The following is a 62570-nucleotide window of genomic DNA, read 5'->3' on the forward strand; positions in this document are numbered from 1 at the left end:
CAACGTTATCCAAAATTTTACATTTTTTTTATTGCTTAGATGGGTGAACGAGCTCACGGCACACCTGATGCTAAGTGATTACCGGAGCCCATAAACATCTACAACGAAAATGCCGCCACCCACCATGAGATATGAGTTCTAAGGTCTCAGTATAGTTACAATGGCTGCCCCACCCTTCAAACCGAAACGCTTTACTGCTTCAAGGCAGAAATAGGCAGGGTGGTGGTACCTACCCATGCGGACTCACCAGAGGTCCTACCACCAGTAATTTTTAAATATACCTTCGTTTTAACAACTTCGCTATGATTGTATTACAGTGTGAGTCGGTATGTCGCTTCGGACATGAAGGTCTTATGAGGGTCCAAGAAAAGAAAGATAATGGAGGCATGAGTAAAATTCTCATTATCAACCCTGAGAACGCCACAAAGAAAAGAGGAAGAATACAAAAGACAGTACCAACAACACCTTCTAATGCTAAAGTTCAATGAGATAAATCAATTGCGCATTGAAACTTTATTGTTTTATTTTTAATACGCTTTTATTAGCTTCAGACGTATGTATGTTTGTAACGGAATCTTTGAACATGATTTTGACCCCGATTAAAGATTTGATTTGATTAAAGGCCGATGACAATTCAATATTTTAAAAAAAATTGAAAAAAAAAAAATTTGAAATTCTACTAAAAGTGAAAAATAAATAATGGTTTAAAAAAACTAACAAAATACGCTTTTATAGAAAATCCAACTAAAAAATAGAAAAAAAAATTTAATAAATTTGAATTAAAAATAGTGCAAGAAAAAATGATTTTATTGTAAAAAAAGCGTGTAAAAAACGCGTAAAAAAATTTATTAACATTTTTTTTCTATTTTTTAGTTGGATTTTCTATAAAAGTGTATTTTGTTAGTTTTTTAAAACTATTATTTATTACAATTAGATTTCCAATAGATATAAAATCATCATGTGAGCGGTCGGTGAGATGCGAAGTTCTAAGGGTCTCAAGTATAGTTACAACGGCTGCCCCACCCTTCAAACCGAAACGCATTACTGATTCACGGCCGAAATAGGCAGGGCGGTGGTACCCACCCGCGCGGACTCACAAGAGGTCCTACCACCAGTAATTACGCAAATTATAATTTTGCGGGTTTGATTTTTATTACACGATATTATTCCTTCACCGTAGAAGTCAATCGTGAACATTTGTTGAGTACGTATTTCATTAGAAAAATTGGTACCCGCCTGAGATTCGAACAGCGGTGCATCGCTCAACACGAATGCACCGGACGTCTTATCGCTTAGGCCACGACGACTTCAAAAGTGACATGTGACGTTGAAATTTGTTTTGACAAAAACTATAAGACCTCAACATAAACGTTCTAGACGTTGAAAAAAATTGAACTTTTATAAAACTGGACAGCATTGTTGATTTGCAGCAGAAATAGCGGAACGGTGGTACTTCCGTATCAATCTACAATCCATTCCGTAAACTACTGTTTTCAGATAGTTTCACGACCATACAAAATATATGAGACATGCTGAGATGATGATGAGATAAAACATTCGAAAATTGTCGAATCCGAAGTTTGGAATTAAGCATGCGAACATTTGTAAAAGAAATATCCGTTATAAAAATTGATTGAGATTAAAAAATTTTCAGTAGGCAGCGACTTGGCTCTGCCCCTGGCATTGCTGAAGTCCATGGGCGACGGTAACCACTCACCGTCCGGTGGGCTGTAGCTCGTCTTCCTACAAGGGCAATAAAAAAGAAGTTAAGCCAAAAACATATTTGCAATAGCAGTTTAAAAAAAAAAGACTATGATTACTACCGTCACGTATTTATTAAACAAGATGAATATTAAAAATATAAAACAAAACAACACCTTACAGCTTAGATGGGCAATAAAACATTGAACTAAATTAACTAACGTATCATAAATTACCATTTGGGATGTTTAAAAACTAGGATTGTTCTAAAGCCTTGTCCAATAGTAGTTTGTAGTTGCTGTAAATCCATTCGGACCTGAAAATGATATTACAATAAGAAAAGGTCCGCGTGAAAGAAGTGAAACTTCTTTTGTGGTGTGTAGTATTGTGGTTTTGTTCATTTGTGTCTTGTGATAGGAAATGCTGTGCATAAGAAAAACGAGCTATCTCGCTTCGTCCTTTCCCTCTCTCCAAGGTCGAGTGGTTCGCGAGACGTTCTGTTTATTTCTCACTCTCACTCTTTCTAAATTGTATCTTTTCTCTCTAGCCGTAACGAATCTTTGGCAATTTAAATTTTACTCTCAACGCGTCTAAAGAAGTTTCACTTCAAAAACAAGACAGAAATTTCATCACCTCCTTTTTATAATTGTCCTTATCGAGAGAGCAAAAATAGCCGCTATGACTTCAAACAATTTTGTTTATTTATAGCACGTTTGACGCATGTCAATTATGTAAAGTCTGTTTTACTAAAAATCGGATCGTAAAAATATTTCACTAAAAAGCTTCGTGACAACTCTATCTATTTATTAATACGTGAAGCAAAAACTTTGTATCCCTTTTTACGAAAATTGCGCGGACGGAGGATTATGAAATTTTCCACACTTATAGAGAATATAGAGAAGAAGTGCACAATGCTAATATTTTTTTTAAATAATGCATAAAAGATATATTAAATCAATAAATAAAACATTACACACACTATATACCATGTATTTGACGCACACACGCATGCATACTATTTACTGTCAAACTTTTGTTCTTGACGTCTGTTGTCAAATTGAGATTAAATATTGTTTGTCTTTGTTAATATTTTTTATAGTGTAGTCTTGGCGAAATTTGTGATTATAGAAGTATAAAATACAATCATAATAGTGTACAAACTTACAATTCCAATTAATTATAGTCGAATTTCGACTACTGCGGGACCTCTAGTACAAATAAATAAGCTTGGAGTTTCTATTTGTAATATTAAAATAAACGCTTTTTACTACATGTATTTGAATGTAACGGTATAAACGGTACATAATAATACCAACTTAACATTTGTCTTAATTTTTATCTGTCTGTTTGTTCCGGCTAATCTCTGGAACGGCTGGACTGATTTTGATGGAACTTTAACTGGCTGATAGCTGGTTTAATAAAGATTAACTTAGACTACATATTTCTATTTTGTTAAATTCCATGCGGACAAAGTCGCAGGCACTGCTAGTCAGTCTTTATGATGCTACTCATCTATGCAGCCTTGCAATATGCGTATACATTAACCAACCTGTTGTTGCTGACTTTAGCTAGAAGATTGAAAATATATGAGGGACACTCTTCTGGGTAAAACACTCGAGCACTAAACAGGGTACCCTGACATATACAGTACAGGAGTTCTGGTAACGGCAAACGTGCGGGCAAAAGCTTCTTCTCATACAGTATTGTTGAATATAACTGAAAAGGTATATTAAGTTTTACGGAGTGGGTCTAAAATTAAGAGCTTACGGCAGCACGAAGCTGGTGCTGAAACATGAAGCTCTATTACTGGTGGTAGAACGTCTTGTGAGTGCTCACGGTGAGGTAGAACCATCCTGCCTATTTCTGCCGTGAAGCAGTAGTGCGTTTCGGCTTGAAGAGCGGGGCAGCCGTTGTAACTATGCTGGGACCTTAGAACTCATATCTCATGGTGAGTTGCGGCATTAACGTTGTATTTGGACTCCGGTAACCGTATAACATCAGATGGGCCGTGAGCTCCAACTATCTAAGCAATAAAAAAAAGTTCATTGAGTGAACTCTGTCTTATGATTATAATATATGTATATATAGACTATAGTATAGACTTGATGACGTCTAAGCCTATTAAAAAATGGAATTCGTTCGAAACGTTACCAGCGAATCTAAATTCATTCACAAACAAGATGCCTCTTTATAACATACTAGCGACCCGCCCTCGCTTCGCTTCGCAAACATTAAAATACACATGAAACCAAAAAAAAATATTAAAAAAAAATTAAAAAAAGTAGCCTCTGTTCATCAGGGACAATGTCGGTTTCTAATGGAAAAAGAATTTTTCAAATCGGTCCAGTAGTTTCGGAGCCTATTCGAAACAAACAAACAAACAAATCTTTCCTCTTTATAATATTAAGTATAGACTATTTTTAGGTACTTAATGATGTACAAACTCCGAGTACATTTGAATTTATGTATGGCAAGGACATTAGCATAAGATTGATTTAATTACAATAGCTATACGGAGGCTCGATGTTTGATATCGAAAAGTTTCATAGTCTTATTTAGGTGAATGGAAAGCTATTATATTTATTCGCATTATTTACCTTCATAGCTCCTGTCATTGCTCCAATAGCTATTCCCAGACTAGGGCTGAAAATGAATGATAATCCGGCCAAACAGCCAGCTGGTAAAGCGTATATTGCAGAATCACATCCTCTCTTGCGGCACAAATAACATATCACAGCCTGAAAATTATAATATAGTAAAATCATTTTGGTTTAGATATTTGTGCAAATGTAGGTTTGATTGGATTCAACTATGACTTTATAAGAATATTTCTGAAGCTATGTGTAGCACTTTAGTGTTCGCCATCGTTCAAGTCAAATCCGTCGCTTGCAACGAAGGGATCGGCGAGTCAATTAACCCACAGATACAGCCCACTGAGTTTCTCCCTGGATCTTCTCAGATGGTCACGTTTTCGATCCAGTGGTAGATTCTGCGAAGCACTGCTCTTGCTAGGGCTAATGTTAGTAATGACGTAAGCTTTGAGCCCCGTGAGCTCACCTACTAGTTCGGTGAATCTAGAATAACCCCTAGAGGTTACTGGAACAAGTAGAAAAAAGCTATCCAGCTAAGGGTTAAGTGCTTGCTACAGATATCGGTTTTTCGTGATAATTAGAGTGTTTTAACTAGGAAGCTCTAATCGCATTTGTCTTGGTCGTGGACCGTATTACCTGGGACAAGCTATTCTTTAGTTCTAGTACTATTTTTAATATTATTCTTATTTTTCTTACGCAATTGATACGGTGATAATGAATGTACAGTTGATATTAATAGTAATTCCCGAAAAACTGTTGTTTAACCATTTGAACAAAAACTTATGATTGCAGTTCGGCAGAAACAGGCAACATGAAGGCAGCTACCGGTTTGTGACTCGCAATGTCTCATATAACCATCAATGATCTATTTAATGAGTTTTTTTGTCTATGACTTTCCTTCACCCTGAAAGTTACATGGACGATTCTGATCATGGCGTAGTGTCGTCGCTCTATATCAGCATACCGGGCATTTTGCCATTTAAGCTACATTTCATTTCACACATTAAATCGATCGTCCATCAAATCTCCGCCCCCATTCTATTTTAATACCTAACGACACGAAACAAATCGTACTCTGTAAATACCGATATAAGAACCGAAGAACATCGCCAGTTTCAAATGTCTCGTCCTCAATGAAGCTATAGCGGTCATAGGTGAGCGAATCCTTGGTAATATGAGTCTTGCGACAGTAAACGCTAGGCCAAGTGCGAAGTATGTAGCCGTACCCTGAAAGTAAGAGTATATTTAATTCCTCCTGCTTGCATCGATAATCCTCAATGCTGAGGGTCGTGGCTTCATCTAACAACTTTTTCATGGATTATCCTGCGCAATTTCTGCCTATTCTCAGCTATGTGGATAGCATTATATGGCAGATTTACTAGTGGTTGGACCTCTTGTGAGTCCTCACGGGTAGGTATCATCACTCTGCCTATTTCTGCCGTGAAGCAGCAATGCGTTTCGGTTTGAAGGGTGGAGCAGCCGCTGTAACTATACTGAGACCTTAGAACTTATATCTGAAGGTGGGTGGCGCATTTACGTTGTAGATATCTATGGGCTCCAGTAACCACCTAACACCAGGTGGGCTGTGAGCTCGTCCACCCATCTAGGCAATAAAAAAATAGCAACGTGGACGTGAAGTGTTGAGAGGAAGCGTATCTGGTCCGACCAGCGCATTGGACTTCTGCCTTGGGGCCTTCTTCCGCATACCTTGCCTGTTACCAGCAGCTTCTCCAAAATTGTCCAAATTTCTGGCAATGTGTCCTAAAAACTCGAAACTCATCCGCGCGCAGTACTGTGGCGAATTGGAATCTTGAATATTTAATTAAGAACCAAAAATATCTAAGTTAAGAAGGAACAACAGAAGAGATAACTGGTGGTAGGGTTTTTAACTGGTGGTAGGGTTCTGTGTAGAAGCCCGCCCGGGTTGGTACCACCGTCCTGTCTATTTCTGCCGCAAAACAGTAATACTGTGTTCCGGTCTGAAGGACAGGATAGCCGGTGTAACATACATAAGGCTGCCCATCCAGGCCAGGATAGGCAGCGCATCTGAGTCACTGATGTAGTTTGGATGTCTATGGGCGACGGTTATCATTTCCCATAAGATGAGCCGTAAGCTGGTCTGCCTATCGAAAGCAATAAAAAAAAAAAAAAAAGGAGGTTGTAGAGAAGAAATGGTATACCTCCAACGCGCAGACATTTGAGAGCCGTTTATTATTTGCTTGTAAATCGAGACATGGTCATACCTTCTCAAACTGTATTTATAGTGAATTCATATATTCAAAAGGCGCTTCAGGTTGCTCAATACTAAACTTATTCTCGATATTCGAAGCCTCAGTAAGAATTATGTGGAATAATCACTCTTTTTAACAAAATCGTATTGTGTCTCTTTTGTGGGATCTCGTCTGTAATTTATGGGGATTTCGTTTATTCTAATTTAAAAATAATTCGCCCTGACAATACTCGTAGTCGCGTAGATAATAATTAACTCAATTATAATAAAAATAACAAATAGACCTTTGTCGATAATTACACAAATATTATTATAGATTATCAATATTTGTTCTACTATTTTTATAATTACCATATCATAATATTGTGATTAAATTGCTACTCACTATTGATACTAAAACATAATAAAAGTAAAATTATTATCTATTTGTTTTTATTTACCTATTTCGTATGTAGGTTAAATAATTAAAATAAACAATAATTTGAAACACAGAGCCTAATTTCAAGGCTCATGTTATTTTTGTTTAACTGGGAGGACGAGTTTAAGATCTTCCTGGTGTTAACTGGTTAAAGAGGTCCACAGACATCAACAAAGTAAATGTCGCCACTAACCTTGAGACATGATTTCTAAGTCTCGGTATGACCTACCACCAGTAATATTAACACAGTTGGATCCCATTTGGATCCAAGAAGTTCGTTCTCGTTCGTGCTCGAGAGCGGATCGAATATGGCTACTCCTGTGACGGTATCTGAGAAAAATGTGAATACGCTTAAATGTGTGAACTGTAACATAGTTATTAGTGAACTATTGTCATTTGTCCAAAATAAGATCACAGTGACTGATAAAGAAAGTTTAATTCGGATCTGTTCATCTGCTTTTTCTGAAGAGGAGGTGGAAAGTGCTAAAGAATTGCTTTTTAGTTCCCTAAAAAGCTCGCTAAAAAGTACTCAGAAGAAGATTTCTAGGCGCAAAGAGGGGAAAAAGCAAAGGAATCTAGAAGATATAATATGTGTTTTCAAAGTGACCGAACCCGACACAATACCAATATTTGTAGCGCGTGACTTGCAAAAATTACCGCCCGTAACATTTGATCATGTAGATGTTACCAAATTGCTAAAAGACTTGATAATTATGCGTGCTGATATTAATGGCATTAAAGACAATTACGCAACAACAAAGCAATTAGATGAGCTAAAAAATAATTTGGAATCATACAGGTCAACAACTCCATATTTAAACTGTAATATAAATACGAAAAAAAGGGGGTATGTACAAAATAGTGTAGAGGCTGTTTTATCGCCGGCCGGTAACAAAGTGACGACAAGCCCGAACCCGGAACGTGCTGAGTCATTTAAGAATTTAACTCCCTTTCCTGCACAAACTAAGACAGATCAGGCAAGTACGCTTTCTTCCAATAACTCGATGTCGATGGAACGTGAAATATGCGCACAAATGTCAGAATCATCGGACAGTCAACATATAGTTCATAATGACAGAATACAAAACCATATAACCTCAAAGTCGAAGGAGCCCACTATGGCTGATATAGTAAGACACGGCAAATTTATAATGAGAGATAAACCAAACGATGAATGGATTTCTGTACAAAAACGTAGGTACAGAAACCGTTTTGAGGGAAAAACTGGGAAAGCTGTGACGAAACTAAACGAGAAATTTAAAGCGGCCGAAATCAAAATCCCTTTGTTTATCTCTAACGTAAACAAAGAGACCACCGAAGATGATATCTGCCAATATATTAAATTTAAAACATCTGAAGCTGTTTCGTTGGAAAAAATCATAATGAAAAAGGAAAGATCCTATAATGCATTTAAAGTTTTAGTGAACAAAAACAAATTAGAAATGTTTTTGAACGACGAGATGTGGCCCGATGGAATTACATTTAGACGTTTTATCCATTTTAGGGATAGAAAAAAAGAAGGAGAAAACGTTTCTCAAAGCGGTGAGTTAACAATATAAATGGATAGTACTGCAAAAGTGAATATAATTACATTTAATTGCAAAAATGTGAAAAGGTCGTTGAATTGTGTACGTACATTGTGCAAGACGGCTGACATTATATTGCTACAAGAAACTTGGCTATATCCCCATGACTTATCTTTTCTTGGAAATATACATGAAGAATTCAGTTATACTGGGAAGTCCTCAGTCGACACTTCAGCCGGTATTTGTAAAGGCAGACCCTATGGAGGCCTTGCCATATTATGGAGAAAAAGTGCATTTAATTATGTATCTGTAGTGAAAATTCAGAGTAATCGAATATGTGCAGTAAAAATATTAGTTAGTAATCGATCATTTATGGTTATTAATATGTATATGCCAACAGACTGCAATGAAAATTTACCAATGTTTACACAATGTCTTGGTGAAATGTATTCTCTAATAACAAATTGTAATATTGAAACAGTATTTGTGTTGGGGGACTTCAATGCACATCCTGGTGAGTCTTTTTGCGATGAGCTTATTGGTTTTTGTACTGAGCAAGAATTAATATTTGCAGACATAGAGTATCTTGGTGCATTGTCACAAACTTATACTTTTATTAGTGACTCACATGGGTGCAAGCGTTGGCTTGATCACTGTCTTGTTACACAGTCTGCGTCTAATGCAATCCTGGATATTGAGATTATTTATGATTCATTCTGGTCAGACCACTTTCCATTAAAAATTATGTGTGATATAAATGTTATACGAGAGAAAAGGTGTGATATTAAAGTTGCTTGTAATGGGATACGTTGGGGAGAAAGAAATATAAATGAAATAAATAAATATTTAGATTTATGTAATAGTGAATTGAAGAACCTAAACTTCTTAAAGGATTTTGAATTATGTGCAGATAAATTTTGTGATAATCTACACCATAAAAGTTTGTTAGATAAAATGTATAAAAAAATTGTAAATATATTAAGTAATGCTGCCTGTAATAGTAAAGTACCGGGAGGTATTATAGGAAAAAATAGAGGTATAAAAGGTTGGAATAAACATGTAAAAGAATTTCATAAACAAGCAAGGATTAAGTTTAAATTATGGATGTGGTATGGGCAACCCAGCTGTGGCCCTATTTTTGAGGACATGAGAATAGCTCGTAAAATCTTTAAATCTAGATTAAAATGGTGCATTAAAAACCAAGAAAAAATTGAAATGGACATTTTGGCTTCTCTTCATTCAAAAAAAAGTTTCTCATCATTTTGGAAGAGTACTAAAAAATTTGATAAATCACCAAGTCTTCCAGTTAGCGTGGAGGGTGAGAGTGACTACATTGGAATAGCAAATATATTTAAAGATCATTTTAAAGTAATTTCTCCATTAAAGACAGCGTCGTTGAGGAATGGTGCTGAGTTCTGTCAATCAGGTTTGCCAGTTCATTTTACATGTAAAGAAATAAAAACTGTTATAAAGGGTATGAAAAGAGGCAAGTCTCCTGGTAATGATGGACTCAGCATCGAGCATCTCCAGAATTCTGGTGTTCACCTGCCGAGAGTTTTGACTATGTTGTTCAATTTGTTTGTGGGGCATTCTCACTTACCAAGGGAGATGTTGGACACAATAGTTGTACCTATTGTAAAAAACAGGACAGGAGACATAGCGGACAAGGGAAATTATAGACCAATTTCACTGGCAACCGTCATAGCCAAGGTGTTTGACAGCGTGCTTGACTCACATCTCAGTGGATACACTAAACTGCATGATACACAGTTTGGATTTTGTGCTGGGCTATCTACTGAGAGTGCCATTTTTGCACTGAAGCATGCTGTCAAATACTACACTGATAGGAAAACACCAGTGTATGCCTGTTTCCTGGACCTATCAAAAGCCTTTGACCTTGTTTCCTATAATATCTTGTGGGAAAAGCTACTGGGAGAGGGTGTACTTCCTTCATTAGTAAATATATTATCTTTGTGGTATGAGAAGCAGAGGAACTTTGTACGGTGGTCCAATGTACTGTCAGACCCTTACAAACTAGAATGTGGTGTAAGGCAGGGTGGTTTGACCTCCCCGAGGCTCTTTAATATATATGTAAATAAGCTACTTGAGGAGCTCAGTAGCACACATGTTGGTTGTCATATAGATAATTTGTGTCTTAATAACATTAGCTATGCGGATGACATGGTGCTGCTGAGCCCATCAATATGTGGGTTAAGAAAGTTGCTTTCCATATGTGAATCCTATGCTGAGGATCATGGCTTAAAGTATAACCCTAGTAAAAGTGAGCTGTTGGTGTTCAGAGGTGTAAACAAAAGTCCACCTCATGTCCCGCCTCTAATGCTCGGTGGCTTACCTGTACAAAGAGTAGCACAGTTCAAATATCTAGGGCATATTGTAACTGAGGAATTAAAAGATGATATGGACATGGAAAGGGAACGCAGGGCATTGGCTGTCAGAGGGAATGTAGTGGCACAAAGATTTGCAGGTTGTTCAGTGCCGGTCAAAATTACCCTCTTCAAGGCTTACTGCCAAACCTTTTACACAAGCGGTCTTTGGGCTACTCATACCCAAAAAACGGATAATGCCCTGCGCATACAATATAATAATGCCTTCAGGGCGTTGTTGAGGCTTCCACCTTATTGTAGTGCATCAGGCATGTTCGCCGATGCGCACACGGATGACTACTTCGCGATAATGCGCAAAAAGGTGGCATCCATTATGCGTAGAGTAGGAGGAAGCACCAACAACGTCTTGAGGGTACTAGCTGAAAGACTGGATGGCCCGACCCTGGGTAGGTTCATCAAGTTGCATGTTCTACATGCTGCTTGATGGGGCTGCCAGGGACGGAGTTGATTGGTTTATTTAAATACTAACATAGTTCATAAGTTATTTGTAATACTAACACAATATGAGACTTTAGTCTTGAAATAAAAGTTTTTTATTTATTTATTTTTATTGTAATATCCTAAATATAATCGCTTAGCCACGAGATCTGTGATTGGTACTGATCCACGATTGGCTGTAACTGTTTACATTTTATTTATTTTTTGCTAAAAGTAGTCACGTAATGAGATGTGTTTTTGCGAGTACCCAAATGTAACTAACTTCGCCATTAAGCAAGTGTTTATTAATTATAGAAACCCAAATATGTAATTACTTATACAACATTTACAGACACGTGATTATACTAAAGCTAATAACAGATTTTAAGTACCACTTAACGGTAACTACAATGATTGATGAACTTACTGTAAAATTATAAAAAGAGCAAATATGATAAGTATAGTTGAAGTGGAAGGTGTAAGTAGAAGCAAGAAGTTTTAGTAGAAGTAGTAGTAGTAGAAGAAGCAATTTTTAACACGGACCCTGCTACTGAAAACATAAAAAATTAAAGTTAGTTTATAAAGATATTAAATTACCTTAAAGATATATTTATGACAGGAGCCTTGGTGAGGACAAACATTATTTGAATCATCTGTTTTTCGTCTCACCTTGTCCGGGGTAAATAACCTGTTTTCAAAATAAACTTATTATTGTACGAACTATGTGCTGATAAATTGAAAACGTTAAAAGAATTACCCAAAGATTGTATTTTCATTACATTCATAGAATGACCTATATCGACATTAAGTTAGATGATCCTATGTTCATTATAGCCTGTTTGGCTGTTGACTCATCTTGAGTAGGTACTGCCAAACATCGGCCATGACTAGCAGCTGCCTGTACATTTCTTTAACAAAACCTTAGTAGTACCACATTTTTTTTGTATCTTGTCCTTCGTGAATTCTTTCTGAGAATATCCCTTACTCAGTTCATATGGGTCTGCACCACTATCCTATCTTTAGAACCCACTTTCATTAGCTTCGTATATATGTATATATTATTTGTATGTAATGTGATATTTGAACGACATTTAGACCGACTAAATGACTTCCGATTAACTTGCAAATTTGCGCAGGCATAGAGGACCGATGATAGTACACAATTTACAAAAACATATCACTAGAATAAAAAAAGAAACGAATTGTTATTTCGGGTAGCTACTTAAGCGTGTTTTTTAACTTCGGATCCTCAAGATTCACTTTCGGTACTCTTAGGCTCTCCAAGTGCCGGTGACCGTTCTGTATGTTCCGAGTTTGACGTGCAACTTAACTTGTGTCGTCGTGGCCTAAAGGATAAGACGTCCGAATAGTCCGATAAGATGTTCGAATCCCGCAGGCGGGTACCAATTTTTCTAATGAAATACGTACTCGAGAAATGTTCACGATTGACTTCCACGGTGAAGGAATAACATCGTGTAATAAAAATTAAACCCGCAAAATTATAATTTGCGTAATCATTGGTGGTAGGACCTCTTGGGAGTCCGCACGGGTTGGTACCACCACCCCGCCTATTTCTGCCGTGAAGCAGTAATGCGTTGCGGTTCGAAGGGTGGGGTAGCCGTTGTAACTATACTGAGACCTTAGAAATTATATCTCAAGGTGGGTGGCGCATTTACGTTGTAGATTTCTATGGGCCCCAGTAACCACTTAACACCAGGTGGGCTGTGAGCTCGTCCACCCATCTAAGCAATAAAAAAAAAATAAAAAAATAACCCACAGACACAACCGGGACTCTCGCCAGACCTTGTTAGTCGCTCGATATTCTGAGCTATCGTAAACTATTTAAAATCTATTTATTATTCTTCTAAGAAGCATTCGTACGTTTTTTCTCTATAAATCAAAAGAAAATAATAAGAAATTGTATACATAATAAACTAATAGGAATTCAGTAAAAACGAATGCTGCTAAAATAAAAGCTGCTTTAAAATTATGCACAGTAAATAGTTATCAAGAATGTTCAATTAATTTAATTCGTGATTCAAAAGATTACCAACGTCCATTGAACTCTGCAGCAAAAGTCAACATGAATAGTTCCAATCGCAAACTGATTGAACAGAACAATGACAAACGTTGTCCGCTAAATGCATAGCGTATACGGACAGTTGCATTGTTATTTGTCGTTCGCGATAAATCCGTATTTGAACCGGAATAATTTAAATGCTACCGATTAAACAATCTCTATCAGCGCCTCAATACGGAATAAGTAAAAAGTTGTATAGCGTTGAGGAGAATTTTAAGAAGATCTTAAACTTTTTTTGGACTGTCGGTCTACCAATCAAATTCGTAGGAAGATTTTCCCTTCGTTTTTTCCTGTGTCTATAGAATATAAGTGCCAAACAAATCTTGTAAAATTTCATGTATTCGGAAATAGTACGTATTATCTCTGCTAAGCGTAATGAAAAGGTCCAAATAATGAATGCAGTAATTAAATTTACTTACTAATTTCTAAATATTGGCTACGAGGCAAAATTAGAATAATTATCGTTGATATTAGTACAATGTGTGTCCACTATTTTAATATTCAGTTAAGGATATAGTTAACTTTAAAATAATTATTAAAAATCTTGATTCCGATTAAAAAAAAATCCATTCTTCAATAATATATGATAATTACTTCACGTTTCTAATTATTATATTATTATAGTGATGATTTCGTATTTTCCGTTTTAAAGCTAATGAACTTTTTGTAACTTTTTTTTCCATAATAATATATTCGTACTTTGGAGCTAAAAAAAGGCATTAAATAATTAATATTTAGTTTATTATAGTCACAGAAACTAATTATTTTATTATTACATTTTTATGTAGATTAAGATTAGATTTATAATTATTTTATTTTATTAATATGCACATTAAATTTAATACATAGTTCGTCAGTTATTTTGTTTAATATAGATAGTAAATTTTCTATTTACCAAAACAATTGGGTCCTTTCTTTTTTATCTCCCTCTAATCGCATTAAGTAGAAAAGGAGAGCGCTGCCCAGCATAAAAAGTGCGGTAGTTCGGATTTTCGTAATTTTAATATATGCAGCTCTTTCCAATCTCCGAAGCCAGTATTCTATATACTGAAAAGTTTAATCAAATTTATGTCTTTGTGCAATTTTTTATTGTCTGCGAGCGAACAGATTTTGTTTCCCATGGTGACGCATCGTAACTTAATTATATAAAATTAGCATAGATGATTTATTGAAATCAAAATTTACATGATTAGAGTAAAGTAAGTATCAGTAAAAATCAAACTCGCAAAATTATAATTTGCGTAATTACTGGTGATAGGACGTCTTGTGGGTCCGCACGGGTCGGTACCACCACCCCGCCTATTTCTGCCGTGAAGCAGTAATGCGTTTCGGTGTGAAGGCTGGGGCAGCCGTTGTAACTATACTGAGACCTTAGAATTTATATCTAAAGGTGTGTGGCGCATTTACGTTGTAGATGTCTATGGGTTCCAGTAACCACTTAACACCAGGTGGGCTGTGAGCTCGTCCACCCATCTAAGCAATAAAAAAAAAAAAGGAACCGATTTTGTTTCCCATAGTGACGCATCGTAACTTAACTATAATAAAATTTGCATAGATGAACAGTTCAGTATTTATTGAAATCAAAATTGATGTTATTAGAGTAAAGTAAAATCCAAAGACGCATAAAAACGATTTTTGTTCGATGCTCAAATTTGATGAATTTGGTCACGAGATAGTCACGAGATCCGGTTTGTTACAAGAAAGAAGCTAACCGTCTACTTAGTATTCCAACTAAAAGATCATCAAAGCAAAAAAATCTGAAGACATCCAATCCGAAAGCAAACTATGCGTATTAAGGGAAATAAGTGCAGAGGATTTTAGACTTGTAATTTATAAAAGGCCTACTAGTTATTAGTTAATCTGTAACATAAAACGGATAACACATTTTTTCTTTTTAGTGACAGGATTTCTTTAGTGTGGAGCAACATTTTAATAAGCAGAACGACCGAGCTTATGCTCAAAGCTCCACGAAAGCTTCTCGATTAATCAGTAAGGGGTACAACGTGGGCATTGTTCGGCTTCAATGCGGCTTTGGTGGGATGTTAGTTATCAAGGAGTGACTGATCGTTATTTGTGTTAAAAAGTTTTAAAATTTCAACCTAGGAATACCAAACACGATTGTGGATTAATATTATCAAGTTTCATAGCCATTTGTGTGAAACTCACATCTCACATCACTTGGATCGCAAAGCTCGATCTAAACAAGCTAGTCTGTAAAAGAGCTTTATAAAAGCCGAAGATTGGCCGTTGTCTAATGCGAATTGTAATCTGTTTGACTATGCTTTATAGTCTCCTTGGAAATGGTTATGGCATTTTTCTAAACGACATTGGATAATTTGGCATGCATAAATTCTATAAAATTAGCAGTGATTAATTTACTTATGAGAAAATCGTATATTTCAATGTGTGTTTGTTCAAGTGGCGTTATCTGTAATAAGGCCAACGGATATCGTTTGATGTACCTAATGAATTTAATATTTTTGTAATATTATTATACTAATTTAATGTGACGCGAAAGGAAAAAAAAAAACAACGTTATCCTTGTAAAATATAGTTGGGTTATTATTGTAGCTTAAATGTTATGGACCCGACGAGGCAAAGACTAGAGGTCCCGCAGTAGTCGAAATTCGACTATAATTGGAATTGTAAGTTTGTACACTATTATGATTGTATTTTATACTTCTATAATCACAAATTTCGTCAAGGCTACACTATAAAAAATATTAATAAAGACAAACAATATTTAATCTATTCTCAATTTCACCACAGACGTCAAGAACAAAAGTTTGACAATAAAATATAGTATGCATGCGTGTGTGCGTCAAATACATGGTATGTAGTATGTGCAATGTTTTTTTTATTGATTTAATGTATCTTTTAAGCATTATTTAAAAAAAAAAATTAGCATTGTGCACTTCTTCTTTATATTCTCTATAAGTGTGGAAAATTTCATATTCCTCCGTCCGCGTAATTTTCGTAAAAAGGGATACAAAGTTTTTGCTTCACGTATTAATATATAGATTATTTATAGTTGGATACATGTCAAATTGATAGGAAATGTAAAATAATAAAGATTTGGGTTTGTCTGTTCAAAGGTAAGTATTTTTTTGGAACTTACCAAATTAACAAACAAATTGATGACAAGTCCTCTCCTGCTTGGCGGCTCCAAGTAAATAAACAGACCATTCAATGTGAACGGTACAAAAAGGAACGTATTGAACTTGAACTTATTGCCGTTTAGTTTCCTAAAAAATACTCATAAATATTAAAGGGATAATGCTGATGGATTCTACGTATTATTTACAATGGCTTTGTACAGTAACCATCAATGTAGACCGAATCATGTAGACCGAATGGTAAACAGTCGACGTCGCCCAAAACACGTTATTACAGATCCTCCCGATCCATTAACGGTGCTTTTAGGTACCACAAGCACCGGTCACCGTCTTCGTCGAACCCGTCGCATGCGACGAAGGGCTCGACAAGCGAATTAGTCCACAGACACAGCCCACTGAGTTTCTCGCTGGATCTTCTCAGTGGGTCGCGTTTCCGATCCAGTGGTAGATTCCGCGAAGTACAGCTCTTGCTAGGGCCGGTGTTAGCAACACTCCGGTTTGAGCCCCGTGAGCTCATCTACACGTTAGGGTGAAGCTGAAATAGCCTCTCAAAGCATAGGTAGGAAAAATATCAAAGTATTGGTAAAGCAAATTAAAAAGTACACGTCAAATTCTACGCAGACAGACCGAGCGCTACAACTAGCAGCAACTTTGCATGATAATTTTTTTTCGAAGTGGTCACAATTACCAAAGGGAGATTAAAATAATAATAAATAAAATTAAGAAATGGGAAGAATTTACGCACGGTCATCCAACTCCCCAAATTAGGATTCCTTGTGTTATGAATACCAGAGACTGACGTAGGTACCTATATAGATAATAAAAACCCAGACAAAGAACAAAAAAAAAACCCTTCATTACACGAATGTTTGCCCCGTGTGGGAATCGAACCTAAGACCCTCAGCGCAATAGTCAGAGGCTCTATCTACTGCACGACTTAATCAGATTGTGCGTATAAGCTTTAACTTCAAGGTGGGATTTCTATGATTTCTATGCTTACTATGGACTTTTATGTAGCTTTCCGGCTAAGTGCATAGGATGCTGATGTATTAACACACCTTACCTGACGATACATCCGATGATGGATGCGGTTCCTGCAACAAACTGTCCGAAAAGAATCGACCTTATGTAGTAGTTACCCATTTTGAGCCATTGTTCTTTCTTTCTCATTTTCTTACCACGCATTAGTATTTGTATCTGAGATAAAAAGTGTTTTATTGCATAAATCTGGTATTAAACTAAAGTCCATGGACATCATGACGTGAATGTGGTCATCCGCCGTGAGACGCAATTGAGTCTCAATTATAGAACGTCTGTTCCGTTTTGTTATTCGGAACGCTGAAGTTATCGCGGCATAAATAGGCAGGGTGGTGGTACTTATCCGTGCGTGATCACAATACCAGATCAGATTTGATTTATGTGTTGAATAAAATAGTTATGTTGTCTGATATGTTATGTAGTTGTTCGCAGAAGATTTCGTTATGATATTGGTCTGGACCATATTTTAAGACACAATTTTTTATTGCTTTGATGGGTTGAGGTCATAGTCCACCTAGTGTTAAGTGGTCACCGGAGCCCGTAAACGTCTACAATGTAAACGCTACCAACCACCTTGAGACAAGGGTTCTAAGGTCTCAGTTTTTAAAGTACAACGGCTGCCCTACCCTTCAAACCGAAACGCATTACTGCTTCACAGGAGAAATAGGCAGGGTGGTGGTACTCACCCATGTTGGTACATGGTACTTTGTTCGTGCAAGTTGTAGACGTAATCAAAACTATTATTACGGCTTAATCTTGTGTTTGTTAAAATAATTATTGTCCTCATATCATTTCCAAATGTTTCGAATTTTTTGTGTTCGTGTTCACGAATGATTTAAGTAAAAAGAAATAAGAATTAAAATTAAGAATTAAGAAGAAGAATTGGAATTATGAATGAAGAAATTAAAATTAAATTAATTTAAGTGAAAAAAAAAGAAATTAAGTCCTAAAACGAGTTTTAATTACAGTAAATATGCTTAAATAGTAAAAAAAATCTTACCAAGTATACCATAGAATAGAATTTTACGCTGCCGATCAGAGAATCCTTGAATAAAACCGGCAACGATGTGATGCAGCCTTTGCCCCACGGATGAAGAAGATAATGGCAGTCAACATCCGTGTAGATTTTCTCGAACAGCTCCTTGCTCATTTGAACCATATCTAATGGAGATAAGGGTCGCTTGAGTCTGACCTGTGAAAAACCAGATCACCTTTTAACTGAATGGGACATTTTGAATAAAACTTTTTATTTTATTTAAAATAATGTTGTAACTATATAGTAATAAGTATGTATGTTCATATATGTAGCATTGTGTTTTTTTTATTTTATTGCTTAAATGGGTGGACGAGCTCACAGCCCACCTGGTGTTAAGTGGTTACTGGGGCCCATAGACAACTACAACGTAAATGCGCCACCCGCCTAGAGATATAAGTTCTAAGGTCTCAGTAAAGTTCCAACGGCTGCCCTACCCTTCGAACCAAAACGCATTACTGTTTCATGGCAGAAATAGGCGGGGTGGTGGTACCTACCCGTGCGGACTCACAAAAGGTCCTACCACCAGTATAGTTGTGTGGCTTATATACGTTATCACTTGTTATTCTGTTAGTACATATGCACCTCAATGCCAAATCAATATAAATAAAAATAGCTAAGGCATTCCTGGATGAATCGTCTATATAAAGACGATTTATCATTAAAAATGTGGCAGAACAGATTTGGCTTTAGTAGTGGAAACACATGATATAATTTGTACTATTTTATATATTTCAATTAAAACAATTTCCTATTTTATAAGAACTCCTGGACCCACCCCGTACAGTACAACATGTCTGTGTAAAGATTTTACTTTAAGAAGCACAGGGCCGACATTCCGACTAGCTAATGTTTGCATGTCTGTGCCGGGGCTCCCAAATACCAGCTTCTTTTATTTGACACACAGTTGAGGGCAGATCGGATTGACGATAATCCCATTCTGACGGATAGTTTGGAGTTTCTTGATCTACGGAGATAATTTGGCTTTCTGTGTCTTTTGTTTCATTTTTTTTGGCGTTTATTCCTTGTAGTGTGTTCAGGAGAAATGTTCAATGTAATCTCATGCTTTAACTACCGCATCACGTGTCTTCGAAGTTGATTCCATTCATACTTTACTGCGTTACCTACTTTAGTATGCTCCAGAGATCTTTTGCCAGCTTACACTAGTCGAAGCATCGGTAGCCATTCGCTATCAACAGGCTGTGTACTCGTTTGACTTCAAGCGCAAAAAAATATTTTTGTATTTGGTAATGTTGCTTTTTTATTAATATTTATTTCACTTCTTACTTAAAATGTATTTGTACAAAATGAATATTTAACAACTAGTTATTGTTAATTTCGTAATTGATAATAATTTATAATGAATGTAAGATTATTTCACAGAGACTACAATAGTTTAAATCCGTTTTATATTAAATATGTTAGAATTCACACACTTCGTCATGTCATTTTTTGAAGGACACCGTTCACTTTACAAGCTTATTTTTCCTTGTTCTAGACGTTGGTTTGAAACCTTTTAAACCTGCCATGGTAACTGAATAACAAAGTATACTTTATCGATCACTTTAACTGTGGTCGGGATATGTGTGCCTTATACTTTTGCATGACTGCTTTGCGACAGAAATGAACGGGATTGTGGTACTTACCCATGCGGACTCACAATACATTGACTTAAATGATCCTAGGCTATAGAGGTGGGCTGATGAAATAATAAAGATTTATCTTCTGCGGAGAATTTCTGCGTCGTCTTTCTCGCATTTCATAGAAAACTTTACCACTTAGGATAGGGAGTCAGAGTGGGTCGCGAATCTTATTCGGTATTAGATTCAGCGAAGCACTGCTCTTGCTAGAGCAGATATCAGGATAGACTCCCAGGCTGAGCCCGTGAACTCGCCTACACGTTCGGTAACGCTAGCATAACCCTTCCAGGTTACAAAACTTTACCAAATGTAAAGGATAAGTAAGTAAGTAAAAAAAAAAAACAAGTGAGTGTGTGTGTGTGTGTGTGTGTGTGTGTGTGCAAGTCACACACGATAAAAGTGAACCTATAAAAGTAAAAAAAAACGCAAGAGTCAACCACTCCGCAGTGCAATGGAGCAGCCTCACCCTGGGGGAACCGCCTGCATGATCACTGTATCCCTACGCCAGGTAAGTAGAGAACTACGAGAGCGTCTATCAACTGTGTAACATCTCGTTATCGAGATTCAGGAATTGTTGAATTTACGTGCAGTGACATCTCTTGATAACAAACTAAATAGAAATAATTGTAAATCATCTTTTATAGTATGAGGTAGCGCCCTCTGTGAATTGATATTTTAACTTCACGTATAATGCGTTCTATCTCATTCTCTCGCCGGCTGAATCCTATACGTTTATGTGTTTGTGTCTCTATGGACTTATTTTTTCGTTTCGTTTCATTTCGTTTCATCGAGTTTGAAATCATAACGATTCTAAAGAAGTTTCACTTCAAAAGTAAAATAGAAAAAACTTAGTGGCCCCTATCTTCTATACGCGTAATACTCAGACTATATTGCTGTACAAACACTTAATGTATTAATATACCATTTGGGCTAAATCATGTCTCCAGAAATAGACGGCTGCGTTCACTCTTCGAATATCCTGCTTTACTAATAATATCTTCAAGTATCCTGTCATAGCATCATCATTTACACCTACGCTTGATTAGGACTGAAAACGCGAATATACAGATGTAGGCGTTGCTAACGACATTTGCTGGCACGAGTGCTCTTGCCCAACAAACTCTTTCCACTCCTCTCCTGATTTTTATCCAAGGTAGTGTTTTCCGGAGGGGTTGTGAATGGGCAATGATTCAGTAACATTCACAGCGCGACTGCTCAAAAACGAGTACCGGAATAGATTGAAGTTGCCTTGGCCTGGATAAAAAAATCAAAGTGGTAATAATTTTAATATGCGTAATTACTAATTCAATTGAGTCATACACGTTAAATATCAAAGTGGGTGGCGGTGTTCACGTTGTGATGTCTATGGACTCTCGTCTCCGCCTAACATTAAGTGGACCATTATCTTGTTCACCCGTCTAGGTAATAACTCTACGTAGCTAAGAGAGTATTTCATTTTAAAAAAATGGTTTCCGCCTGGGGTTGGATTAGCACATTGAACGTAGTAGCATCGCTTGACACTCAGTGGATCTTAACAGTAGGTTGCATTTCCGATTCGGTAGTAGATTCTGCGAAGCACTACTCTTGCTAGGATTAGTGTTAGTACGTCGTCAGGTTTGAGCCCCATGAGCTCACCTACTTGTTAGTCTACGCTGACATAGCCTCTCAAAGCTATCAGCTAAGGTAGGAAAAAAATGCTTGCTAGTATCAAGTAGGACCCCTGTCTTATCCTTTAGGCCACGAGGACATTAAAACTATTTTCGTCTCAATGCCTCAATCGTACTATTAGCTGACATTGTTGTTTAAATCATATTTTCTATGACGTTTCCGATATCGGATAAAGAGTAAAAATCCTCAGTGGACGGTTAAAATCGTAATGAACCAAGCAAAAAAAAACCACATAAAACATAGCGTATCGTTGATTATTTAGCGCATCGCCGATAGCGTGTTCGCTTGTGTGATTAGCATTACCGTTCGGACCTGGAATACATAACAATGGACTGCGTAATTGGTTGTCGGCTGCGCTGTATATATAGAAAAAAAATACGCGGACATTTGATTTGTACTAGATACTTTGCGGAATATGTTTTGATTACAATGCGGGATATTTATAATAGGTAGTACTGCGAGAACGCACGGGTAGATATATAACGGACGGATCTTCTCAGCGGGTCACGATTCCGATTCTGTGCTAGATGCATTCGCCAAGCAGCTGCCTTCGAGTTGTTAGATCTCTTCTGGAAGCGCTCGGGCAGCTGTTAGCATATCCCAACCCTCCTGGCTGAGCACCTCGCCCACCTGTCCTGATGAAACTGTAAGGGCCTCCGGGCCACCAGTAATCCTTCCTTCATAAAAATGATTGTTTTTTAGTATGCTAAAACGAAACGCAAACAAAATTTGACTTCATACGTACTGAAACAGAGCGTTATCAGGATCGACCACAATTTGCGGCACTAATCTCCGTTCGACCTCATTCCTGAACTTGTTCGCGGATCCGTTTTGAGGTTACAGTTATTGTGTTTAACGGGATTAATTTGGCGGTTAAACTAAGCGTTTTGCTGATAAAGATTATCAGAGATAAGGACGTGTGGTTTGAGCTTAAGCGAAGTGAAGTGAAGATTTAAACTCTTTAGTGTTCTAGCCCTAACAATATGAGTAGAGAGAATACCAAAAATAGTAAAAGGAAGTTATTGCTATATAGGGAATGATATAGGTAAGTGAAATCTTCCGACCGATATATTCGGATGCCAGTCTGTTTCTAGGTATTATAAACAGTTCAAATATTGCTCCGATGTGAGCTTAATATTATTTAAGAGTAAGCACGGTAATATTTGATGGGTTTCAGATAATTCAGCGCATTGCAAGCCTCGTGATTATTAAGTCGAAAATTGTGGTAAAATAATAATGCAGATAGCAGCGAAAGTTTGAAACAATTGTTGCCTCAAAATTGAAAATGTTGCTAGCGCGATTCAGGGCAGTTTTTCTACTTACTTCTACATACTGGAAAAAAAACCGCGTTCTCAGTGTGTTGATTTAAATCTATACTAATATATAAATCTATAGTGTTTTTTACGGATGTTCCGTTATAACTACTGAACCATGCATCCGATTGACTTGAAACTTGGTATCCATGTAGAAAATACATGTACTTAATGGATAGGGTAATATTTATATGAGTGTTGGACTCCCTACACCAGTTGCGAGGGCGTCAATGATGAGAATCTTTGTGGGGGTGAGCAAAGCGGACGGGTACAGCTAGTTCGCTTATAAAATTATAAGACAAACAAGAATAAAGACAAAAATTGCCTTTAAATAACATTGTATGAGTCCTATCGGAGATCAAACCCAAGCCATGTTGTTCATTAATAAGGATCACTAATCACTAGACATTAAGCCGATCAAACAAATCTACACGTACTGTTATCATTGACGAGCCGCTCTCACTATTTAATTTTGTCACTGTGGAAACTTCAAATACATTAGAGATTTCACGTCTCATTAGGCATTTTCGTTGATACCTATTCTACCGAAATCATTTTCTACTGGAAATGGGATAGCGTCATTCTTCAATAACTTCCAACGTTTAAAACCTATAAGTATTGGTGGTCCGAACGACAAAAACCGTTGCAAAATCATCCTTAATCGGAGTTGCTATAAAGTTCACTTTATTTTATTGTTGCAAAGCGTTTGAGATCTATTTGTGCCGTGAAGCAGAAATTCATTATAAAACATCTCCAGCTTATTCCTTAAATAATACATACCTTTACGAAGCACTCCTAGCTGTTAGGAATTTCTTGTAGTTTCGTTATTAAATTAGGATCGGAATCGATATTTTTGATTAAAGTTTTTAGTTTATTCTCAGCGACACTAAAGAGGTGAGTAAGGTTATTGGTGAATAGAAAACAAATCTTGTTCGTTTGTGTATTTTTGATTAACATTAATTGTTAGCCACGACCGCTTGATATACTGTTGTTTGTTTGAGCGCAGCGCACCGGCGCGCGCGCACTCTCCGATTACAAAACGCTTTGTTATGTTGCCAAGTCATTCTTGACCGAGAACGCTTATTTCGCTCCACAGACCTAGAAACTACTAGAAGTATATTAATTTATTTTTCATTTTTTTATTGCTGAGATGGGTGGACGATCTCACAGCCCACCTGGTGTTAAATGGTTACTAGAGCCCATAGACATCTACAACGTAAATGCGCCACCCACCTTGTTCTAAGATCTCAAGTATAGTTACAACAGCTGCCCCACCCTTCGAACCAAAACGCATTACTGCTTCACGGCAGAAATAGGCAGAATGATGGAACCTACCCGCGCGGACTCACAAGAGGTCCCATCACCAGTAAATTACCAATACTACCATTCAGTGTGTTATTTATTTAATTTTTTCCTTTAGAGGAATAGGTGGATCTAAGAAAAAATGGACGGATTGTGTGAAATAAGATATGTGTAAGAGGGGAGTGAGCGAAGAAATGGTATATAATAGAGGAGTATTGGAGGAGAAAGCATGTTGCGCCGACCCCACTGGGAGAAGGGCAGGAGAATTAAATAGTTTATAGGATTTTTAAGTGAAAACTTACTTAGCCGCGTTGAGGTATTTTTGGTAGGAAAATCTTACGGATTCGCGTCACCGACATGCGTAATAACAACAGGTATATCTGTAGTTATACAGGTGACTTATTGTGCGACATTAATGCTTTGTGTATCTTTAGAAGTAAAATAAAATGTATTTAGTAAAAAAATGATTGTATATTAATTGTTATTTCAATTAAATTGTGTTTATATGTATTTTGTTATGACCTTGTACATACAGCCCGTAGTATATTTGAGTAATAAATAAACTATACATGTATATAATTGTTGCTCGGAGTGTCAATAAAGGTGAACACGAAATTGATGTTGTAAATTTTAATTTAAACATTATGAGATTTCCAAATTTATTACGTTTATTATTAGTATAACTATACTGAGATCTTAGAACTTATATCTCAAGGTGGGTGGCGCATTTACGCTGTAGATGTCTAACCCTTTAACACCAGGTAGGCTGTGAGCTCGTCCACCCATCTAAGCAATAATATATATATATATATATATATATATATATATATATATATATATATATATATATATATATATATCGACGCTTGAAAGGCAAAAGTGACTAAGCGACAATGCGTGAACTGTACAGTAGACTAATTTAAAGTTGAAATACCTGAAAACAAAATTTATTTTAACGAATCTAGCTGTAGTAGAATCTAGCTAGTAGCTGTAGGATTGAAATAAATGAATTAAAATATTCGATCCGCAAAAAAATATATTTCTAGAAATATGTGGTTATTGCCTATCATTTATGTACAAAGCAGTTATTGTCGCTTAGTCATGTTTGCGTTTCAAGCGTCGATATATATATATAATATATAATTTATATATATAATATTTCATTCGCTATGAAAATCCACATTTTTCCGAAATTAATAAGTGTAGTCTGTAATCGTAAATATCTTATGTTTTGCCTGAGAATTTTTAGCATTGAGTTGTATTATTAATTTAATTGACGCAAAAACGTCCGAATCACAAAAATATTAAAAGTAAGAACACGTGAGGCAAAAAAAAAAACACATTTTAATTCTCAATCACCTCGACCACAATCGAACAATTATTTTCGTAAAAAATTGTTTACATGTAAAAGTCTTCAACGTTTTTGTAACTAGTCGGTATACACACGTAATGTTAATCTATTTTAGTTAAATTTTGTTTTTTATTCAAAACAGGAAAAACGTATAATATATTTAATTTTAATTATGGAGCAAGTACAAATAAAAACAATATTTCAGTTGGTCATGTTGCAATGAAGAAGGACTTTTGTGAAAAAAAGAAAAATGATGTGTCAATCTTTTATCATTTACTGTACATTAGCGATACATTAAGGCGATTGCATGCAGCACAGATGCGAATGTTGCGATGGATGTGTGGAGTAACGAGAATGGATAGAATACGGAATGAATATGTTAGAGGAAGTCTGAAAGTGGCACCTGTGACAGAGAAGCTGAGAAGTGCGCGATTGGGATGGTATGGACATGTGATGAGACGAAATGAAAATGAGGCTGGTAAGAGAATGTTGACTATGAATGTGGAAGGATATAGAGGAAGAGGTAGATCTAAGAAGAAATGGATTGATTACGTGAAAGACGATATGGGTAAGAGGGGAGTGAAAAAATGGTATATGATAGAAGAGTATGGAAGGAGAAAACATGTTGCGCCGACCCCAAAGTTACTGGGAGAAGGGCAGGACAATGATGATAGCGATACATATAACAAATAAGGGGTTTTAGCCCTAAATATTATTTCTTCCAAACAATCGATAGCAATAAAAGACTGATTTGATGTCAATATACTTAATTATATAGCGTATTGCACTGATGGCATTGTGTGATAGTTATGTTAGTGCTGAGCGTCGTGGGTTCGATCCCCATATCTGTCAAGTGTTCGAGTGACGAAGAAATAAACTCCCTCTTTGTCTGCGCGTTTAATATATGAGTCGTCTATTATCAAAGGTGGCAATCTGTGCATTTGGACAAAAAAATGTTATTGATATGTCAATACAGATTGATTTGAATATAATCGTCTCCTTCAAAGAATACGGTTCAAAACCTGCATTAAATAAAGGTTAATACTTAACCTGTTATTTATCTAAGATGTCGTTCAGAAGAGTTTTGTGACTGCCAATGAAATACAAAGTCAATAATTCGTTTTTCTGATTTACCAATAATTGTCCAAAAGTCACATTGCCGGCTTTGATAATAGTCTACTCATATGTCGGAGAAGCCACAATTATCAACACCATCGTCAGACATCGTAGGGGCGAATAGGGTGATCGAGCTAAGGGAAATATTGAGTACACCAATCACGTTCGCTGTCTTAGAACAATTTATAAATCTTCTCTTGACGTTAGCAAACGGAAACGAATGACAGTTCTTGGGACGGAGGCACCGCTCTTCAAGAAGGCTGGTTGGTAAGTGTGATGGCGTCTACGCGCCTCCATCGGCTAGGCTCTGTCGTAGCACGAAGTTAGCCGAGTTCCAACGATACCGCAATCGTGCTGCCATCTCTCGGGAATCGTGCTGCGTTTCGTTTAGCTACCAAACTAATGACCGTTTCCGGCATTTAAATCGAGGGGTGAAGGGATATTTGGTTTAAGCGGCATTTTTACAACTTCACAGGAGAGTCATTAAAAGTTTAGGTGTAAGTTTAATTATTTGGAAAAAATATCACCACATAACTTCTTTAGGTATTTTCATTGGAGTAAGTTTAAATGAAGTTCGATTCAAAACATCGAACTGTTGATGTTGAATGCTATTGAATATCAAAAAAAGGCACCTTTAATTAGAAAGATAAATGTCACGTATTAAGCGAAATGTCGCTAGAATTATCGAGAATATTCCACACATCTCTAGTATTGTGTTTCCGCTATCTGACAATAGATGGCGTTGTACTTCTCGGGCGTTCTGGGTGCTACTAGATACTTCGACTATTCGGCGATATTTTGACGTTACTCTTACCAGCGTAAGACTATGTGGGATCGAAAATAAATACTTTTCCGGAGTTCAAAAATGATTTAATTTTCGACTTTTATATAAGACTAGCACAGTAAAATAAAATTAATAACGTTGCAAGAACTTAAACATCTTCACCCTCGTTTTCTGTCTGTCGTCTGTCACACGTTAAACTTTGACAGCCGTCTGCTTGTCACGCTCACAATGCTCCATTCCTACATAATAGGTATATAATATTATATTATTTATTATATTATTATGTATATTGAAACGTAAGTAAGTATGCATGTCAGTATCTAGCTCCCGTGATTGTCAGCGAATGCCTGTGTGTGAATTAGCCTTATTATTTATTATTTGGAAAGCGGCTTGGCTCTTCTCCTGGCATTGGTGATTTTCACGAGGCAGAAATAACTGACAATAACGACAAAAAAAAAACAAAAAAAAATATAACGAAAATAATACAAGAAAATAATTAGTCGAACATACAATTAAACACGAGAATATTCTAAATCATCTTCCAATCTATTAAAAAAAAACTGTTGTTTCAAAGCAATTGAAACATTAATCTTAATTCTTAAGATACGTTATGATGGCTATAGTTGTTGGAACGAATTAATTAAAATACTTTTTAAAAAAAACGTTTTAAGAAGGCCTTACCGAACCGAAATTTTCTTTAAACTCCGACATTGTCTGCCACTTCTAGTGAGTTCATAGTTCAATGTAAATTTAATTCTTTGGAAGCATAAAACAAAGGCTTCATTTATTTAGTAAGGGATAGCGCAGGAAAACCGCTAAATGTTCAAATATGGATCCGGCTATTTTCATCAAGTCTCGCAATAAACTAGCTTTAAAATCTATAATTATTAAACGATGAATAAATTAAAAATGGAGTCAACTCTTTGTCTTTTCTGTTTTCAGTTTTCTTTAAATACAATTTAAATTAAATTAAAACATTATTAAATTTATTTAAAATTAAATTATTTATTTTCAGAATTAAATTTAGCGGTAGGCAGCGGCTTGGCTTTGCCTCTGGTATTGCTGAAGTCCATGGGCGACGGTAACCACTCACCATCAGGTGGGCCGTATGCTCGTCTGCCTATAAGGGCAACAAAAAAAATCGCATTTAATGTTATAAGCAAGCTAGGTTGTACTATAAATCCGAGACTCAGAATACATGCCGCGTCTCTGGTAACTGCTTAACAAGGTGAGACCTGTTCCACATAATTAACAAGAAAAAAAATTCAATTCAAACAGTTGAATGTTTGAAAAACATACAAATACTAAAAACATCGGAAGCCCGCAATCCAAACAGCTGATCGACGCCATCCAATGTCATCCAAGGCCATTGACTTCGCTGATCAGGTGTGTTACAATAGTATTATATGGCAAGCAATGCAAGGCGCGTTAGAAAATATTTTTGTTCTTTTTTTTTTGTTGCTTAGTTGGGTGAACGATCTCACAGCCCACCTGGTGTTAAGTGGTTACTGGAGCCCATAGACACCTACAACGTAAATGCCGCCACCCACCTTTAGATATGAGTTCTAAGGTCTCAGTTTAGTTAAAACGGCTGCCCCACCCTTCAAACCGAAACGCATTACTGCTTCACGGCAGAAATGGGCGGGGTGGTGATACCTACCCGTGCGGACTCACAAGAGGTCCTACCACCAGTAATCGATAATAGCTCATTAAAATTGTAGCTGAAATACAATTAAAATGGAAATTTCATTTAATATTACAAATAATATAATAATATGTTGTAATTGTAACAGTTAAAATAGCAATTACAGTTGAAATGCGATGGGTTTTGTGGGGATTTAAGAGTTAATAATGTCAATATCAGGCCCGTGATTACCAATCAATTTGTAGAACTAGCGAACATTCATGTCATGTTTCCAACTACACTTACACCCGTCATTGACATGTCAGTTAACTTATAAGTACATCTTGTCACATACAGGTCATTATAAACTGTATTTTCACTACTGAGTAACACACATCAAATCGTACAAACTTTTTTCAAACATTTATAATAATATTATTATGTATTTAAATAGATTGTCAGCGGAACATTTTCCAAATACCCGGTCTGATTTTTCGCCTACAAATAAAAGTTTATTATTGTTTTCTTTCAGACTATATGGGATTTGTATTTTATCATAAATTCGTAATTAATTTCGTTGTTACTTTCTATTAATATATTAAATACTAGCGACCCGCCCTCGCTTCGCTTCGGAAACATTAAAACACACATGAAACCAAAAAAATAAAATAAAAAAAATAAAAAAAAGTAGCCTATGTTCATCAGGAACAATGTCGGCTTCTAATGGAAAAATAATTTTTCAAATCGGTCCAGTAGTTTCGGAGCCTATTCGAAACAAACAAACAAAGAAATCTTTCCTCTTTATAATATTAGTATAGAATAGTTGACCCGGCAGACTTCGTAGTGCCTACATCAAAGGAAAAACAAAATTGTTTGTTTTTATATAATTCCGAGCTTTTTTATATTTTTTCACCTTTTAAACCTTTCCTGGACTTCCACGAATAATTCATTTCCAAAATTAGCCAAATCGGTCCAGCCGTTCTCGAGTTTTAGCGAGACTAACGAACAGCAATTCATTTTTATATATAGAGATAAAAGCAATTAACATTTAAAACCTTATGAGTTTGCTTGTTTTAGGATGATATTGCTACTAGTCTTGTTTTTAGTATGACCTTGAAAGAACAGCATCCTTAAATTAAAATACACCAAAACATTTCTAGTTTACAAACGACCGTGAAAATGCACATCATTGACGAACGTTTCAAAACTGTTTACAAGAATATTAATTATGCATTGTTTTAAAGTGCTTTGCAGAAACTAATTTAAAATAATTAGAAGTCCATTTTATTTAACCGCTGGAAGTCCTTGCAAAAGCAATTAGTCGAATACACAGTTCTAACATTTTAGATAAATTTTAAATGCAATCTAGCGTAAAAATACTATTTGGTAAGAATCAACCGAATTGCAACTTAAACTTATAAGTATTGTTCTTGTAAAAGCTATAAAAAATAAATATCAGTTGATTATTTTACCAAATTTGTACTTGTTTACACGAATAGCTCTTCTAAATACAGCAATAATCTCAACTAAAATGAAGCAATGAAAATTATTTACGCTATTCCAGGATGAGACTATGTATCCTGGCTTCTGGCCAACGCAATTATGTTACTGGTAAGTGAACCGAGCTGGATAAACCAGGCAGTGGCTAGACTACCTCCGTAAGAGTTTAGTGGGGTGGGACTTAGCGGGATTCTTCAGGCTAAGAAAGGTTTCAAAATTTTCAGGCCATTGCATTGGATGCGAGGATAAGGCAATTGACTATTCAAGCCTAGCCCCTACCTCATGTTTTGGCGGTCTACATCCATCGTGTGGCCTGTCTCAATATGCTTACCTTATTATTGGGTATCCTTCACTGTATTTTCTTTGTTTTTAGTGTTTGCAAATTTTATTATCTTGGACACTAATTTTATTATTTTATTAATTAGCACGTTTATATAGACTCGTTTTCTGTAAGTATTCAATGTTAGATAAGTGAAAGTGTTCATACAAGGTCAATTTCGCGGACTTCTCGGATTTAGTTCAATGTGTCTGCTTCGCGATATGACCATAATGGTATCCTGGGATACCTCGATTAATGCAAGCCCAAAAGACTTGCTCATGTAAAGATTTATATTTCATGTACATATTTATAATAAATAAATATTTACTAACAATCACGCCACGTTAACTGGTCCCGTGATAAGTTCGTAAAGAACTTGTGTTACAGGTACCAGATAACGGATAATGGCGTAGAAACAAATAATCGTGCTTGAGGTAATTTTTTTGTCGCCAATTAATGTGTTACACTCGTAATACTCAGACAAAGATAAAGCCTAGACAGTACAGAAAGAGGTAAAGTATTTAAATCTCTCGGCGCTGTTATCCCTTGGCCCATTATTCGATAGGAAAGAGGAAACTGCCTTAATCATAGTCAATACACATCTTACCTGGCGTGAGCCAAACCATGATATCACTAATTGAACGAAAGACAAAAAAGATCAAAAAATTTTCGAAGGCTAATAGTTTAACACTAATGCCATAATATGCACGCTTGCGCCTCACCCGATGCGATAAATACCCCCCGTATAAGATTATATTGGCTTCAAGCCAATTTTAATATCCTATAGTGTTGTATATCCGTAGGAGATACGACCGTGTATGCCAGTAAATACAAAATGCCGTTCGGTACAAATTTCCAGTTATTTCGGGTAGGTGTTTGAAGATTGTTTATTGGCGTCGATGCAAAATTGAATGCTGGTAGTGTTGGATCAAATGATTGGTAGTTTAATCTAGTATTTAATTCAATACTTAAGATTCTAATAATTTCAAATTTCAGTTAAAAAATTCAATTATGATTTGCTGAATTGTTTTTATAAAAAAAAAACAGTGTTGATGCAAAATTAAATGTTGGTGGTGTTCGATCAAATGATTGGAAGTTTAATCTAGCATTTAATTCAAGATTTAAGAATGTGGATCGCTTTTTCTAATAATTTCAAATTTCAGATAAAAAATTCAATTACGATGTGCTGAATTGTTTTTATAAAAAAACAGTGTTTGTATTCCTCTCTAATAAAATTCTTAAAAGTATTTTTTTTAACGAGAAGACGGAGTAATAAGCAATTAATACAATGATCAAGATCTCTTCGGAGAAGCCATCTCTCCAAGAAGTGCCTACGCATCCTGCTAACTTCGGTTTACCAATTGCGCCAGGAATGAAATAATACCAGTCATAATAATATATATCGTTTAACCATCCTAGCACCCACTATCATAAAGTGGGCCACGTGATTATCTGACTTCTATGATACGTGATAAGCAAATTATGGAAATCGGTGGTAGATCATTGAGTTTCTCAGTTTCTGAAACCAGAGGGATGTAACCAAACTTCAAGCATGAGTGGTGTCATTTAAGCAATGTGTGTCACCTAAGGCTATTCAACAAAGTACGATCAGACAATTGATCATTTTTTTAACTACTTACCTAAACTGGCGAACCAGCTCATGGCTACTTGGTTTTGAGTGGTTGAAGCGGTTGTAAGATCTTTGGATTAAGTTTCCCGTGATCCAAAGCGAATTAGCTTTCCTTCGCGTTACCTAATCTTCATATTTCAATCTTTACGTATGGTACGTTGAGAATTCTTCTGTCTATTCCGAAGCTACAGCGGTGATGCAGAAAGCAAATTTCGTATACATTGATGCAAGTGAAATCTTTCTTCGTCTGGCATGTTTTAATATTTCCTGGTACATAGTCGATATTCGACTATAGTTAATTAAAATTATAAGTTCTTACACTATTATGATCCTATTATCAAAGACTATAGATAAGACTATAGACAAGAAGATATTTCTGTAATTTCAAAATCGAAATCAGATTTCCCCAAGACTACACTTAACGTATATCATTATAGACAAATAATTTATAATCTATTCTTAGTTTGACCACAGACTATAAGCAATAAGAAAAGTTTGACAACAAACAAATAGTATGCATACGTGTGTTAAATACATGGTAGTTGTGTAAGTTTTTTATTTATTGATTTAATGTATTTTTTATGCATAATTTTAAAAAAATATTAATATTTTGTACTCTTTCTCTATATTCTCTATAAGTGTGACAAATTTTATAGTTCTCCGTCCGCCCAATTTTCGTAAAAAGGGATACAAAGTTTTTGCTTCACGTATTAATATATATATAACAGTATTGAGAGCTATGACCTTGAAACAATTGTCTGTGAGCATTAACACGTGAAACTGTAGCTATACGTAAGTATACATTACAAAACGTTACATTCAACGTCATCTACCTTGAACCGGCTCTAATAGTTTTACTACCACGCTCGTTGTGGACTGACTCGAAACTGGGTCATATTCATACAGATCCGTGAAACGACATCGAACTAGCTTCAAATTCACATCGGAGCGCTCCTCAAACTGTTTTTTGGAATCTTTTAATTAATAAAGTAAATAATGAAAATAATAAATAACTGGGATCAAATCAAGCACGGCCATCCGGACCCAATTTAGGATTCCCTGTGTTATGGGTACCTATTTTTTATTTACATATGTTATTATACATACATTGTAAATTATACATTATATAGATAGACAGAACAGAAAGACAAAGAGCAAAAAAATCTGTTCATCACATAATAGCCGATGTGGGAATCGAACCCACGACCCCCGGCGCAACAGTCAAGGGCGCTAATAATAATTACTACACCACCGAGTCAGTAATTGACAACAAATTTAACATTGAGTCCGTATGAAGAAGATTTAATGACGCACAATATTTACTACTTCTATGAGTATAATACTTCCGGTGCCTTCCATCTAATTATTAGTCGCATGTTTCGAGTCTCCTATATATTTATTATAAACATTTTGTTCAAAGTATCTTTGTAAGTGAATTCAATCAAAATGGACTTCTAAGATATCTTCGAACTGAATTTAGATTTAAGTTTTTTTTTTCCTACCTATGCCGATAGCCTTGAGGGGCTATTTCAGCTTCACCCTAACGTGTGTAAGTGAGCTCACGGGACTCAAACCAGAGTGTTGCTAATACTGACCCTAGCAAGGGCAGTGCTTTGCAGAATCTAAAACCGGATCGGAAACGCAACCCACTGAGAAGATCCGGCGAGAAACTCAGATTTATGTTAACTAAAGAAGATCGCATTGAGTTCTTATTATGAATTTTTGTTTTCCATACGCTTGGCGTGTTAAGACTATCTTCATTTTGCTATTTGTTAAGTTCCACACGTCCGTTGTGTAACATGTGCTCATGATGAATTGCGCGAAGAAGGAGACGAAAGTCAAACAAACACTCCGTTCTTCTTACATAACATTCGATCGATATCGATTGTATGTACTAGTATGTCGTGCATATGAAAACGCAAAAGAAAAAGAACAATTTAGACCCAAATGAGCTCTCGGTCTCGGTTCGTCCAAATTAATAGTGTCTATGACTTCTAGGCCATTAAATTTTATACTGATGGTAGGGCCTCTTATGAGTCCGCACGGGTAGGTACCACTACCCTTCCTATTTGTGCCGTGAAGCAGTAATGCGTTTCGGCTTGAAGGGTGGGGCAGCCGTTGTAACTATACTGAGACCTTAGAACTTATATCTCAAGGTGGGTGGCGCACTTACGTTGTAGATATCTATGGGCTCCAGTAACCACTTAACACCAGGTGGGCTGTAAGCTCATCCACCGATCTAAGCAATAAAAAAAAAAGACGTGTGGCACTCGGGGACTGCCGCGGTAAAGCTATTGCAAAGCATTTTTTATCAACTTATGCAATTACAATAAGACAATAATAATTAAATATTAAAACAATAATAAAAATAAGACCACGCTATATTTATAAACATTAACAAAAGCAAAACTTTAACTGTCCCCTTCACACTCATAAGCTAGACCGCTTGAGAGAGAGATGGGCAGACTTTTCATGATGCTCATGCAGTGCGACGTCACGCCGCGCGCTTATTCACAAATACTACACCAGCGCAACGTGTGAATATGTTGAACGCGAGCTACATAGAAGGCGTAGTGGGGGTGTCAGGTTATTTTCGTTACGGAATTTATTGATTCAGTCGGCGCGCTCAAGGCCCACGATAGAAGCTATGCAATAGCTTAAAAATATGTGCAAGGCCATTTTTCAGTAGACTTTTAACCACAACTCAGTTTTGTGTTCACGATATAACGATGCCTGAAGGAATTCGAAATGAATTTTACGACGTCTGATCATATTTTAATAAATAAATAAAATAGTTATTCGAAAGATCCTTACTAAGTTAAACGTGCATTTTTCTTCAGTGATATACTTAGTCAGCAATGTAAATAGATGATGACGAGTGATGATGATGATGATGAGTATGGTTTTACATTTTAGGGCTCACACAATATTTCTTTGCCTTCCGTGTTTTGTTATTCGTACGTTAATTACTTTGTTTTTAGCTAGGATAAAGCCACTACTATACTACCTATGTACTACCATTTACTAATATAATAGATACTTTATTTAAGTTAGGTCAAATGAACGTCAAAAAGTCTCTTGCTTTAAAATCCACTGCCACTGTACGTGATGCAAACATCATAAACCCAATCAATAAAATATTAATACATTTGACGATTCCGACTATTAAATGTGTTCACGCAATTTTATGCTTCATGGCTAAAACTTAAAGCAGCTTTTGGTGTACCACAATCAGAAACTCGTTACGAAAACAATTGCGTATTACTGTTTGACGAAGCTTTATATGATTGAAGGTCGAATTTTGTCTGTGAGCTACCGTTTTTGATTTTGCTTTGATTCACAATAAATGAACTAGTAAATCACCGCGTTCGCTTCATTGATCAAGTGGTTCTTGATCTGGTATTAAAAGTTTAATACAGTCCTTAGGTATCGTAAAGCTTTTGTTGCTTGAGTTATTTTCTCATTGTTCGTCTTTCAACGACCCTTCACAAACTGAAACGGATCATTTGGTAAGTAGCTGACCAAATCAGGCCTGTCACCCTGGACGGCGCATAAATCCTGGAAGAATTAGGCGTCTCCTCAAGACTCTCCACCATTTGCTTACGTAGGATTTTAGAGTTTTTCGGCCACGTTGCGAAGAAAAAATGTGACAATCTCGAAATACTTCTCATCATCGGCAAAGTGGAAGGAAAGAGGCCTAGGGGGCGTAGTCCCATGTGCTGGTCCGATCAGATTAAGACGACTTTGGAATCCAGCATCAATGTCGCTATCCACTGCGCGGAGGACAGGAACATAGTCCTAACAAAAGTCACGACCCTCAGCACTGAGGAATACGACGCACGGAGGAGGAGGAGGACCAAATCATCTTTCAATATCAAGCTATTTCGAACCCAAATCTCCAAACTACTGTTGTATGTACGTAAGGGAAACAAACAGTTAACAACTCTATTCAAAATCATGACATAAACCACAACTAACTTACAACACTTCGTTGACAGCTTGAATTGTGAAACATTGTAGTACTCCAGCGAGTGATTGAATGACCAGTCGCACTGATGTTGCAAGAGTATCGCAAAACACGAAAAGAAAATAAAGGAACATACGATTTGTATATCAAATTCCTTCATTAACGTTGATTGATTGATATATCCGGGGCAATTTTAGGTATTATTTAAGTAGAGTTTGCCCAAACTTGGAACTATCCCGTGCAAGCCAAGACTTCTCCAGGCGATGGAAGGTTAGCGATGCGTGGTGAAATCGCGCGGAAAAGTGATATTACATAGTTATCACTGGTGGTAAGACCTCTTGGGAGTCCGCACGGGTAGGTACCACCACCCCGCCTATTTCCGCCGTGAAGCAGTAACGCGTTTCGGTTCGAAGGGTGGGGTAGCCGTCGTAACTATACTGAGACCTTAGAACTTATATCTCGAGGTGGGTGGCGCATTTACGTTGTAGATGTCTATAGGCTCCAGTAACCACTTAACATCAGGTGGGCTATGAGCTCGTCCATCCATCTAAGCAATAAAAAAAAAGAAGGCGAAAGGCGAAAGTTTGAATCGCATAATGTCATATTGTAACAATGGCTGTCCCGGACAAAAGACATAACTGTTGCATCTAGGGTCTACACTATCATTTCTGGTCATGCAATTCATAGTCATAGGGCTAGAATCCAACGGATAATCATATTTCTAAGTGAAAAATCGATTCTAGGACCACCGTAATTGTAATCATTAAGGTTTCTCACAATTTACTCTGTAGGAGCCACTTAATACTAGACCGGTTATGATTTCATCTGCCTATCTACAGCAGTTAATAGTAGGAAAAGGACACTATACACGCGTGCTTGTTGAAGAGATAAAAAAAATATGGTAATTTTCTGTAAAATGAAGTTAAATTCTGGCAAGACTTCAGTAAAACCATGTTTGCCACGTCTAACTTAACTCTGAGGGATATCTGTGATTCGATTTCACTAGCCAATACGGGCCTCTGAATCCACAGTAGATTTCTAATAGGGTATCTTGAAGTAGTAAATCTTTTTTTTTCATTCCTTTGGATTGATGACCCAGTTCTATTTTTTTTCGGGGTGTGGGCCGAACCTCCTACAAGGTCCCACCCCCTAGGGAGTGCGTGGGGTATGTGGGACTAGACAATCTGCAGGTGTTGGGAGCAGACCGCGGGCCCAAGGAATTTTAGGGCCCTACCGCACTAAACGACTCCCCTGCACTCTTACACCCGGAAGGCCGAGTTCCTAACCCATCTACTAAGTATTGAGTGTTATAGTTGTCTTACTCTTTGAGCGCGAACTGTCGATAGATCGACTCTCCATTGATGCGTATAAATTGTGGAGCATCGGGATACCGACTATTTGCGCAATTTAGTTATACGTATTCGTTATCAACCAACCGGTACGGACGTGACTTAGCGCACGCATTCAGTATAACGTTTTTAATTAGTTAATAACATTTATAAATAACCGTTTAAAAATATTTAGTGGGAATTTAGCATTCTTTTTAAGCAAAAGTTTTTACAAGATACTTTTGTTTAAATAATTTAGGAATTTCTGCAAAGCTTTTGAAAATAATCTCACCACTAAAAGGCTTAAACGGTAACTTATGACTAGTCCATGGTAGAAATAGGGAGGATGGTGGTATTGCAGACTAATACACTCCTACCATTAGCAAAAGCTCATGTACCTTTATACTATAGAATTGAGATTAGAACCCCTATCTCAAGGTAGGTCGCGGAATTTAGTTTGTTGATGTCTATGGACTCCGCTAACCACTAAACACCAACTGGAACGTGACGTATTTCACGTGTCTAACCAATAGAAGAAGAAAAAACTTCTATCCACTTCAGCTATAAATACGTGTTTTTCTATAACAGGTTAATAATGTTAGTAGCTTTTTTTTGCTTATGTATGTGGACGAGCTTACGGCCCACCTGATGCTAAGTGTTTACCGGAGCCCATAGACATCTACAATGTAAATACCGACTCCTACCTTGATATCAGTTCTAAGGTTTTTACAGTATAACGGCTGCCCCACCCTTCAAACCGAAACGCAATAACTGCTTCACGGCAGAAATAGGCAGGGTGGTGGTACCTACCGGTGTAGACTCACAAGTCGACCTAGTACCAGTAATTACGCAAATTATATCTTTGCGGGTTTGATTTTTATTACACGATGTTATTCCATCACTGTGGAAGTCAATCGTGAACATTTGTTAAGTACGTATTTCATTAGAAAAATTGGTACCCGCCAGCGGGATTCGAACACCGTTGTATCGCAAGATACGAATGCACCGGACGTCTTATCCTTTAGGCCGCGATGACTTCAAATGAGGTAATAGGTAACAAAGTATTTTTGGCGATGAGGCTCGCCAAAATATCATAATTATATCGCTACAACAAGCTTCACAAGCCCACAACGAGGTCGTTAATTAGACCTTAACCCTCAATCACAGCCGCTCCCGATTCACTGCGCAACTCATACATTTTGCACAAAACAAACGTTATGATGCGACCCAGGACCGCAGACCGCTCTTTAAATATGCTACCAAATTACTAGCTTATAAATAGCAGCCATTAAAATTGTATCTTATTTACTGTTAACGGGGAAGCCAAGTTTCCGAATTCTAAGGTAGTTTATTTTTATTTATATACTTGCTGACCCGGCAGACTTCGTAGTGCCACAATCGATAAATAAAATACCCTAAGCTTTTGTATAAAATAAACTTGAAACAAACAAAAGGAGTCCGTCCGACGGGGGACACATTAAAGGAAAAACAAAATTGTTATTTTTATTTAATTTCGGATCATTTTCATATTTATCTACTTTTTAAACCCTATCTGGACTTCTACGAATAATTCAAGACCAAAATTGGCCAATTCGGTCCAGCCGTTCTCGAGTTTTAGCGAGACTAACGAACAGATGCAGAGATAAACCTTGGTAGGTGTATTGTGATAGTGATATTACTTAAACATATGTGTATATATAACATACATAATATTTATAGATACAGATACTCGTACTTAAATAAATACATCTACATAAATATATACATATATAAATATATATAAATAAATATTATCAACTATATTAGAGTTAAACCGCACGAACTCAAATCGTGCTTGAGCTTTCTTTCATTGAAACTACTAATGCTTTTTTGATATCGTCACAAGAAACATTCATATGTATTGTACAGTAAGGAACGAAATAAGTGCCTGAAGACTTACCTTCATCTTCCATCCACTGCCTCGCGCTCCCTGGGCTCAGCGTCGTTTCCGTTGGTGGGACCGTCTGTCCCTTGACTGGTACACGATGAACAATTGTCGCTGGTTCTAATGGTTATGCGTGACTTGCGTTGGATAATTTATGTTTTTTGTAATAAAGAATGTTTGCCGCGGAACGCGTGTGCTATGTGTACTATATGACGGCGATCTCTGCCCGTGGGCTTGGAGGGGTTGCTCGGCAAGCTTCTGGTTGGCTAGTCGGCCGTCTACAGGCAAGATCGAACCTTAGAGCACCTAGGTTAAGATTTGTGTTGCTTTGAAGATGTATTGCCTAATACTCGATATTAATACAAAAATATAGAAACACGAAAAAATCTATTTCACGAAAAAAAGATTTAAAATTTGTAGACAGTAGAAAAAAAAACGAAGACATATAAAGAAAAACTAATAAGAATATTCAAACGAAAGTGAAAAAGTTAAAAAAGGTTTTGAAAATTTACTCATCATGTCTACGAGAACTACAAAGCAGGTCGTAGTCGAAAGGGCTGCAATATGTCCAGAAACAACGTCAACGATGCAATTTCAATTAAAAACTACTGCTGTACTGGCTTTGTACTCTAGAACTTCTGAATGCTTCGATGGTCGTGAGAGGAGCGGTAAGCGTTACGATAAATCTTCAAAATATATCATTAAAATCAGTCGTCAGAAGATATATTTGAAAATAATAATTTCATATCAACCTTGAGTATTCATGAAGACACAACGCATTATAACGCATCATTATTTATTGACAGCACTATTTTTCCTGTATTTTAACAAAGATCCAGTAATCGAGAAACCTAGTTTTTGCGATTAGGCCATAAATGCAATTATATCAGTTCTGTAAGGTGAAAAACTATTTAGAATCTCGTACCTGGTACCTCTTTCAAGTTTATCAATTTAATATAATATATAAAATTCAGAATTGAAAAGCGATTAAAGTTCAAAGTTCCACGGTGTTAGATTAGGTTGATATTTCTTGGCTGAAATCGTTAAAGAAATAGTCGAGAGGATACATTTTAATTCATCATTACCACACAGATGTCCACCACTGGACGTAGACCTTCCCCAGGGCTCTCTATAATGACATATTCTGCTCAGCTAGCATCCAGCGGATTCCCGTAACCTTTAGCACATAGATTATATTATACACTTCTTTAGCAGGTCGTCCACCCACCTCGTGGAAGGCCTTTTTTTTTTTTCGGATAGAGGGCCGAACCTTCCACGAGGTCCCCGCGCAAAAGGGGCGCGCGGGGTATGTGAGACTCAACGATCTGCATGGTGTTGTGAGCAGACCGCGGGCCCAAGGATCAAGGATTTTAGGGCCCACCCACTAAACGAGTCCCCTGCACTCTTACACCCGACGTCCGATCCCCTACGAGGTGGAAGGCCTACCCACGCTGCATTTTTTTTACATAAATTTTACTTAAACTGCTTTATTTAGATTTAAGGTTCTCATGTCTCAAGTCTAATTTGGATTGAGGTATGAATTGGCTACATAATGGCTATTCCATTCCAATTATGGCTCAAATGTTATCTACCTATTTCAGAAAAACAGGAAACATTTCCACACACACGTTCCAATAGTTTTTATTCGTCGTCTCGCTATTTCGATGCCAATGAATACGCTACCTTACATCATTTTGCTTGGTAGTTCTCTCTGGACGAACAATTAAGTTAAGTCAGTGTTGAAGTGACTTTACCGTTTCAATGGTCCATTGTGTTGCAATTAAAGACAACTTCAACTTGATATTTATCATGGACTTAAAATAATTCGATACCTCAATGATAATTTAATGTGATCTGGTCATCTATAATCTGGAAATTGATTTATATAGTTTTACTGGTGGTAGGATGTCTTGTGAGTCCGCGCGGGTGGGTACCACCGCCCTGCCTATTTCTGCCGTGAAGCAGTAATGCGTTTCGGTTTGAAGGGTGGGACAGCCGTTGTAACTATACTTGAGACCTTAGAACTTATATTTCAAGGTGGGTGGCGCATTTACGTTGTGGATGTCTATGGGCTCCAGTAACCACTTAACACCAGATGGGCTGTGAGCTCGTCCACACAACTATGCAATAAAAAAAAAAATGCTTCGTCAGTGAACCAACGGTCCAAATATTGATGTTTTTGAACTACTAATAACAATATGCAAGATTACTTCATAATATTAAAATTAGCTTGATTTAAATTGGCTTCATATTGATTTTGTTTATCAGTACACCACGCTACACTACTTTGTTACCCAAATTTATGCGTTGGAATAATGTGGAATTGTTAACATCGGGCCATTAGCAATCTCTTAAGTGGTAATCCGTAGATTAATAGTCACTAAAACTGGGATGAAGATAGTGTCGGTGCCCGTAGGACGTCTAGGTCGAATTTTATCGTTAAAATTGTAATCACACTTGTAAAATCGTCTACAGCATTTTTTATGGTTACAACGAGTCAGAGAAACAATCCAATCAAACTTTTTGAATATTTCTCCCTTTATCAAGCAAATGTGGATTTTTGTTTTAAATGTTTTTCTTTAAAATATACACAATTATTAGAAATGATTATAATTTTAGTACACATGTACTGAATGATTGGTTTAAAAAGTTAATTGAATATAATGTATAGTATATAATGTATAGTATATAATGTATAATATATAATGTAATAAAATAAGAATACTTCCGTATTTGCGAAATTAGGGCATTTTACAATCATCTAACAATTACAATACTATATAAGCGAATCTCGCATGGTCATCTATGCATCTAAAAACTAAGACCAATACCTAAACGGCTGAACGCACGAAATTGCGGACAAAATTTCCCGAAAAATCACAACCCTAATATATTACAGAAAACATGTTGCCAATTGCGAAATTGGTTCGGTAACTTTCTTGAACTTACACCGATGCCGGGGCTCAACCGTTCGACACTTACACGAAGCTATAAAATGTTGGACTTAGAATTTTGTACCTTCCATACTGAAAATGGCCAAGAATAGAGAAAACGTTTTCACGGAGCATATGTCGAGCTATTGGCATCGTTCCACTGATTTTGCTGCTCCACTGTGGTGCAGTTTGTCTCTTGTCTTGCTTTACAAAGTTGGAAAATAATTGGAGGCTTTTCATTGCTGCTTTTCATTGCTCTAAGTATAATCATAAATGACGAACTTGGTTAATGCTACGGTGAAATTAATGGATAACAAAAATAATTTTTCAGAGCCATAATCTCAATTAAAATATGAGTTGTCTCTGGGGTGGGTTGTTGGTCTCTCAAACAGAGATCGAGGTCCCAGACTGGAGCATAACATATTTTTTTTTTTATTTAAGCTGAAAGTTAAGTAATTTTAATCTATTCACGAGTGCTGCATGTTATTTTTAATGTAATAAAATTAAGATTATCGGTTGTATTAGTGCTTCCTTGTATGAAACCGACTGGGTACTATCGACCATACAACTACCATTTGATGTCCTTTTTACGGTACTGTTCACCAACGTGCACATTGCCTCGTTGATAACATTTGTATTTAGTGACCCTAGCTTCTATACGCAGACTGGAGACCGTACTCTTGAAGTTTGGGTGTTATTGTTCCGGTTCTGTATCCAGATTTTCCCCATAATATCTGAGCAACTCCTAAGTTTGGGTCATTTTTTTGGGAAACTTTTAATATCTTCTTTAAGCTCACTATTTACCTGATTTAAAACGAATACCAGACTCTGTAGACATCACAACGTGAATACCCTCACCCACCTTCAGAGATGATGTCTTAATTATCTCAATGCAAAATGCAATCGGCAGGATTGTGGTACTTCTCCATATGGGCTTACAATACGCTCTACGACTATTCAATGTCAATACCTGCTTGCATTACGCTAGTATAATACACATATAACGCTGCTGCCCAAACTCCAGTCAGTGCCTTAGTCTCTTTTTACAAAACTCGCTGAAGGAGATGGCGTGATGTTATTTTAGATCGATACTACAAAACGATAATTTAAATCATATCGTAACATCACAGCCAGCTTTTAATTTTTTGTCATATTAAAAAACAGTAATGGTAAGTGAATCAAACGATATTCTCATTCAAATGCAGATCGAGTCAAACGGCAGCAAAATCGATCTAAACGAAACACTTCAAGCCTTTTCAGGTTTAAGCGAATCCATAGGCTATATCTGAATTAGCTTTTTAATCATTTCAATTGATGTGTAGACAGGACTTAGTAAGGTATGCCTGGGCTGTTTGTTTTGCGTTAAATATAATAAATTTGATTTTAGTTGTGATAGGCCCTATTGGAAGACCGTACTAAGCATTAGGTCGAATTTGTGGTGTTAAGTGTTAAGTGGTTACCGAAGTCCATAGACAACTAATTTCTGCCACCCATCTTGAGAGATAAGTTCTAAGTCTCCGTTTTTACAGTACAACGGCTGCCCCGCTTTTCAAACGCATCACTGCTACACGGCAAAAATGGGCACTGTGGTGGTACCTACCCGTGTGAATCCACTAAACGTCCTACCACCAGTAATTACGCAAATTATAATTTTGCGGGTTTGATTTTTATTACACGATGTTATTTGTTAAGTACGTATTTCATTGGAAAAATTGGTACCTGCCCGCGGGATTCGAACACCGATGCATCGCTACATACGAATGCACTGGGCGCCTCATCCTTTGAGCCACGACGACTTACAACGACAACTTACTTATTTCTGACTACAACATAGGTACTCTTTAATTAGTAAGTTAAGTAAAATTTGCAGGTTTCATTTTTTTATTACAATTTAGTAATACTTGTGTAGTTATAATTTACCTGTGCGGTTTATAGTCCACCCAGTTAGCGGAGCCCATAGATATAATCACAATGTGGATATCGCAAGCCAAAATTATTTTTTTGTCCTAAATGTGATGGCTGTTCCATCTTTCGAGCGCAACGCATTACTGCTTCGCAGCAGAAATAGTCAGGGTAACTATGCGGACTCACTGGATATACTGCCACAAGTAAATCCAATTCCATGAAATTCATTCATAGCCACGTATTAACTAACTGATCTCGAGTAATGTGTTGATTGAGTATCTTCTAGAAACAAAAAGAATACAAGTCAAGTTCTAAATCTATTTCCATCGATAATATTTGCCTATCCACAAAAACAACACGGTTGTTTGTCTCGCCTGTTTGTTGATGCCATAAAAGAGTGCGATCGTAATTAATGAAACGTGTCGCAATAAATTCTGAATTAAAACAGTTATAGCCATTGTCTGTGAGAGAATCGGGTCAAGGGAATTCCGACTTTGATTATATGAAGCTACCGTTGTAGTGATTTATTATTAAAATATTAGTTTTGAATTAGTTCATTTGTTTTTCAGTTTTCTCGTGAACTTCTTCAAGAACTATAAAATACTATTTAATGCCATTGATTACAGAATTAAATAATATATACGGAATAATACAGAAATAAAAGTAAGGTACTTTTTTTTCGAATTGTAGACTTCAAACTAACGAAAAGATTTTTATTTATTTAACCTCTTCAGGGATTCGTTTTTTATAGTACAAAAACATTAATTTAATTTAATTTGTGACTTGTTCTGATTTGTTCATTTATATTGAAAAACGACTCAATAAGTAAAAAAAAAGTTAACAAAGATAGTGACCATTTAAAAAAAAAGAATCACATCCACACAATATGTACCTGGCCATTTAACGTAATATTAAACATCTAAAGAATTAAAAACAAAAACAACAAACCTACACATATATGCCAATTTCTGTGAACAGGCTACAAAACAGTATTTAGCTTAATGTATCTGCATCAATATTAGAACATTTATCATTGAGTCAATGGCATGTAGAAAGAGCTACGCAAGTAACAAAATATCGGAGACTTCGGCTTCTCCATCTATCAATATTATTACCTCCAACAGTCTTAGATCCATATTTACGAGGGTGCTTTTGACAGAAATTGATATATCCGTTCCAGGCACAATAGGATTATGGTTTTTTTTTTTTTTTTTGGGAAACCCTAAACGGTTGTTCGAGCATATTTCGATTTAGTTGATTTCTTGTACAGCAATTGTGAACATGGAAATATTTGTAACGTAGGAAACAAGTATATATATTTGAATAGAGGTAAATTTGTAAGCTTCTTATCCTGGAATTGTCTATACGTTGTGTTGCAAATATGTCTGCTGATTTTCCGACGTTATCTACTGTCAGTTTTCCACCACGGCAAAGATTTCAGCAGTGACATGAAAGGTGGTCCACAATGATTTCCAGACCTCAAACTCGTACTACACCGAATTTCAAAAATCGGTTCATTGGTAACAGATAAATAAAGCCACTTTCGTATTCATAATATTAGTATAGATAATGGATTATTATTCGTGAATCTAATTCATTCGCAGCTGTCTGAAAACCTTATTCACCCAACCTATTATATGGAGTGCCGTTTTTTAATATTCATTAATTTATTATATATATTTTAACCATTTTATTAATAAAAGTCAATAACAGATTTCACGCGTACTTTTAAATCGAGCATTAAATAAAAAGCACTTTAGTAATTAAGATAATTTATATTCCAGGAATGGCATAACCACAAAAAAATTGTGTTAAACTGTGAACAATTAAAAATAAGTTTACATTCATAATGTACTAATATAATTGGACACATGGGTAACAGGACCACTTAGAGCACGTTCGCATATATCAGTAAGAGCTTACATATCAGTTATAATCAATTCTAATCCATCAAACGATAACATCCAATTAACTGATCCAATAAAGCCGTAACGAAATTCCATCATAAACCTCTTCCCCGAACTGCAACATCTTCCCAAAAATTACAAGTAAAACGTAATGAAACTCGTGTGCCAAGGATCTAGCTCCAAGGTCGCAGCCCGTATAATCTCTGGGAGACAACGGTATTTGTGTTGGTGGCCGGATCGCCATTACAACTCTGGGAAAATTTCCGTGTTTGCGCAGACACGAGAGTTCTCGTTTTGAGGACTTCGGATTAGCCACTCGCTTCGGAGAGTACTTTATAGTTGAAAGTTACATAAACTGTTTCCAGACTGAGCATGAACTGAGGTGAATTGTGAAGGTGAAGAAAATATTGAAGGATTTAAAGAAAATGCCTTTGTAGATATATTAATGTCAGTGTAGCAGTAAGCGCAGAATTATGAAACTTTTATTCAGTTTTTAACAATCCTTAAATAAATTATCTCTTCTATTATCTTCTAGATAGCTAGCTTTATACTGACAAGAAGAAATATAATCTACTTAAAGTTAAGAAGACAGCTTCATCAACTTACATGACTACGTCAAACATACTCAACTGATTCACGAAAATTGAATTATACTAGGATACAGATATAGATATGGTATCAGATATACCTAAACGAGTATGAAATAAATTAAGCTAATTATATTATATTATGTCTGTCTTTTCTGTAACAAATTATTATTTCTTTTATTTTGTTCCGGGCTGTCGATAAATTTGACCAGCACATGCTTTAGGCAGGGGCTTAGCTCTACCCTGACATAGCTGACGTCCATGAACCACTCATTACCCAATGGACCGTATGGTGGTAAGGGCAATTAAAAATATATATAAGCTGTGAGCTGTGGCCATTTGTATAAAAAACATGTATTAACATCAAATACTAAAGCCTTACTGGGAATACTGCTGACACCGTAACCAAAGACTATACCCGTTAAGTGAGCACTTTAGTTGAGTCTTCTTAAATTACTACTGAAGAAAAAATGCTCACTCAATTAAGAAAAGAATTCTAGTTTCACTATGGAAACTGAGGTTGATTGATTTACGCACGTATCTTTTAACGCAGGCGATTTGGCTGGTGATCTGACCTACCTTAAGGGCTAGTGTTTCATATTGATGAAATTAGTTATATCGGGTACGTATAGGCGTCATTTGAATAAAGACGATGTCTGTGTATTCCAAAATGCTCACCAAAAATCTCTCTCTAATATGTGTTGAATAGTGATGTTTGAAACTGATTTTTTTTTAGACTAGTTTCCTATAGAAATCGATATGTGTAATCTCTAACTATCTTGAGTATATCTGGTTTACTTGTGATTTCATTTCACCATACATTTACATGTCAAAACATCCGTTTGTTGAAAAGTCCACGCGATTTAACTGTCAAACATTGATTCCACGCGAAAAACCTTTCCCGAAGTGACAACAACAGTTACGTTTCAATTAAATCCGATATCCCGAACAAATACACAAATGATCAAAATTTTTATAAAACAAACCACGAATTTTGGTGAACACATTACGTACATATATGAGTTTCGACGAATTTCAAAACCGGTACGTGTGAGGTATTAGTGACGGCACCGAGCCACAAGCGTGCTCCAAACTCGGAGGTCCCTCTACAAATTCACTCATTTATCAAAGTTTACTTAACGTAGGCGTATGTTGTAACTAAGCACAATTCTACAGCCCCAGTCTCCCGCCCAAAGAGCTCCCAGTATGAGGCGACCGATATTAAACATGCATTACCCACTAAGAATATTCATGAGGCCAAACCACTATGTAAACTGCGCATTGCTTAGGAACACTTCACATTTGTAGCGATAATACGGGGTTTCGGAACTGTTTTGAATACTTGGTTAGTTCTCAAACAATGATTTACATGATATTTGATAGGTTAGGTTATAATACCGAAATCTTTATGCTAAGGAAAAGGAGACAAAATTGATTAATAAGAAGCCTTAATTAGACGACATTTATATAATTGGAAGTCATACTTTTGTTTCATTTTAACAATATGGTGATAAATCTTGTTCTCTGGGCTTCTATTCTGGGTTTCCGTTTGTTTTTTGTTAAACAATTGTTAAACTCAACCACTGTAATCTTTACAACGCTAAGAGAACCCATAATACAACATTTATATGCTAAACCCATTAGTAATTAAGACAATACCCTCTATAATATGCTACCCAAGGACGCTGAGTTACTTTGTTCGTGTTGCCCATTGGCTACCTAACAAATTCGACAAACTGGCCATGTTGAGCAAAGAAGATGGAAATAGGCTTTGTGGTCAATCACCTAGCCGTTGGTGTGGGCAAATAACCGCACTTAACAGCTTCTGATCTCAATCCTTTTACTTTCAACAACCGAAACAACTAGAGGCATTTAACTCAAAGATGGACGAAAATACAAGCTAGTAATGACGACCTTCAGAAATAAAAAATAAGAACAACAAGAAAAAGGGTTTCAAAATATTACATTAAATTTGTGCGCTTTAGCGCACTTAACTTTAGTTGCAAGTCACCAACTCTAAATTTCGCCCCTACGTCTGCCAAATTTTATAAGTAAAATAAAAATTTATTCTTCATACTTCCAAAAACATCGGGTTATTAGATATTCGTCGAACGAATAGCCATCAGGGAAAATGTATCGTACGTGATCTCTTGTCGAAATCTCTAAGCTGAATGCAAACATAATCGATTCGCTTCTCATGTAGTGTTGAGAGTAAGCGAGACATATAATGATATATCATAAATATCAGACAATGGTATTTTTTAAGTTCATGGATATTGGTTGTTTTTTGTATGTGTACAGGACATTTAAGTAAATGTTCCCAATCTTTGATTTGCGAACTTTCCTTAGATTGGTAAACTAAGCCACATTTTTGCCAAGATGGATGCAATCAGCGGATGGTACTTATTTGACTTACCATAATCAAGAATATTACACATTTTTTTCTTGTTAGTCTAACAAATCTTTCAGGGAAAATGTTTATAGTTTTCTTCGACTGACAAAAAACAAAAATATTATCTTTTGGTTTGTTTATTTACGTTCTGTTTTACCCACGCGTTGCTAACTCAATTGAGTAGAAACTTTGTACCGTTATTGTTGATGGTTCTAGGAAGGATTCTGGTTTCTGGCGAAATAGGGTGTGCGAGTTTAAGGAATAAATGTACATCCAATATTTAGTAACATAACATTTTCTTCGATTTTCGTGGACCGTGTAAATAATCTATATATAAATCTATATATATAAAAATTAATTGCTGTTCGTTAGTCTCGGTAAAACTCGAGAACGGCTGGACCGATTTAGCTAATTTTGGTCATGAATTATTTGTGGAAGTCCAGAGTAGGTTTAAAAGGTAGATAAATTAATGAAAATGTTCGGAATTAAATAAAAATAACAATTTTGTTTTTTCTTTGATATGTCGCCCGTCGGACGGATTTTTTTGGTTATTTTAAGTTTATTTTACACAAAAGCTTAGGTCTTTTATTTATCGACTGAGGCACTACGAAGTCTGCCGGGTCAGCTAGTTTAAAATAATTTAAACCTTTAGGACTGTGACCGTTCGTGACCTCGAACACGGTTTAGTATTAAAAAAATCAAGAATAATGTAAGGACAGCAAAAAAATCGGGATTAAATTGTAAAAGTGGTTTTAATTATGGCGATTATTGCGGAAACTATTTCACATATATTAAAAGCCTGTTGGATCTTCTATTCGATTTGGACCAATACAAAAGTTGATTGCTTCACCCAAACTCCGATTTTAATTCCGTCTTTCATATAGCAAGTAAATAAAACATACACTTTCTATTTATAAAATTTCTTTCTTCCTATTTATTTCTTTCTTTTTCTTTCATCTTCTGAGTTATATACCACATAATTTACTACATCTGTCCGCCGCAACGCAATAGGGTAATTGTTCTCATTTCTCGCGCTTAAAATAAAACTATATGTCAAACATACATTCGTCGTCTCTGATACCATCACTTCTCTTCACTCTTACTCAGTCATGCTCCATATCTGTCGTTCAACCATATGTAACGCGCTGGGGTTCGGGATAAATAAAACTTGCACGGAGGTACAAACTAAAACTCTATTTAAAACTTAGAACACTTTACAATTCGTAATGAAACTCTTCCTCTTCGCTTCTGGTGATCCGCTTACTGTTTCGCTTCGAATAGATCCGATTACTAACTGCCTTCGTGTCATCTCTGCAACACTTTTATAGTCGATACGACATCTCTACAATTATCGAGAACATTTCTGATAGGTCGAGTGGTTTCGATATGTGTTTCCGGTATTTGATCATTGATTAACTGATTCATTGTTGTACTTCTCGAGCGTTCCCGATTTACTAGTTCTTTGGATATTCGTTTCTGCTATTCGACGATAGATGGCGTTGCTCTTACCGGCGTAACACATACACTGCGTTCCTATAGTCCGTTCACCATATCGTATTGATATGGGTCCGATATTGACGGATAAGATATGGTCACTTAAATACGGACATGAAAATAAACATAGGTATATTGCGATTATCTTACAATAAGAAGATAGAGAAAATTGATGTAAGAAGGTAATCCAAACTACCAGTAAAAAACCTTTTTTTTTTCTTAGGTGGGTAGACGAGGTCACCGCTCACCTGGTTTTAAGTGGTTACTGGAGCCTATAGACATTACAACGTAAGTGCGCCACCTACCTTGAGATATAAGTTCTAAAGTCTCAAGTATAGTTACAACGGCTGCCCCACCCTTCAAATCAAAACGCATTACTGCTTCACGGCAGAAATAGGCAGGGTGGTGGTACCTACCCGCGCGGACTCACAAGAGCTCCTACCACCAGTAATTATGCAAATTATAATTTTGCTTTTCGTTTGATTTTTATTACTTTCCTTTAGCGTGGAAGTCAATCGTGAACATTTGTTGAGTACGTATTTCATTAGAAAAAATGGTACCCGCCTGAGATTCACACCGAACCGGTGCATCGTTCAACACGAATGCACCAAACGTCTTATCCTTTAAGCCACGACGACTTCAAAATGAAATGAAATAGGCACAATATTGAACCAAAAATTGCTGGCGCTTTTAAAATATTGAAAAAATTCATAATGACGTGCGACCTAAGAGGTCAGGTGTGATGCGTTTTGCAAGTTGATTTTGCGCCTAGGTTTCTATCGTTAAATAAAAATTAAAAACTGTAAATATGTTTTAAATTATAATCAGAAAGTCTATGGTGTCACCACATTAATTATATTTAGTTATAGTCACAGAAATAATGTGTAACAAAAATAATTTGAATCAATTTTGGGTGTTTTACCAATTTAAAAAAAAATCCCTTGCTTGTAAGCTGTCTTAATCAGGTACATACGAATCTGCAAACCTAAAAATTCCGTAGCAACTATCGTAATAAATAAACAAAAAAACCGGCACATATTATTCATAAAGTACAAAAACTACTGACAAACATTGAGCAACACCATCCCGAAACGCAAGCCATTGCAATACCGTTCTAATGTCTTGGAGATAAGAGCGAGGGTCCCGGAGTAGCCAAGCTCTGGTTATGGTGTTAAGCAGTGATAAATAAGTGAGTCGACATTGAATGATCACAAGGTACATTTGCAAGGGTCTGGACGACCTCGCTCGGATTTGTGTGACTTACATAGCGCACAAAATATTGTCTTGTGATATAAAATAGTGACGTTTGTATAAGGCTGATGTCATTTTTGCAGCTGCTGTATAATTTTCTTTTGGATGGGACACAGTAGAATTGAAATATGAGGTAAATAAAATTTCAAAAAGAGTGCAGAGATCTGATTATAACGAAAGAGGAAGGTTCGTTGTTCTTGCCTGTAACTGCGACAAATAAAGTGTAATTTCTTGACATACTAAAGCTATAAAATATTCGTGTCTAGCGAGTCTACTTGGAGTAGTATTATGAAAATCTATATCTATATCTCAGTATATATAGTTTGGGGGGCTTAAACGACAAAGGGAAGATCTTCCACCGAGCGTGTGATATTTGCTCGGTAGACCGACGGTCCGAATGTTGTAGTTCGGAACTTGTATATATGCAAGCTTATCTTGAAAATGTCGTAAGAGAGATTCCGGCATCTGTCAAATATCTTACGTTGTATGATGGCTACCCAACCGTTCGCGTGACGGGTTAACTTCATTTCCACAAATCGTCAGTGCACGATCAACAACCGCGACACCCGGGTGCATTCATAATATTAACATTTAATTTATTTTCTCTATATTTTACCAATAAACATTTTTAGGTAACATTATCTTTAACTAACAAACTCACACCGCACCCTACAGTGCGGAAACAATCAGCTAACCATTCTAGGTAAAATTGTTGTTAAAGTTTCGTACTACATAAAGCACTTCCATTGAACGTATGCATTCGCTTGGGAGCGTATGTACAATCTTAACGTTCTTGTCGAATATTTGTATGCATAGACCATTCATTATTATGTCAACGGTCTGACAATGTTAGTTTTGTAGTTAAAATTATGGCACGTTGTGATGTTTGATGAACATACATAATTGAATTATGGCCAGCGTATGCTGTACACACATATTGATTTAAAATATTAAGTAAAACACAAAAATATCATTGCGAAGGTCGACTCTAAATGTTTTTTTATTTTTTTTTGCTTAGATGGGTGAATGAGGTCATAGGCCACCTGGTGTTAAGTGGTTACTGGAGCCCACAGTGGTTACATCTACAACGTAAAAGCGCCACCCACCTTAAAATATAAGTTCTAAGATCTCAATATAGTTACAACGGCTGCACCACCCTTCAAACCGAAACGCATTACTGCTTCACGGAAAAAATAGGCAGGGTGGTGGTACCCACGCGGACTCACAAGAGGTCCTACCACCAGTAATAAACTAAAATATATAATAATAAATAAAATAAATTAAATCCATGTATGTGACTTTTTGAAGAAATTTCAATTGAATTTTCTAATTGAGGTAAAATCAGAAAAAAAACTGCACATCCGTTGAGTCCAGTTTAAATTCAAAATTTCGAACAACGAATCAATGGAACGCGCGTATTTCGCTCGGAGAATTTTCGAGAAAGCTCACGGCAATTTACCGTTACGTCACGTCGTTCATCATGATCTGTCTTTCGTAGACGCCGCTACCGTACCGTTTAGCTAAATGTATCGACGTTGCTCTATAGTCGCTTAGACGTAACGCTTTTTGGGTTTACCTTTTAAAATAAATAACCAACGACACTTTTTGATGGTGAAGGAAGAGTATTTATAATGAAGGCATATTCAGACGCGCGTGCTACGAGAAAATTTTCATGGAACAAATTACTTAGAATTAACACTAGTCCCATATTCGTACAGCGCGGATATTTTATATTAAATAAGAATAATTTTGATTAGAGAAAAAAAAAAGATGTGTGGTGTCGTGGGACACCGGATAGGAACGAAGTTCCTTAATATAAAAATATTAATTTTAAGTTCTATTCAAGGTATAAAGAAAATGATTATTCGGGTATACATTTTTTGTTATGATTTTTTTATTGATAAAAATAAAAATAATCGCAAGGTTCAATCACTCCGCAGTGCAATGGAGCAACCTCGCCCTGGGGGAACCGCCTGCATGACCACCGTATCCCCACGCCAGGTAAGTATGATTTAGCAAGAGAAATACGAGAACGTCTATCAACTGTGTAACATCTCGTCACCGCGATTCAGGAATTGTTGAATGTACGTGCAGCGAAATCTGTTGATAACAAACTAAATAGAAAAATCTTACGTTACGGACGTTTTTTCCCGATTAGGGTACCCACCTCCCGATTAGGGAGCTTCGTTCCAAAAAACGCTTAAATAGTTAACCGAATCAACAATTATTATTTTTTTGGAACGAAAACGTCCGTAACGTACGGTTTTTATTATTTATCTATAGTCTTTGTATGATGACTATACAGTGTCTAGTGTGAAATTATTATTCATATAAATAGCTGTTTCTTTGTATATTATTATTATATATATTTAAAAATCATTGTGAATAAAATAAAGTTGATAACTTTGTAAAGTAGTTTTTTTATTATTTTCATCAATAAAAAAATCATAATAAAAAATTTATACCCGAATAATTATTTTCTTTATACTTCGAATAGAACTTAAAATTAATATTTTTATAATACGGCACTTCGTTCCTATCCAGTGTTATAATCCACGACGAAATATATGTTCTTAGTTCTCATTATAGTTACAACGGCTAACCCACCCTTCAAACCGAAATGCATTACTGCTTCACGGCAGAAATAGACAGGGTGGTGGTACCTACCCGCGCGGACTCACAAGAGGTCCTACCCCCAGTAAGGAAGAAGTTTCTAGAAGGAGTTGGTGCCAAAACAACCATTTGGAGTGGTTTATTTCACGCGGGCATGTCTCGAATATTGTGTCTCGAATTTACCTACGAGCCAAGTAGCAATATAAATAATGCTTGCATTCATATTTCTGTGCTGCAATTTTCTCGAGTTAACAAGAGAAGTTTAGTCGGTGATACCGGGGGAACACTTAGTGAAGATATCAATCTTGTACGATGCACAGTGGGTTTTATAATAAAAATGGAGACACTTTGAATAATTGAGTTTAGGAATTTACTCGTAATATTAGAGTGGTAAGTAGTGGGAGCATAGAAATACAGAGTTCGTTAGTAGAGTTCGGTAGAGCTGTTCGTTAGTCTCGCTAAAACTCGAGAACGGCTGGACCGGTTTGGCTAATTTTGGTCTTGAATTATTTCTGGAAGTCCAGAGAAGGTTTAAAATGTTTGATAAATATGAATATGCTCGGAATTAAATAAAAATAACAATTTTGTTTTTCCTTTGATATGTCGGACGGATTCCTTTTGTTTGTTTTAAGTTTATTTTATACAAAAGTTTAGGTATTTTATTTATCGATTGAGGCACTACGAAATCTGCTGGGTCAACTAGTCATAAATATATTTCTATGTCATAATTGGCGTATTCAGGCTTAGTTCGGTGAAAGAGCTCATGTTCCAGCAGGAGTTAAGTGGTTAATGGAGCCCATAGACATCTACAAAGTAAATTACACCACCAACCTTGAGACCAGAGTTCTAAGGTCTCAGTTTGGATAGTACAACGGCTTCTCTTCAAGCCGAAACGCATTAGTTCTTCACGGCAGAAATAGGCAGAGTGGTGATACCTGCACGTACAGTAATAAATTAAACTTGCTTACAGCACCTTTAAGCAACATAGTGCTTTATTAGTCTGGCCACCTCGGGACAGGAGTTCTGATGTCAGTTTTATAGTACTGCCATTAAAACTGGAAAGCATTACTTTCACAGCAGAAATAGGGAGTGTGGTGCGGGATTCAATAGTTACAGCATTGGCATCCGATTAAAATATTTTTAAAAGTGTTTTATCTTACCTTTTACCGTTAAACGAGCAATTCTTGTATATATATAATCTGAATCTCGGAAATGGCTCCAACGATTTTCATAAAATTTAGTATACAGGGGATTTCGGGGGCGAAAAATCGATCTAGCTACGACTTATTTACAGAAAATGTTGTTTTATTCGTGTTTTCAATAATCAACTCTTTCCGACATCTATTGGCGAATAACAATACTATTTTTCTTAATTGAGGGCAACCAACCGCTTTAAAGACACCACAAGATGGCGCTATAAAAAAAAATCGGTCATCATCTAGTTACTGCTTATTTTGGAACATCGAACCCACAGTGTGTACTAGAAGCTACCGAGTCTCTGAAAGTCACTTGCGTGTTATTGCGAGCTCCTCTCTCGAACGTACGCTCTGCACTCTACAACGCAAATGATATGAGTTTGCGGGACCTTAGTGCACTTTATGAAAGTGCATATTATGGGCTCCGTGTTCCTTAAATTACGCTTGAAGTTTGCAGTAACTATTTCGTAATCACTTAACTTAACTAACGAAAGCTCTAGGAATTTCCATGTGTTGGGATTAAAAGCTTTGAGTATTAAATTATTGGAATAAGAATTTTTTTATTAGTTTATAAATAACCAATCGGCCAGGTTTCTAGCGAAATTGATTTTCAGGAATTTATATATAAATCAATTAGATGTTTCGACCAGATTTGCTCAACACTCAACACCAAGCTACAGGATGCTCTCCATGCCGCCAAGGACAGAGATAGAGGAGTACCATCGAGGAGATACTAAGCTCTCATCAGGGAATTACAGCCTTCGGTAGTGAGGAAAACAAATGTAAGCAAAGTGATCCAAAAATTTAAGATATTGCTGATTATTGTGCACAACTACCTCCTTGGGTTGTGCTCCTAGCATTGCCTCTGTTTCTTCTGCCGCAAAACTTGAGATCGCAGATAAAGAAACACAAATATTTATATCGGTAATTTACTGCCTTGAGGCTGTGTACAAATAATGATTCCCTAATAAGCCGCGGCTTCTTAAGCCGGCTACTATGTTTGTTCAGGTGTCCACGAAACCAATACAACCTCCCCCGATAAACCAATATTCATACAGACCAAACAATTGTCGGTACAAATCAGCAAATATTTCCGTTACGTTGTTCCAATATATCGAGATCAGAGGACGTTCAGTGGTTCGGTACGTACCTTAAATAACTGGATATCCAGTGAACCCATGCAATATTTACTACTGCTGCCTGTGACAACTTTACGATCCTGTTGCCCTCCCTCGGGCTGTGGCTCCTAAATAAGCAGGGTCTGGCCAGTAAAACCATCGACAATAATAGTATTTGGTATCATTCCACTAGTCGTTTTGAAAGGGTTTGTTCATGCTCTTTGATTTTATTGTTTTAGTAGTTACTAGCAACCCGCCCTCGCTTCGCTTCGGAAACTGTAATTTATTATTGATTTTTCCACTATTTAATGGATGTTATTATACATATAAACCTTCGTCTTCAATCACTCTATGTATTAAAAAAAACCGCATCAAAATCCGTTGCGTAGTTTTAAAGATTTAAGCATACATAAGGACAGACATATATAGGGACAGAGAAAGCGACTTTATTTTATACTATGTAGTGATTATAACTAAAGGCTCGTCGTTTCACCAATCGAATCGAAGCATCTGCGAGCATAAATAGACAGAATTCCGCGAGGGATAGGTCCTACATGGTATGGTATAGGTACCATAGCAGTGGTACCAATTCATCACTGTCTCATTTTTCTCTGATGTTCACAATTATATTTTTATATTAATAAGTACGTATGTTTATCATTTTGGTCGTATTTGGATATTCAAATTACGGTGTAACTTATTTAAAAAAAAATTATAATCATGTAATCAGAAAAAGGAGAAGAAACAGAAAATTGCCTCTCTTTAAGACGTTGCAATGGATACACTACTGGATTACCCAAGAAGGATTCACCGCTGACTGGCAGCCGGTCGTAAACAAACCAAAACCCTACCCTATATACTATACTATACACCCTATATTGGCCTATGTAGCATGTTGAGGGGACATGCTGCGCTGACGCCGCGTAATGTGAAATAAGGACAAGAGGAAGAAATATACCATTATTTTCAATCAAAAAACTATAAAATTGACTATCTTAACAGGTTATCGACCAAGATTTTTTTGCGATTTTTGCCAAAAGTAATTAAATGCATATGGATAAAGAATTACTCTAATAAGCTATTCCTACTTTTAGTTTTTTGATTATACAATTATATTGTCGAATATTCCCCCTTCAATATGTTATAGCTACTAGCCTAGATGAGCCATGGGGGTCCGCGTTTCTTACATATTAAATAGAAAGCTTGCGGTCACGGGTATTCTAGGCAGGTTAGTTGCGGCGGTACCAAGGGACCGCTAATTTTGTTTTGGCAAAGTAATAATATCCACCCACAGGGACCGCTCCGGTCCTTAACCTGTTAAGCTTCACTAATAATATGTATAATATGAGTATGTTAATACTCATTGTGTGTCCTAAACCCATACTAAGTGTTAATTAATTGTTGTCTTGAATCGATATGTGGTAGATATTTTATATTATGTTGTCATCGCTATCATCGTCGACAGTTTGCACGGATGAATACCATAATCTTGTCCAATTCTACAACGACTACGACTACTTGTCATGCATTCTAGATACATATAGAGACAGCCGTATATATCTATATATAAATACGTGAGGCAAAAACTTTGTATCCCTTTCTACAAAAATTGTGCGGACGCAGGAGTATGAAATTTTCCACACTTATAGAGAATTTAGAGAAGAAGTGCAAAATGCTAATATTTTTTTTTAAATAATGCGTAAAAGATACATTAAATCAATAAAGAAAACATTACACACACTACATACCATGTATTTGACACACACACGCATGCATACTATTTATTGTCAAACTTTTCTTCTTGACGTCTGTGGTCAAATTGAGAATAGATTAAATATTATTTGTATTTGTTAATATTTTTTATAGTGTAGTCTTGGCGAAATTTGTGATTATAGAAGTATAAATTACAATCATAATAGTGTACAAACTTACAATTCCAATTAATTATAGTCGAATTTCGACTACTGCGAGACCTCTAGTTACAATAAACAGCTCCTATTAATCCTCATTTCTATGCAGTTTTATATACTACAATTTTACAATAATACTATCGTCATATCAAATGACGATATATATTTAACGGTATATATCTATTTAATGTATGTATGTATTTTCTTTAATAATGTATTATTAATAGTACACCCCAACATACCTGCTGTATCTTTATCTGTTCAAAATTTCGGGTAATTAAACGGTTGTCTGGAAAAAATCGCTTTTAGCGATAAAACCGCCTATTGTACAAACATATCCGCTTGTAGACTGTTTTCTGATGTTAATTGTGTTTTGGTGTGCAATAAATTATGTTCTCTCTTTCTTTCTCTCTCTCTCTCTCTCTCTCTCTCTCTCTCTCTCTCTCTCTCTCTCTCTCTGTCTCTCTTTCTCTCTCTCTCTCTCTATCGACACAATGTAAACAAAATTCATTTTTTATCGCTTGTCTCGTGGCCCACCCTTGACAGCCGGTATTGTGTCAAAAACAAGCGCCCTGTGAGGTTAGTTGTCGGACATTTTCTTTATTTTATTGTGTTCATTGTTTAGATTATCCCCGTTGGACTCGGAGTGGCCTTTTTTCATATTTACACTGGACTTTGGTATGTACTTTATTTTCATAGTTAACATAAACAAACTTCTGTTATTCCGTACGGTTGGATTGATTAGTATCAATAACGAGTCAGAACAAATCGATTTTTTACGTAGAAGGCCGACGAGTATTCAAACCACCAGATCATCATCATCATCATCTCAGCCTGTCTGCTGTCCACTGCTGAACATGAGCCTCTCCAACTGATGTCCAGTGCGGCCGGTCCGTTGCCACCTGCATCCAACGTGACCCAGCAATTTTCACCAGGTCGTCGGTCCATCTGGTAGATGGCCGTCCCACACTGCGTTTGCTAAGATGCTAAGTTGATAATAATAATAAACATTTATTCCAACCATTAATTACTACATAACAGAAAAAAGACAGACAATGAGGCTTGGAAAATGTTACCGGTTCAGCAATGCCTAACAGAGTCAATCGGATTTATTTTTCCTTCACACTTGAAACAAAGTTTAATTAATATAAACAAATACAACAACAATGTCAAAAAAAAAAACTGAAAAGAGACAACAATAACAACAATGAAATGTATTGGTGTAATGGTAATTGGAACAATAAGCTAGAACAATATGCATTTGTAAAATGTAACTTCTGTTAAATACAATGAAATTTTCTGATGTGTCCTGTTTTTTTTTTAAAAAAGGTGATGTCTATTGGCCGATACCTACTTAACAATTATGCGTAATAAAAGCTTTGCTTCTTAGTAATATAACTATGTATTTTTTTTATTGCTTAGATGGGTGGACGAGCTCACAGCCCACCTGGTGTGAAGTGGTTACCGGAGCCCATAGACATCTACAACGTAAATGCGCCACCCACCTTGAGATATAAACTCTAAGGTCTCAGTATAGTTACCACGGCTGTCCCACCCTTCAAACCGTACCTACCCGTGCGGACTCACAAGAGGTCCTACCACCAGTCTAAAATAATCTACGTATAACATAATACCAAGTTCGTGAGTCATATCTAAGCTTCGAGTAATTGTTTTGAGCTCTGCACACATTATCCGCATAGATTTATGGAAAACGCATTCACAATATTATGTTTTAGATTACGGATTTTCGTTTCTTGAACCCGGCTCAGTGAAACTAAACATTCGATCTGGAGCGAATGCGAACGGTATTGAATTAAATTTATTACAAAATCGATTTATTCACGGCGGTTAACGCAGATTTAATAAACGAATTTTAATTTAATTAAATAAATTTCATAAACAGTACCTCATTTTACAGAGACGAACGAATTAGGGTCAAAATCACAGCATTAATGATAAATATTTTACGTCCTATTTTAAGATACTTGCGACATAATATTTTTAAGACCAAAAAATATATAACACTAAGAAAACTATTAATCAATATATATAAAAATGAATTGCTGTTCGTTAGTCTCGCTAAAACTCGAGAACGACTGGATCGATTTAGCTGATTTTGGTCTTAAATTATTTGTGGAGGTCCAGAGAAGGTTTAAAAGGTCGATAAATATGAAAATGCTCGGAATTAAATAAAAATAGCCTTTGATGTCCCCCCCGTCGGACGGATTCCTTTTGTTTATTTTATACAAAAGCTTAGGTCTTTTATTTATCGATTGAGGCACTACGAAGTATGCCGGGTCAGCTAGTGAAATATAAATACCTTAAATTTTATGAGTACATTCCAATAATGGAATTGAATGTCTATACCTTAAAAAGCACCAACGGATTTTTTTCGCAGGTATTGTAAAATGTGTGTGAACATTTGGTAGGCAGCGGCTTGGCTCTGCCCCTGGCATTGCTGAAGTCCATGGGCGACGGTAACCACTCACCATAAGGTGGGCCGTATGCTCGTCTGCCTACAAGGGCAATAAAAGGAATAAATCATCATAGTATTATACTACCATAATGTCATAGTCACCTGATTATTAACTGACTTCTGACATCCCATCTATTTCTACCGTGAAGCAGCTGTGGGTTCCGCTTTTTAGGATGAAACAGTCGTATGATAAAATTCCACGGTGAAGGAATGACATGGTGTAATAAAAATCAAACCCGCAAAATTATAATTTGCGTAATTACTGGTGGTAGGACCAATTGTGAGTCCGCGCGGATAGGTACCACAACCCCGCCTATTTCTGCCGTGAAGCAGTAATGCGTTTCGGTTTGAAGGGTGGGGCAGCCGTTGTAACTATACTGTGACTTTAAAACTTGTATCTCAAGGTGGATGGCGCGTCTACGTTGTAGATGTCTATGGGCTCCAGTAACCAGCCCAGTAAAGTCGGAGCACGTTGCTAGAGTTGGCGAGCGATTGAAGAGCTATCCCTCCGGGAGCCGTGCTTTTTGGTCGCTCGCCAAAGCTGCAGAAGGAAACTTTTGCAGGTCTAGTCTCCCACCACTGCGCAAGTCCGATGACAGTCTGGCCCACAGCGCGAAAGAGAAGGCTGACCTTCTGGTCAAACTCTTCGCCTCGAACTCGACTGCAGACGACGGGGGTGCCACACCACCGAACATCCCCCGGTGTGATAGCTCCCTGCCGGATATCTGCTTCACACAGTGTGCAGTCAGGCGGGAGCTCCGACTCCT

The 62570-nt window shown here is 36.5% G+C and overlaps 1 protein-coding gene and 1 long non-coding RNA gene across 4 annotated transcripts; both read right to left on the bottom strand.

The window, feature by feature from the left end:
• Window positions 1-1816: 1816 nt before the first annotated feature.
• Window positions 1817-57247, bottom strand: LOC101743388 (transmembrane protein 135). Of its 3 annotated transcripts, none has more exons than XM_062669217.1 (10): window positions 57136-57247; window positions 18523-18714; window positions 17548-17681; window positions 16487-16613; window positions 14264-14415; window positions 11886-11976; window positions 5367-5519; window positions 4299-4439; window positions 3251-3417; window positions 1817-2017 (listed from the first exon to the last, which is right to left on the bottom strand). In XM_062669217.1, exons 1-10 carry the CDS (start codon window positions 57157-57159, stop codon window positions 1957-1959), a joined length of 1242 nt encoding a protein of 413 aa, XP_062525201.1. In that variant the 5' UTR covers window positions 57160-57247; the 3' UTR covers window positions 1817-1956. The 3 variants fall into 3 exon arrangements, with proteins under 3 accessions (XP_062525201.1, XP_062525202.1, XP_062525203.1); XM_062669218.1 differs by lacking the exon at window positions 57136-57247 and adding an exon at window positions 23957-24227 and having other exon boundaries at window positions 18523-18683; XM_062669219.1 differs by lacking the exons at window positions 11886-11976; window positions 14264-14415.
• Window positions 27794-28590, bottom strand: LOC134199010 (uncharacterized). Its single transcript, XR_009973325.1, has 2 exons — window positions 28411-28590; window positions 27794-27968 (listed from the first exon to the last, which is right to left on the bottom strand). It is a non-coding gene; the product is annotated as an uncharacterized LOC134199010 (long non-coding RNA).
• Window positions 57248-62570: the final 5323 nt, after the last annotated feature.

This window comes from Bombyx mori, chromosome 6 (genome assembly GCF_030269925.1).
Source record: "Bombyx mori chromosome 6, ASM3026992v2".
NCBI lineage: Eukaryota > Metazoa > Arthropoda > Insecta > Lepidoptera > Bombycidae > Bombyx > Bombyx mori.

Coding starts and splice junctions, on each gene's coding strand:
- LOC101743388 (XM_062669217.1), bottom strand. CDS start 57,159: ATGCTAGGAGCACAACCCAAGGAG. Junction 5,520..11,885: donor GTCATAAATATATCTTTAAG/GTAATTTAATAT, acceptor TCTTACTTTCAG/GGTACGGCTACATACTTCGC. Junction 2,018..3,250: donor GCTAAAGTCAGCAACAACAG/GTTGGTTAATGT, acceptor TATCATTTTCAG/GTCCGAATGGATTTACAGCA.